Source organism: Paramisgurnus dabryanus, chromosome 14 (assembly GCF_030506205.2).
Source record: "Paramisgurnus dabryanus chromosome 14, PD_genome_1.1, whole genome shotgun sequence".
Taxonomy (NCBI): domain Eukaryota; kingdom Metazoa; phylum Chordata; class Actinopteri; order Cypriniformes; family Cobitidae; genus Paramisgurnus; species Paramisgurnus dabryanus.
The window spans coordinates 4,141,132-4,203,236 of NC_133350.1; the positions used below are offsets into that span (position 1 = coordinate 4,141,132).

General features: G+C 37.0%; 1 protein-coding gene across 1 annotated transcript; it reads left to right on the top strand.

Annotated features, from left to right (window-relative positions):
- Positions 1-11,937: 11,937 nt before the first annotated feature.
- hdac11 (histone deacetylase 11) lies at positions 11,938-37,717 on the top strand. The gene is made up of 11 exons (XM_065241196.1): positions 11,938-12,130; positions 12,537-12,599; positions 12,726-12,874; positions 13,273-13,373; positions 15,375-15,491; positions 22,373-22,415; positions 23,794-23,870; positions 24,429-24,491; positions 29,426-29,522; positions 32,278-32,456; positions 34,869-37,717. The coding sequence occupies exons 2-11, from the start codon at positions 12,562-12,564 to the stop codon at positions 35,094-35,096; spliced, it is 1,092 nt and encodes a 363-aa protein (XP_065097268.1). The 5' UTR covers positions 11,938-12,130; positions 12,537-12,561; the 3' UTR covers positions 35,097-37,717.
- The last annotated feature ends 24,388 nt before the right edge of the window (positions 37,718-62,105 follow it).

Sequence of the window (62,105 nt, forward strand, 5' to 3'; positions counted from 1 at the left end):
GCATTTAAGCAATAATCAGTAATTGCCTTTGTGATTATAAAACATTCTCATTATTTATTTTAAAGTGAGTCAGGATTGAATTATGTGACTTAATGTGAGCTCATATTAAGAGCTCATTATGTGCACCTGTGTGTTTGTGAGGATAAAAATGCCATGACCTTTAACCATTCAGAAGTAATTGTACAGATAACAGTATTAAAGGCATCTTTCACTTCTCACGTTGCCATGGATTTTGACGTATATCGTAACTAAATCAAGACAATATTTACCCAGTGATTCGAGATCTCACAATACGCTCTTACATGAAATCAGCCATCATCACAAGCCAAACCAAGCACTTAACTGACCTTAACCCAATGCACATCAGTCACATAAATGAAGGGGGCGGACTTATGAGCTTCAAATCAATACAATCAATATTGATTTCTGTAAAAAGGCCTGCGGCCTGCATACTTGCGGACAGATTTCACTCCTGTTGTTGTTTTGATCTTGGCCAATTTCTCAGACTAGCCTAGGGCGGGATTGGATGCAGTTGAGATGTAACATTTGTGTGGGATTGACAGATTACATCTTGGCTGACAATACATCTGTCGAACGATTGGTTTGTTTTAATGACAAAGGGGCAAGAGGAACTAAACGCGCGGTCAGCTTGAAATGGGTAAATCAATCACGAGGATGAGAACCAAAGGGCTTTAACATCTGTCTGAAATGAACTGCGCAATTCCTTTATTTCAGAACCTATACGCAAACATTAATAACGTTCAAAAGTGCTCTCGCTTTCCATTTCTACTCATTTGTATCTTTCACATTCTTTCTCTTTCACTTAGACTTTCTGCTTTGTGTAAGCAATCAGTCATAAAAGCAACGTGTGATCTTTTATTGATACACTCGGGTTTGATCTAAATGTAAATGTACCGCAGCTCTTTATACTAATATTAGCAAGAAGAAAGAAACAAAATGAGTTATCTTGTAGTTTGTGATACAAGCGGCTTTAAAAGAAATCTATTTAGATGATTGAAATAAAGATGACACTTGATGAATAAAAGAAAAGCAACAGACATTATATGAGAGGGATACAAATGTGAAGGTTTTTTTTAAATGTCCATTTGTAGATACTCTCAATACTCTGAAAATGAACAAATGTTGCTTTTTGCTTGTGATGATGATATACACTAATCATAATACACCAAACTAAACTCCTGATAATAAAGCAACATGCCTCCCCTCATAGTTTATGTATCATTTAGGCCCGTCTCCAATCAGGTGAGCCATTAATGCCATTTTCTTTGAGTTGGAGCCAATAAATCTGTACTACAATGACACCTACATATAAACCTCAGCCCTGAATCCATCAGTCAAATGACTCTAACAGAAAATAAACAGAATCCATCACATCCCAGAGAGCTGAAGAATGCCAAATTTGTAAATGCATCACTTTGATTTGTAACACAAATAACTCGTAAATTATGCAGTAAAACTTCAGGTAAACAATGCTCTGTGGCAGGTGCAGACTGTAAGATTTCAATTTAAGTGATTCTTTACTTTATAGTGTAGACTGAAACTGAATCGATTTTATAAAGAAAAATGAGATTAGATGAGATCCAGACAGCAAATGACTCCGGGCCCAAGGCGCACCGGCAGAGCTGGGTAGTAATGGATTACATGTAATCTGGATTACATAATCAGATTCCAAAAATCAAGTAATTAGATTAAACAACATTTTAAAATACTCGTAATCAGACTACCGTTACTTCTTTATGGATTACATGATTACATATTATTCACACTATGGCAACGATGTTCACAATAGAGGGTTTGCATTGACGTCACTTTTCCATGTGACCACACTGGAGCCGGAGTTGGACTTGATAGTGACCCGTACATTGCACTTTAAAAATTAGTTTTAAGGGTCTTGTTGGTGATAAAGAATTGGATAATTTTTTTCCTCTTTATATATTTGAAATCATTTGAAAGATTTGTCAAAAGTAATCTATATGTAATCCAAAAGTAGTCAGATTACGTTACCAATGATGTATAATCTAAGAGATTATATTACTGACTAAAAATTTTGTTCATAAGTAATCTACCTGGCTCTGTGTGCCGGATCCGGGCCGGATCTGATAACTTTGCCCTGGATCTCATGCAGATCGCAAAAAAAAGGTCATAAAGTCTATTATGCCATTAAAGCATGACCGCAGTGAAGAAAGCATTACTGATAGATAATGGCCACAGTATCAGTCATGATATTCTTCTCAAAACTGATGCGGAATAAAATTCATTCTAATATCCATGAATATTCACATGCAATAGGCTGTTAATTCAATCAGTCTTCGACACAGCTTTTCATTTTGTATTTATGCAGAGAAATCTCTCAGGGCCCCGATTTGGCAAGAAAACGCTTGCAGTAATCAGAGGATAATGAAAGATTTTAGGTCTGAATGCTAATAGTGCGCTGATTTACATCTAGTGCTTTTTTTAAATAGTTTTTGTGTATGTATGTAGTTTTGGATCTAAAGTTACCATACAAGACACCAGTGGTGGCTCGTGACTGCTCATCTGAAGGGCGCTAATTCAAAATAAGTGTTCTGAGTGTCATGTGTGTTGCTTGCGTTTTCAAAATATGTGTTTGTTGCATCATGTGAACCATGTGCGTCACGTGTTTTGTCAAAATAAGTGCCTGCTGCACACGCGTCAAAACCGTTTATGATAAAAGAGACGCCCACGTTCACAAAATACACGCAAGACACTCCCTTAACAGTAAACTCTGATTATGCATGAGATTCTGCAAGTATTTGGGAAACACGAGCGTCTCTTTTATCATAAACCCTTTAGACGCATCTGCAGCAGGCACTTATTTTGAGAAGACATGTGATGCACACACGATCTCCACGTAGATGCGTAGAATACATATTTTGAAAAAAGGAACCACACACGTTACGGGCTACATACATGTTGTGACGGACTTCGCATCGAGTCCCCTCGAAAAAAGAAGTCACCGGCCCCCACTGCGAGACATGAGTACAAAAGGTGGTTGTATGGCCACATAAATGAAATCTTGTTTCCAGTCCTATAATTCCACTAATAAAATCATGCACCTGAAACTTAAGTGCTCATGAGAGCTATTTGTATTCTCACAGCAGCCCGGCGCTCATTAACTGTAAGTGGATACACCTACTCTACGGTACGGAGCTCATTAAAGGCCGTACCTTGTTTGTCTAAAATATATTATGGAAAGACGGACATTTGAAAAGTCCAGCGTTAAATGAAAAACATCACATTCTGTTCTGCATGTACTTTCAAAGATGTTAAAAACAAGCTCAAACCACTCACAGGCAGGCCAAATGCAATTTCGTGTAGTTCCTACACAAGGTTTGATGTATTGCTAGGGGTGTAACAATGTCTATCCTCCCACCAACTAAATGAATACTCGCTTGTTTGGCAGGAGCTCTTAGCCTCAGCAGCTACTGTTCATTTAGTTAACATCTAACAGTGAAGGGGGGCTGTGAACTTTTTGTGGTACGGTGGTGATGAAATTTTAAATGTATTTTTCTCTTTCCCAATTTGCCTGACATTATACATTTTGCTAGAATCATTTCTCAGCCACCTGATATTACATTATAACACCCATTTCTGTGACAGCCATATACTCTTTAATAAACAGCAAACAAGTAATAAAATAGTCAGGGGAACGGCTTTTGCTTTTCCAGCAAATTGGTACATTAAGGTACAATAGTTGTAGGTGCAGTACTTTTTCAAAAGTACATGTTTTTTCCCTAAAAGCTACCTGGTGGTACCTCTAAGGTACCTCAAAGGTTAATATCTGTACCTAAATCAACATGATCTCACAAAGTTCCGTGGGATAGTCACGGAATTTTGTGCTCGTTTTTCCGTGGCATTCTCACGGATCTCCGCATTTTTCCGTGGCCCTGCTACGGACTGTATTTTTCCGTGGCATTCTCAAACCATTTTCGCTTCGGTTTAGGGTTAGATTTGGTGTTTGCATTAGTATGTCACTTTAACTATTGGTTTATATAATTTTTTCTGATTTATTCTTTTATATTTTCTAAACTTTAAACAATTGTCGCCTGGTGTTGGGGTTAGAGTTGGGTTTGGGTAGGGATGTCATTTCATGTAAATCTAACCCTAAACCGAAGCGAAAATGGTAAGAAAATAGGACAAAACAGTTGAGTAACCAATCCGTGAGAATGCCACGGAAAAAGACAGTCCGTAGCAGGGCCACGGAAAAATGCGGAGATCCGTGAGAATGCCACGGAAAAATGAGCACAAAATTCCGTGACTAAGCCACGGAAATTCGTGAGATCAATGGTTAGGACATTTTTAAAAGGTATACAGGTGCCCGAAACATTACTTCGGTGATTAAACAAATTTATGTTGAGTTCAGTGTGCGGATTCTATTTTGTTTTGTTGTATACTTTTTTTTGGATTCCGGCACCTGCTAGTGTTTGGATGTGCGCGCCTCCTTCTTTAGTATTTATAAAGATTTTTTACATCTTATAAGATATTCAAAATGTGATAGACCGCAAACATGAGGATAAAAAAAATCATAGATTTAACCGTTTTGCTCCTATAGTGTGTGGTGTGCCATGATGTGTCAAAGACAGCACACCACCAGACTTTGGAGGATTACTTTTTAAATGTATTCAATTACAGTTACAAATTACTTCATAAATAAGCATTCAGTAACTTAATCCAAGCACCAAAATATAAAAGTAATGTAATCTGATTACTTTCGGATACCTTCAAGGTCACATATATTATATATTAATCCTTCTGTTCAACATTTACAATGCTATGAAATCAGCTGAGAAGTAACTTTAATGACACTTAAATGACTTTATGTCATTATTTGAATTAATTGAATTAGTAACCCAACAACAATAAAAAGACGAAAACATTAAAAAAATGTCATCTTTTTTTATTCGTATGTGATAACAAATAAGATTTCAATTATATTTTTTAACTATTGAACTTGGACATGTCCCTGGTTTTTATTTGAAAAATCTGGTCAAATTACCTTACAGTCTAGCAGTGCTTGAAAATCAGTGTACACCTTTGTAATCCTGAAAGTATTCCCATTTTTTACAGAATGTAATTGTAATCTGATTACTATGTTTTTTATGTAACTGTAATGGATTACAATTACTAGTTTTTTTTGTATCCTGATTACGTAATACTGTTACATGTAATCCATTACTCCCCAACCCTGCACACCACACACAAACAGATTTTTAACCAGAGTCTGGACTGTGAACAGGAAATCTCACAAAATCTCGTGAGACTTTAAGCATGGCAGACGATATGCAGGAGGAAATTTTAATGAAAGTGTTTGGAATGATTTTCACGGAAAATACAATGAAAAAAAAATGAAAAGGGTCTGGGTGAAGTTGTGGAGACACCGGGAACATGGTCTGTACAAGTTCACTGTGTGCTGCACCATAACTGCTCCGTCTTCCATCATCTTGCTTTCTGAATGGATATTGTTTCGTTTCACGTGATAATCATAATAATAAGAGCGTGCACGTTTTTGTCCTTTGGGTTCCCCCCACACATCAGGATTTCTGATCGGTAATATTAAACATGTTTACGATTCGTGATCAGGGAGGCTCCGACGTTCTTCCCATCAGGTTCAGACACTTTTAACACACCTCACACCAAGGAAAAATCTGATAAGATAATCTTTAGAACCATCAAAATAATCAGGACATAGCTAGGAATGTCGGAAGGGGGGAAATTGGCCCAAAATCAGCCTGATTATCTTTTGGTGCATACCCAGCATAAAGTTGACATGGCAGAATTTAGCATGACGGTCAAAATTGCTCATACATACCAACTTTTTGAAAAAGCACTTATTATTTTACTTTGCTGTATCTTGTTCGTTTAGCTCTATAAATGTGTTTTGCAAGGGGCTGTGTATACTGGACACAGCGGGCTTTAAGAACAATCACTTAACACACCCCATTTTGTAATACCGAGGTATTATACTGTTGGTAGAGCATACTGTTGGTATAACTCACTTGGTAGAGCATTGCATTAGCAGTTCAAAAGGTGGGTTTGATTCCCAAGGAACGCACACAAAATGTACACCTTGTAAGTCGCTTTGGATAAGAAGGTCTGTCAAATGTATAAATGTAATCTAATATCACAAACATGCTTTTTAACTGTTTTAATTTGACTACAAAAAGAAATAATAAGCATAAAAAGGCTTTTGACTCCACAGCTGTGAATAATCACAGAAAGCCAAATCATTAGGAGACTGAAACTATGGATTGCTTTATTAAGGACAAACCTCCAGGGTCAGTTCTCATAGCAACACACTGAAAATATTAATCAACAAGACAAATCTATTTAACACAAACTGCACAAACAACACATTCATAACCGGAAGTGCTGCTAGATCCAGCAGAACATTCCCGGGGAAATATTTAGTGTCAGTTCTGCTCTGTAAATGTGGGAAGGCCTCTCTGAGGAGACTCATTGTTTGTCAGAGACTCAGTCGTGTGTTATTCTGTAGCAGTAGGCAGTTAAGATCAGGGCTTGGTACAGGCAGGGTTGGAATTGGGGGACAGAAGCTTGCTTGACAAAACCTTGGACTTATCCCAGCGCCAGCTGCCAGCTTCAAAATGCAGTCTGTGACAGCCTGTGGCATTTGATATCAACCACCCTTCCAAACTCTCAGCTTGCTTCCAGCATTGCTGTGATAACTGTTTTGTGAAAAAGACAGAAACTTCTTTTCTTTGTTCCCAATCCATTATTATAAAAGGCGATTCTGTCAGCAAGTTGCAAAGTATTTTATTTAGAAAGAAAGAAAATATAAAAAAATTCATATTATTAAAATGTATTCCCATTGTATAGATATTCCAGACAGGGCTTTTCCTAATCATAAATAAAAATGCATGTTTGAGCTGCCTTAATTAAAAAACATCAGTATTGGTTTTTGTAAGGTTTGTTAGTAAAAACCACTTAAATGTCTTAATATAACAAAGACCTATTCCTGGATTAATCTAAACTCTGTCCGGGAAATTGCCCTATATTGTATAGGGAGCCCCCTAATTTATCCACTATTCCATTTAACCGATACAATGCCCCCCCCCCAAAAAAAACGATATATATATATATATATATATATATATATATATATATATATATATATATATATATATATATATATATATATATATATATATATATATATATATATATATATATATATATATATATATTTGCTGTTTGGTTGTATCAACTGTAGCTAAAAAAATAAGCTTTTGCAACTTTCTTTTTTGTAATATATTTTATGTAAACTAATATATATATTGGAAGAGGCTTTACATTAATAAGCTCACGATTCCCCGCTTAACATGAGTGTGTTTCTTTACTCAACAAAGACAGTATATTCTAAACATGAGGTCAAGTCCAGTGAGGATAGCTTCCTTGCTCCAGAATGTGATCAAAATGCAAATCATATATTTTAATTATCTATACGGGTAACATATTTACAACCAGCTTATTTGACACAGTTTCTTCAGTTAATACATGAAACAAATCCCCAGATGAATTATTACCGAAATGTACACAATATATGAAGTATAATCACATTACATTGTATGGTAAAATCAAACCAGATTTACAAATGAAACAACAACAAAGTAATTCATCTTAAAGGCAATAATAACTATATGTAACTTCTAAGACTTTAAAAAACTTAGAAAATATAATTTTTATGGGTAGTCAAAGGAGATGTGCAGTATACAAACAAAGTAATAAAAAAAAAATTTCAGAATGAAAAAGTAATAAATTATTTATATATCAGACAAAAGACTTAATGGGTGTTTAGAGTTCATGGCTAAATGGCTATTTTGAATTTTATTGGATTTTAGTTTCAAACCTTTCAGTTGTCTTTATTTTTAAAAATAAATGACTCAGGTAAGAGTTTGGATGACGTTGGGTTTTGACGTCAGCCCAATTTTCCTTTCCAACCAAAACAGAAAGCTTGTCCAACTTTAGAGCTTTGACGTCAGCCCGATGTTAGGTATTGATGTCAACCTTACGTTACATCTGGATGTCAGGCCAACATTGGGTTTTTGACGTCAATTGGACGTTACCGCTGGATGTCAGGCTAACATTCATTTATGACATAAACCTGCCCTAAACAGCTTGACGTCGGGCCGATGTAAGATGAATCACATTGTTATTTTTCTGACTTTATTAAAGGGACACTCCCCCTTTTTTTGAAAATATGCTCATTTTGAGCATATTTTTGCATATTTTTTAAAAAGTGGAAGTGTCACTTTAATAAAAGCATTCACGGATTAAAGCACTTAATGCATAAATGCTATGTAAATGTGTTAAAAAGTTCATAATTCCTCCACAGTTAACCAAATATATATGGAAATAACCTAAAATTAAAGCTTGAGCATTCCCCAGCACTTAAATCTTGAATCACCCACTGTTTATGTAAATGTAGGTACAGTAATTATTCCCTGGTATATTAGCAAAGCCTTACACAGCCTTTAAACACAGAATAAGTTGTCTTCAGTTTGACATTGTTAAAAAGTTCAATTAAACTTGTGCTATTTACCAAAACTATAATTGGGTTTGTTGAAACGTTGTCATTTAATGTTACTTTTATCATGACAGGTCTTTCTAAACTGAAAATCTAATATAGCGAGCTGATCCTTGACTCTTTGAGCTGTCCGATTGCAGAGTACAATCTAATCGGATGGTTGGGTAATTGGATATTTCTCCTGTAATCTCACCACAGGCCAGTGCCATCCCATTCCTGCACAGGCTGTTCTTTATCTTCCTCCTGGCCCTGGAACATTCAAACCCTACATTTTAAGCAAAACCATTTATCATACACCTTTGTCACAAAGAGCTTCCGAACAGAACCTGGAGAACAAAAGATTCATATTCCATGCAATGCATCCAGACAACGTTTGATGTTGATTTGTGAGACTTACTTCTTCCCATTAAGATCCATAAATGAGGTCTACATCTGCAACCTACTGTCTTTTTTGGTTAACTTTTCTAATGTTTTATTGAAAGAGTGCTGGATGAATAGTAGCAATATCTTAGATAACAAAATGACTACAGCAGTGCATCCACAGAAGTGTTTCTCTAGAGTCAACCAAGGAACACAAAGCCTGGAACATCCACTATAAGAACCGATCTGCAGATGATAACATGGACAGTTGCTGTCATTTCTCTTTGACTGTCGTCATGGAAACTGATCAACTGAGTATTGAAGGTCAGGTGATGTGTCTGCTTGCCTCCCGCAAGCCATGTGAAAAAACTAAAGCGAATGCAGCAGGTGTTTTCCAATCATCATTCTCCAACAAACTCTAGATTGTTCTTAAAAATAATAAGTTAATGAAAAAACTAAAATAATTTGAAGCATAATTAGTTGCTGTTGGTCTGCTGAGTGGTCAAAAAGGAATAATTTTTTATACGAATTGGGCTGTGTCATTATGAAATTGTTTAAAAAGTTTCTGTTTGTTGAAATAACCGCTCTCAACTATTTAAGGCTGGAGGTTTCTTAAATCTATTAGAAGCATACAGTATTCACCTAGATGTTCCACCTTAAAGGCGGGGTGCATGATCTCTGAAAGCCAATAGGTGTGTTCGAGATTATCCGGCGCTGCGCAGACCAATCTGCGAGGTTTGCCACTTGCAGTCGAGAGAGGAGCTGAAGTCGGAGCCATCAAGCCGGACACCTGCTGCCTGCCGTAGTGACGTGTGTGCCGTGATTCCTTTTTTTTTTCGTGAATGAAGTGAATTAGATGGTGAATTTGAAAAAAACAAAACTTTTAATAAAAAGTTGCAACCAGAAACATTTTATATAGAATATTTTAATGCTGCTTATACTGTATGCCCGAAAATAACGGGAAACAAGCCTACATTATTAAAATACCAACAGAGTTTGGTATTGTTATTTTATTAGACGACACAATATAACATATGTATGCATATTAATGGGTTTTTCCCTGTTATAAAAACATGAATTTATAATGTTTATTAGTGGAACTGAAGGTTGGATTAAACCTGAAACGCACATGATCGTCGTCATCAGTGAGGCGTCATCACAACTCCGGCTGAGCTAGCCGGCTACTTTTGAAACGCTCTTGCGGTACTTTAAAACCATATGACACAGTCACGTGCCGTCAGTGCCAGCTTAAATCTGACAAAATTACTTTCTTTTGATAGACCCGACCCACAAATACGCAACCCAGGCAACAATGTCAGTTAGTAGACATGCCCCTTACTGCTGATTGGCTAAAAGTGTGTTATGGAACTCGGCCCGACTTCCTTTTCCAAAGCTTTTTTTTTTCAAAAATTGTGCACACTGCCTTTAAGAATAAGTTTCTTAGATAAACAGTTGTCTTGTTTGGGGGACATATTGCAAAAAAAACTAATTTTGTAAGCAATCGTATCATTGGAATGTGCAGAGTAAGATGCAAACCTTGCCCCCTGGCATTAACATTGTCCAACTTAATAGCATATATAAATGAATTTGTTTCATTTACTCATAGCTACATTAAAAAAATCAGTTGTGAAGTTACAATAAAAACATCTGATGAAAGAATCTGAAGTCTCATTAATCTTGCCCTCTGGGGAATGAATGAAATAAAGAAATGTGCCATTTTAAATGACTTGTCTAAATTTAGGCAAAGCACAGACAAAGATTACATTTTTGAAAGACTAAATATAATGTCTTGATTAACATAAGCACTTGAATGGGCAAATATATACTGCGTTGGAGAGAAATTAAGATGTACAAATTTGCAAGGGTCAGGGTGTATAAATGAAATTCAACTAGGAATGGATTGGGCTTCATTGCAAAAAAGGACAAGACAACTTTCAATTTATGCAAATATATTCCATTATAAAATAAAGCTACTCAGGCCATGCCATAGGCTGTCTCAGCTTCAAAGAGCAGTCATATACTTTGTGAAGAGTGCAAAGACCATAACATTACATGCTAGCATTAGGTGCCTTTAGATTACTAGAGCCTGTGAAGGAATTAGGATCCTGATAAAACTGCTGGCAATGAGGGCAGGGATGAAGGCTGCTGTCAATTCTCTTTTATCCATTGTACTCTGTTATGTAACAGCTGTATGGCAGCTTTGACTCATGGGTTACTGTGTGCTATAAGAAAAAAGCCAGCGAGTTACAGATACAGTTTAACATCATCTCTGAGGCTGGGGCAGTGACATCAGAATTGCGCAAGTGATACGCACACTATTTATAGTAACTACAGGCCAACTCTAAAGACAGTGACTCAGAGACAAATTTACCCTTCAAAATAAATAAGAATTTTATAGCATCCCTTTGCGCCCCCCCCCCCCAAAGAAAATCAATTAATAATAATTATTAATAATTAATTCATAATTAAACCCTTAGATAATAATGCTATTAACCAACAACACTACATTGTATCATTTAATATGTTTTGTTTAATTACAATTTTAAGTTTGAGATTGTTTTATGTAAAAAAAATCTTTGGGGGGTGCAAAGGGATACAAGGGGGTGCATGCTGAAACGTTTAACAACCACTGCTATAAATATAGCATTGTTTTGCCATGGGTTCTTTAATAAAATATCCCATTAATGTGTAAATAATCCATAAATATAGAGTCTGCTGTGGTTTCCAGGAGCTCAGAGTTACAGTACAATATATATACAGAGACCAAAATATAAAAAGTTTAAGTAACATACATAAGATGCAGGTGGGAGAGTTACAAAAATGCACAGTAAAGTAGCCTACTGTATATTACAACTGTATACAACTTTTTTAAAATATATTTGCCTTTACATATTTTATATATAGCCTATTTTATGTAGCCTATAAATAATTGTAAGAGTTTAGCTTTTACTACGTCATTATGACGTAGGTCCAGTTGGCTTGCGTTTACGCGCAGCTGCGCTCAGAGATGGGCGGAACTGTACAGGAAAACGATCAAATGTGTGCATAATCCTCTTGTCTGTAAACGTTAAAAGAGACTACATTATTATCTGTTAGGAAGATGGTTGAATGTTCTCTGTTCATAATAAACGCACAGACAACGAAAATAATGTCGCCGTAGAAATAAGAGACTTGTAAGATGGCTAGCAGGTGAGTTGTGCTGATTTCACATTAACAGCGATTTTTCTAGAAATCTAAATCTAAATGATTTCTCGAAGTTTGGTCCCGACGTATCTTTAAATAGGTAGTACACACTTTGCATTCGACTCATTTTGTTTTCCGGAGTCTTTGAGAATGATAATTTGAAAAATATTTCCCTAAACTGAACTGCGTCTTCCAATTTACACAGCGCCTGCGCAAACGTGCAATGCATTCTGGGGTTTGTAGTTTTTTCATATTGTGGCGCTTTTATTTACCAAAAGGAATAACAATTAGACATAGTTCGTTGTTATAAATAAAGGGGATATTTAGACATAATTTTTCTTTGCTTAGATTTATTTCTTACAATCAAAATAATATGCCCAATAAGGAAAGTAATTTATGTTTTTGTTTCCAGCTAACGTTGATATGCTTTGGCCACGATGTCAACAAAAGACGATTCAGAAGGAAAGAAGGGGAGGTATTTTTTATATTTATAATAAATTTACATTTTATTTAAAATAATTTACTTGACTTTTGATGTATTCTAAATACGTATTGTCAAAAGATAAACACTCAATTACATGGCTAATTCATTTTCCCACAGTTTTCATCAAACCGAACTATATGCAGAAGTTCCTGCGACATGCCTACCTATTGTCTATTCTCCAGTGTATAACATCACCTTCATGGGTCTGGAAAAGTTGCACCCCTTTGATGCTGGCAAATGGGGCAAGGTCATACATTTTTTAAAAGGTGCGCAGCAGTACTGCTATTGCAGTTGGCCAGAGGGTTACTTTGTAAGGTGAACAATGAAATGCAATACCTGAGAAATGGGGAATCACAGCAGCAAGTAAGCATAGGGATGGGGAGGGCAATCAGTGAAACTGAGATAATGAGGGAAGCTGAACTTCCCTCGGGAGCAGGTGCGAGAGGAGGTTGACTTTTCGGCTGCTACTGCAAGGTCAGGGGCAGTGTGCTTTAGATAAACTTGTCAGCACTGTACGCTCCACTCTGCTTACTCATTAGTTTACATAACAGCAAAGAAGACCATCTATTCTAATAATACTGAGCTCCCCTGACTTGTTTATTTTAAATAAGTGTCAAATATATCATGTTCACGCTTATGGTATGATACATTGATTTGTTTACAGAAGAGCAGTTCATTACCGATGAGACGATTGTTCCAGCCCGGGAGGCGAGTGAGGCGGATCTTCTTGTGGTTCACACGGCACGTTACCTGAACAGACTCAAGGTATAGATGCAGTGTGTGCCGTGTCCATGCCCTCGCTTACCTTTTCACTCTGTCCTTCGCCTGATACCCATATTTCCATACACTGATGGCAAAAGGTTACTGTAAGCTATACAAATATTAATATTAATAATCAAATCAGTGTATAATTTACCTCAAAGTGGATTGCAATAGACCGCATATGTAGGCCTTTTATGAGATAAGTGCCATAAGTTTTGATCTATTATAGCTCCATTATGTCTGAGTACATTTCCTACTTATGAAAAAAGACATCTAGGCTTTCTTTTATATCTCACCAGCAATGAGCAAAAGATGCACACTGCACAGAGGATGTGTACAAAAGCAAATTGCACCGGATTACTCATGAGCAGGCCTTTATTCCTATCGAATCAATCTCAGTCTTTCGCACAGATTGCAGTCTACCCATGAGTCAACTGCTCCAGTGTGCAGTCTACACAAGCAAGTTAAAGGCTTTTTAAAGAAACGGTTCACCTAAAATGAAAATTCGGTCATTATTTGCTTGCTTACCCTCATGTTGAAAACCTTGCTTGTCAATTTTAAACCTTAAACTGTGTAAACGCATTGCATTACACCAAATACACAAAATAATGTTTTTTTAGCAACTTCATATGACCTCTTTAAAGGAAAACACCACTGTTTTTCAATATTTCACTATGTTCTTACCTCAACTTAGAAAAATGAATACATACCTATCTTTTTTCAATGCATGCACTTAATCTTTGTACAGCGCTTCGTGAATGTGTTAGCATTTAGCCTAGCCCCATTCATTCCTTAGGATCCAAACAGGGATGAATTTAAAAGCCACCAAACACTTCCATGTTTTCCCTATTTAAAGACTGTTACATGAGTAGTTACACGAGTATGGTGGCACAAAATAAAACGTGGCGATTTTTTTAAGCGGATAAAAAAATGAGAACTTTATTGTATGGCGGAAGAGCACTTCGTTAGCAGCCCTTTGACCTCAGCGCGCAGTTACATCATCACTCCTGACTTAAGAAGTTTGAGGGGGGGTTCTTGTGAGTGATGATGTAACAGTCTTTAAATAGGAAAACATGTGTTTGGTGTTTGTTGGCTTCTAAATTCATCCCTGTTTGGATCCCAAGGAATGAATGGGGCTAGGCTAAATGCTAACACATTCACGACGCGCTGTACAAAGATTAAGTGCACGCATTGAAAAAAGATAGGTATGTATTAATTTGTCTAAGCTGAGGTAAGAACATAGTAAAATATTGAAATATGGTTCTGTTTTCCTTTAAGCCCATTATTCATCCTGTATTGGTGCACACTGTTATCTATCACATTTTATTTTGAAAATATTGAAAATTATTTACTTTTAAGTTTCATGGACAAATAAGCACACATTTAAATTCACATAAGGGTGAGCAAACAAAGACACGTTCATTTTTGGGTGAACTATTTTTTCAATGGTTCTGGGGACAGTGAAAGTTATTTAAAAAACATTTAATAATTTTATAGTAATCTATATTTATTGATGCAAGCCTTGCTTCAGTGGTTGGCAGACTCCTGCTGCTCTCTGTCCACTTTTGAAGGCTGATCGTGCAGCTAGTTGATCACCCTTTAAATTGGCTGTGTATGTATTCTCTCTTTTCCTTATTGCATGCAGAACGCTATCTTGGAGGGCTCCAGAGAGGTATCTTAGGACCAAATCTTGCTTCACTCTTTTTTATTTACTGTGTAGTATGCGATAGAGTTAATCCTGCTTTAACATTTTGCCAACAGTTTGCACTTCCTCTAAGTCACCACCTGTTTCAGATATATTCCTCTTCTAGATCAAGATTCAAAAACCTTTACTGTACAATCCACCACAAAACCCTGTATGAATCAGCTTCAGTATGATTTCTGGCCTAAACCATCAGTTTTATTTTTAAGAAATGTATTGAGAAATATTTTACTGAAAAGAAAGATTATTTTATTTAGAAGTCTGTAATTGTAAATTGTTTACTTATGATTTCTGCCCTTCAGTGGTCTCTGGTGGTTGCCACCATCACAGAAATCCCACCTGTGTTGTTCCTGCCCAACTTCCTGGTACAGCGCAAAGTTCTAAGACCACTGCGCACACAAACGGGAGGAACCATTATGGTAGGTTTTGAATACACATTTTGCCATCAAAAAGTATACGGTATAGAAAGAAAAACAGACATAGAGGTAATATGTTATACATTTTAAGCTCTTGTAAAGGCATTTGGTTTCAAGTTCATTAAATGGTTTTACAGCTACGATGACAAAACCTCTTGCCTCTTTTCTGAGGAGTGCAATTTAAAAAAACACATATTTGAATCTAAGATGTCACCTTACTGTTTATTGAATCTAGTGGTGAGTCGTCTGTATTGTTTCAAGTTTGACTATAAAATTGCAAAATTTTATGACACATTTTAGTTTTTTGGGCATACACTGAAAAGCCTATAGGAAAGAACAGACAGTAGGCAAGGCTCTGAACATCTGCGATAGTGATGCTCTAAGGAGTTTCTCGCATGTAACATAACAACATAAAAAAGTGTCTGTTTTAAAACTACTGTATCATAGAAACTAGCATTTTTTTCTGTTTGGGTTAAGCAGAAGATTTAAAAAAATAAAAATGGAACACTACTTTAATTCCTAATGAGTTTTTAGTGAGTTTGTTTGTCTCAGAGGAAGTTTCTGTTTTTAGATCTCAATAACCTGCTTGGATATTTGTGCACTTGAGCACATGACAGTTCTCTCTGTAGGATTGCGGATATTTAAATTGTTGTATTTGAATATTTAGTTTGATTATACTGTATTAAAGAAATAAAAGTGAGAACACTTATAATCATGTATTTAAACATTTAACAAGGAAACAGTGCTTTCAAACAGTAACAAAGCCTTGTTTATGTGCCAAAATGATGTGACTGAATGCTTCCAAGATTGATTTAGGCGTGGCTTCTCTATGTCACCACCAAACGGTACACTGGATTGATAACACATATACCATGTTTATGAAATCAAGTCTCAAAAAGAGGCAAAGAGGATCAGAGTTTGACTTTACTCATTGTTTTTAATCTTTGACATGGCCTTAATCAATATTAAAGATATCAAGGTTATATTTTTACAGAAAGTTTCTTGTATATGTAGTATGCTTTTATGTAGCACACATAACTATCTGAGATTTTTAACAATCAGTGCATATTTTTATGCAGTTATATTTTTATCTAAAGCCTTATTATTGTGGGTTTGCCATATACACTCACCTAAAGGATTATTAGGAACACCATACTAATACTGTGTTGGACAGTACTGTGTCGCCTTCAGAACTGCCTTAATTCTACATGGCATTGCTTCAACAAGGTGCTGAAAGCATTTTTTAGAAATGTCGGCCCATATTGATTGGATAGCATCTTGCAGTTGATGGAGATTTGTGGGATGCACATCCAGGGCATGAAGCTCCCATTCAACCACATCTCAAAGATGCTCTATTGGGTTGAGACCTGGTGACTGTGGGGGTCATTTTAGTACAGTGAACTCATTGTCATGTTCAAGATACCAATTTGAAATGATTCGAGCTTCGTGACATGGTGCATTATCCTGCTGGAAGTAGCCATCAGAGGATGTGTACATGGTGGTCATAAAGGGATGGACACGGTCAGAAACAATACTCAGGTAGGCCGTGGCATTTAAATGATGCCCAATTGGCACTAAGTGTGCCAAGAAAACATCCCGCACACCATTATACCACCAGCCTGCACATTGGTAACAAGGCATGATCTCATTCTGTTTACGCCAAATTCTGACTCTACCATCTGAATGTCTCAACAGAAATCGAGACTCATCAGACCAGGCAACATTTTTCCAGTCTTCAACTGTCCAATTTTGGTGAGCTTCTGCAAATTGTAGCCTCTATTTCCTATTTGTTGTGGAAATGAGTGGTACCCAGTTGGGTCTTTTGCTGTTGTAGCCCATCCTCCTCAAGGTTGTGCGTGTTGTGGCTTCACAAATGCTTTGCTGCATACCTTGGTTGTAACGAGTGGTTATTTCAGTCAAAGTTGCTCTTCTATCAGCTTGAATCAGTCGGCCCATTCTCCTCTGACCTCTAGAATCAACAAGGCATTTTTGCCCACAGACCTGCCGCATACTGGATGTTTTTCCCTTTTCACATCATTCTTTGTAAACCCTAGAAATGGTTGTGCATGAAAATCCCAGTAACTGAGCAGATTGTGAAATACTCAGACCGGCCCGTCTGGCACCAACAACCATGCCCCGCTCAAAATTGCTTAAATCGCCTTTCTTTCCCATTCTGACACTCAGTTTGGAGTTCAGGAGATTGTCTTGACCAGGACCACACCCCTAAATGCATTGAAGCAACTGCCATATGATTGGTTGATTAGATAATTGCATTAATAAGAAATTGAACAGGTGTTCCTAATAATCCTTTAGGTGAGTGTAGATCATTTTAATACTTTTTGTTTAAATCCTAACTATAAGTCAGTGGTTCTCAAACTTTGGGGCTGGCGTAAGATGGTGCCCCCAGTGTTATAACATAAAATCCATGAAGTTATTATAAATTCTTTGTAATTAAACCTACTAAAAATAAGGCTGCTAACCAACAGTAATACAGTGTAATAAGTTTAACAAGCTTTGTTTAATTCAAATTTTAAGTTTAAGTTTTATGTCATTTATTTTCTTTGGGGCGGGGGATGTGTACAGGGATTCACGGTACACGTGGGGGGGGGGGGGGCACACGCTGAAAAGTTTGAGAACCACTGCTATAAAGTTATTGAAAAGTAAAGTACAGTTCGATAAAGTAAAGTTATCGAACACTAGAAACTATTAATGATAACCCAATTTCACAAGGCACAAACTTGAAACTCGAAGCAATACCATCTTGACAGCCCCTTTCCCCAGTGCGACATTCTTCCCCTTCTTGTTTTTCCAGCAATGTAAAAGCCCGCAGTAAATTAACTTGCGGTATGCCAGGTGTTCTCCACAGTACATCTGCGCTCTGACAGACTGCACCTCGCGACAGACGAACTCGCAATGAGTGTTCTCCATTCGTTCCTCTCAGCCCGAGAACATAATTATACCTCCCATTGAGCCCTTCTCACGGCCTGCTAATTGACTGCCATTTCAGTCAGCAGTCGAGTGGATGCATGGAGCTGTTGTCGTGGTTCGGGGAACACAGGAGTATTTGCGGGCCGTCCCAATCTTAGGTAGTGCGCAAAGAAGTTCAAGGTTAGACAACAGCCGGCATGTAATTGCGGCCGTTTGGGAGGAATTATCATAATAGGGAGACTCATGTCATTAATCTGTGCTATGCTGTTGTAGATTTGTTTATCATCACGGTCCTAATGTGATGATTATAAATGAGATCAGATGCAAACACTGCTTTGTTTCAATAGCAATACTCCAGTAACAAATGGTTTGGTCGAGCTGTGGAAATGCGTTTAGAGATGCAGGACGTGGTGGTGTGATGGTTTGGCTATATAAATTGATTCGTTCCTTTTAACAGAGATGCCGTGTCGTTATTTAGTACGACTGATGAAACACTTGATATGAGTTTTTTGTTTAAATTCACTTAAGGAGGCTTAGACAACCATGGGCTTGATTCCAGGGATGACACATACTGTATAACTTGAATAAGTCTCTTTGGATAAAAGCATTTGGCTATGTATTAACTTTATCACCCTGTGCCATGTTCGTCTATCTATTTTTTGTGATGTAACATCTGAACTATCTGACTGACTTTGTAAGAAGTAGAAAATCCAGATTTTTTTAGTTTTTTTATACATTAACCAGCACATTTCCCGTGATACCATTTCTGATTAGTTGAAAGTGTTGTGCAATTTAAATAAAATATTAATCATGAGTAAATGTATGTGCACCCTTGAATTGATTGAAATTATTGCAGACTCAAACTTTTGATGCAGTTTTACAGATGGATCACCGATCAGTGAATTCCCTAAAGAAAGCGTGAAGGAGAAAGTTAAAAAGAAAAGAGAGAGCAGAGTTGAGCCTCTTTATGTCTCCCAGGAACAGCTCGGGGCTTTGGGTTCACTGATAACCTTCTCCTTATGCAAAGCCATGCACAGACTTCAGACAGGGGATTGAGCTCAAGAACATTGTGTGTTGTGTGTGTATTTGTACATGTACACTGTAAAACCTGACAAGTTCAGAGTACTAAAAAGTTTTGTTGAAACTGATTACATGAAAATTTTAAAGTAAACCAACTTTTTAAAACCAAAATTAATCCAAACTTAAAACTTTACATTTTATTTAATATTTAAGTACAATACTTAAAACTACTGTTTGCCATTAGTGCTGTTTACCACAGTGGTTCTCAAACTTTTTCGGCGTGCGGCCCCCCTTGGGTATGGTGCATTCCTTCGCGGCCCCCCAAAAGAAAATGTATGACATAAAACATTCTAAGACTTAAACATTTAAATTAAACAAAACATATTAAATTATACAATGTATTGCTGTTGGTTAGCAGCCCTATTTTTTTGAGGTTTCATTACACAGAATTTATGATAAATTAATGTTTTTTATAAAATGTCATAATACTGGGGCCCCCGGCCTGGCACCATCTCGCGGCCCCCCTGGGGGCCCCGGACCCCAGTTTGAGAACCAGTGGTTTACCATATATTTTTTGTATAATGTACTAAAAACTATTTTTAACCATTTGATTTTTGTTCACAACAAGTCACAGATTATGTGACTTATGGAAAATTAAGACTAGTGCAAGTAAGTGTAAAGAGACTGAGCTCACTCTTTACTGAAAACTACAGAAAATATCACTTAATTAAAAAATGCTCTTGTAATGCAAATCTCATGCAAAGAATGCCGGGAACTGGAAAGCATCCTCAACCAATCATGTTGATTTAACCTTAAACTGAAGCAAATTGGCAGTGCCAGACTCCTTCTTAGCTTACATGGCAAATTGAATGCCATATCACAATCACGAAAGATATGACCAATGTTTGTTTAAAGTGTTCAACATATTATAAAATCTAACTTTTCATGTTTAGGTGCTATAATTGGGTCCCCAGTGCATCTATTAGGAAAATATGAAAAAGAACAACCCAGTAACTTAGTTTTGGTAAACCATTCTCTGCAAGCATGTAAAAAAATTGATAATTGAAATTTGGTTCCCCTTGTGATGTCAGAAGAGGATAATACCGCCTCTTAATCTGCACTATACAACCACGGCACTGATATTTAGTGCAGAGATCAGCTCATTTGCATTTAGGACACACCCAAAACCGGCACATTTTTGCTCACACCTACAAAGTGGCAATTTTAACTATAATAAATTATTCATATGCGCACTCTTGGGACACCAAAGATTTATTTGACATCTTAAAAAAGTCTTGTAAAATGTCCCCTGTGGTATTGAAATGACTCTGATTAAAGTAATAAATACAAATTTTGAGTTAGCTAAGTTTATTTGAGTTTGTGGAACTCAAAATGGTGAACTCATTGAAAACACATACAACCTTTAAGTTTAATAAACTTTTTCACAGGTTTTGAGTATGATGTAACGATTCAATCACGATTCAATCGCGGTCCCCATTAAAAATGCCTGTCTGAAATCGATTCTGAATCGCAAGGCTGCGATTCTTTGTTTTATGCACAGCTTGTGCGTGTACTACGGCATTTGGTCAGTAGGAAGTCCTTATCAATCTAAAATCATTATGAGTCGGAGTCGTTTTATAACGTGCATTTAAAAAAGCAACACTCGTTAAGCAAAATCATTCAAAATATTCTATATTATCATGAAAATACCTGAAACAATTTGAAGAACAGCGTATAAATATTCCTGTGTAGACATTTCCTGGAATAGTGTTTGCAATGATACTTCTTGTGTGGCACAAAGGGAGTTTCTGCACGAGAGCGCCCCCCTGGCGTTCGGATATGCCGGGATTTCACCGTAATTCATTCAAATTCATTCATTGAGAAACGCGCATTTGCACGGTTAATCATTACACCGCTAGTTTTGAGTACATTTCACTTATTTTAAATTAGTACATTGCAATCTTTGGGGTTAACAGTGTACATGTGCGATGTCTTAGTTTGACACACGTCTTCACTGGAGACTGAATATTGTTTTTAATACACTAAAGAGAGTGTTGAGAGTGTTTCAGTTATTTGTGCCAATGACTTGCTGAAATCATTTCAAAGTTTCGTTCTCAGATCATTTCTGTTATAGAAAAGCAACATAAATCAGAAATCATATTGTGTAGTGTTATTTTAGATTCTTTTTGATTATGTGTTGTTTTTCATGCATAGTAGACACAAGGCGTTATTAATATGTAACTTTTGTTTCCAATATAGCTCTATTGAGTCTGTAAAAGTCCTTAAAACCCCCAAATGCATTTGCAGACAATTAGATTACTTTTGACAAGACCCGTGATCCGCTAGATGAGGCTATTTTTGAAAGTTGTGTGAAAAGCTAATAATTATTTCAACAAAGCAACCACTAGATTTCATTTTATTGCAACTCTCATTGGAATGCTCCGCTCTTGGATAACAGTCTTATCTGTCATAGAAATGGATAACCCTTACTGTGATGGAAATGCCATTTTAAAGCCATTTCCTGTTATTCCACTGTCATTAAGTGTGTTGGTAGATTGGATCATGGCCCATGTTCATGAAAGATAATAGGCAAAAAACAGACAAAGGGGGAAAAGTGATATATGAATAAAGGAAAAAATCACCAACTAATGAGAGTTTTGTCATCTGAAATAATGACTAAACTGAATGAGGTTAAATATTGCATAATCGTACCGTAGACTTTACTGTATATACACACAACTGAATTTTAAAGGCTTTGTAGTCAGATGAAAGAAGTTGAGATAATGTTGCGTCCATCCTCAGTTTTAGCGTCAAGATACTCTTTTGTTTTCTCCCGGCACACCCGGCAGATTTCTGTTTTTCTACTAATTTATTGATGACTTGAAATGCCAGCTCAAATGTGAAACATGAAAAGCTTTCTTTCTTGTTATACCTAGGCTGGAAAACTGGCAATGGAAAGAGGATGGGCAATTAATGTGGGTGAGTTTTTCACAATCTCTACTTGGAAAAACAATCACAAGGAGATTAAACACATCTTACCATATTTTGGATTTGCAAGCTTCCTGCATATTTAATTATTTAAAAAAAAATTGGTAAAGATATTGAGCTTTATTATTAAAGAGACACGCCACATATATTGAAAATATTCTCATTTTCCAACTCCTCTAGAGTTAAATATTTTAAATATTTGATCTTTACTGTTTTGGAATCCATTCAGCTGATCTCCGGGTCTTTTAGCATAGCTTAGCACAATCCATTGTATCTGATTAGACCATTAGCATCGCGCTGAAAAATAACCAAAGAGTTTAAATATTTTTCCTATTTAAAACTTAACTCTTCTGTAGTTACATTGTATAATAAGACCAACGAAAAAGTGAAAGTTGCGATTTTCTAAGCAGATATGGCTGGGAACTATACTCTCATTCTGGAGTAATAATCAAGGACTTTCCTACCGTAACATGGCTGTAGGAGGCGCAATGATATTATGCAGCAGCCGAAAATAGTCCCCTTAATAACTTTCAATAGCGGGGGGCTATTTTCGGGAACTGCGTTATATCGTTGTGCCTGCTGCAGCCATGTTACAGCAGCAAAGTCCTTAATTATTACGCCAGAATGAGAGTCAGGTTTTAAATAGGAAAAATATCGAAATTCTTTGATAATTTTTTTAGCGTGATGCTAATGGTCTAATCAGATTCAATGGATTATGCTAAGCTATGCTAAAAGTAGTAGAACCCCACCCAGAGATTGGCTGAATGGATTCCAAAACGGTAAAAATCAAATGTTTAACTCTAGGTGAGCTGGAAAATGAGCATATTTTCAAAAAAACTGGAGTGTCCCTTTAAAATCACAGTGGAGACCTGGTTTTAATATTTTTTCTAGTCCTCGTTTCTGAAGCAGTGGGTGAGAAGCACGAGTTTGAGTGTGGCTTCTGCAAGCTCAGCAGTGTCGCTGATGATAAACAGTGCAGCACTTTGCAACCATATTGACAAAGTTTAATGGACAATGGCGGATTGTTCATTTGAATGCATGCTTTGTGTGGGCGCTGTGCGGTAATTGAAAGGTGTAAATCAGCAAGCGGGGGTCATGTGAATGAGCAATAAATGCTAATCGAAAACCAGACCACCTCTGTAGTGGAGCTTCCGGAGTGCAGATTCATTTAATGAGGCTAAATGTGTCAGGGTCACGGGAGGACAGATCGAATCTTATTCTATGAATGTGTAAATATGATCCTTATTAAAATCTAGCCTCTCAATCACCTAGAGTTTGGGGGGCAGAAACCTTTCAGTGACAAACAGACACCATTTATGCAGACTTTACTTAATAGCTTTATAAGGGGTCTGTTTTCTTTTTTCTGCAGGTGGAGGATTTCATCATTGCTCCAGTGACAAAGGAGGAGGTTTTTGTGCCTATGCTGACATCACACTAGCTATCAAGGTGAGATGTTTTAAAATGTAAGATAATCAGTGGGACGTCGTCTGGGTAGAAAGGTCTTTTTGTGTGAAGTCTGTATGTTTTCCATGTGTCAGCGTGGGTTTACTCTGGGTACTCCGGTTTCCTTCAACCGTCCAAAGATATGCAGGTTAGGCGAATTGGAGATGCCAAAATTTTGTTTCTCTCATCTACACGATCAATTGTGTATAAATTAACCTGCCACAAATATAAATAAATAAGATATGGACTCAAACCAGTCCTAAAGGATTTGCCACTGAACTGCAGTTGTGACCCATTATAACTCTTCCTGTAGTATTTTTCCTTAGAAAATTCAGACTTGCAGTTTATATTCTTAATAAAAAATCCTGCATGGACTCGTGGGTACAAATGCAACATTTTGTATTTATGTATCAGCGTTTACTGAAAGTCATTGATTACATTTTGTTTTCTTCAGCCACACAGTCATTTTTTGCTATGTCATGAGATGCACAAACCCCTTTGTAATTTGTTCCACTGTCAGGAAAAACCTCACTTCCTCCCACACGTGTTTTTTCTCTACAGTTTCTCTTCGAGAGGGTGGAAGGAGTTGCAAGGGCCACCATCATCGATCTAGACGCCCATCAGGTGAGTAGTCCTTTACAGCTCGCTCTGTCAGTCAATGGTACCGCAGAGCAATTGATGATGTAGACAAGATAATATCCGCCATTTAGCAGAAAAGTCAATAATTCTGCACTCTGATTGCTGATATACAACAGTCTTGACTTTTTCTATTGCTGAAACATGCTTTCTACTAGTGTCACGCCACCATTAGTGTTAGCTCTCAAGTGTGCAATTTGGCCGATAGCCATGGTAACCGTTGATGTAATGGCTTTTTCTGCAGTTCCTTTGACAACTTATAGGACCATAAAGTGGTAATATTATACTAGTTTGTTTAATTCTTTTTTGCCCACTTACGTTAGTCAAGTCTTTCCTCAAATAGAAAATAAGTGCATTTTTGTGCTCTGTCTGACCCTTGGAATTAAATGGGAAAGTTTTGTTGATGTTTTTGAAGTTGAATATTCATTGCAGTGACCCTAGTGGCAGCTAATGGAATTGCAAAAATCTTGACAGCTTTCCTGACCACTCCCCCCACCTTTCAGTGGTTAAACAGATAGTCCTGTCTCAAGGTGTACAGTCCTGTACAGTACGCATAACGCAATTTTCATCATCAGAAGTTTTCAAACCCAGCGTACATTCAGGGTTTCCACGGGTCCTTGAAATCCTTGAAATTTGTGAATCTGGGGGAAAAAATTCTAGGCCCTGGGAAGATTTTGAAAATATACATACATAGATACAGGTCATTGAAAGTGCTTGAATCTATTTTATGCAAGAAGTTTTCTGGAAAAAAAATCCATATTATTCCCTGTAGGATAATATCATAAAAATTCTAGACTTTTTAAGCACACGTGCTAAACTGTTCGCTTTAAATGCTTATATCTTCTGTATGCGAATGTTGATTCACACCAAAATGCTTTTTTGCGTAGTTGTGTTTGACACATGAAAACGTCTCGGGTTATGTATGTGTCCGTTGTTCCCTGAGAAGGGAATGTAGAGCAGAATGTAGTATGTTCACGTACACATAAAAAACAGACAGTACTCTAGGCTTCAGACTTTTGCTATAGGTTGAGCCAGTCTGGAACGCTCAAACAAGCTACAATGTTTTATGCCGCAGAACAAAGTGTTTTTTTTTACTTTGCAGGGGAAGCAACCTATAAAGTCACATGGACTGCTCTTATGGTGTAAACAAGAAACCGTCCCCAGAAAATTAATAAATCTCTTTAGCGACGACATGTTCACTGTTCCAGATCTGATAGATTCTCTTCATGGACATTTTGGGGGCAATGAAGGTTTAGCCATGCCCTTTTATTTAAATACCACCTTATAGATAGAGTAGAAAAATCTGTTGCTCTTGACATTTTATCCATAACAATGATCTATACCCTCAAATAGTACCTGCCCTGCCCTAACCCCAATGTGATGTCAGTCCAGGATGGTTTATATTGGGTTGCGATGGTATGCTGCCAGTCTATCTGTGAGACCATTATAATCACATTCCAACCATTAGGATATTTGAATTCCATTATGAACTTCAAAGTACAGCATATGCCATGATATAATTTATATCACATATTTAACAAATATATCAAAGGAAAGAACAGACCCCCTTCTTTCAAACAAACAAACAAAACGGGGGAAAGGTTTCATCCTATCTTCATTTGTTCTCTTTTTATAATCTCTTAAATACGGGTACTGTAGGTTTCTTCAAAAATACCAAGTTTTGAGCAAAAAGCTGAAATAATTGTCTTTTTGTAAAGGAATTTTGTTAAAGATCAGATTCAGAACGAAGATTAAAACATACATGGAGTTCAAAATGTATTAAATTAGTTTTGGCATCATTTTTTTATAAATTGGGTTACACTGGCTAATAGCGGAATTACAAATTACCATAAAAACTCATCAGGGAAGCTGAGAAAATGCAGGGAAATGGTTTCTCTTAATTGACGAGATAACTTGTCAATGGCGGGGAAAGAGTTAAGTTTGGCTTATGTCTCATTTGTTTACATGCGTCAGGTTTATAACCTAACTGTAGCCAACAACCTGGGGGCGATAAAAAAGGTTGTGGCACTCCTGGTATATAATCATGTGTCCCTTTTGTTTATTTTTTGGTGATGATTGTGTAAAAATAAAATTGTAAAATGTTATGTGTTCAACATAAAACTAGTTATTTAAATGTATTAGCACAGTGGCGGCCGGTGACTTTGAGGGCGCTCGATGTGAAGTTCATCACAACATGTTTGTAGCCCTATGTGTGTGGTTCGTAATTTCAAACTATGTGTTCTGAGCTTCGAGAGATCTTGTGTGCATCACGTGTTTTGTCAAAATAAATGCCTGCTGCAGACGCGTCTAAAGGGTTTATGATAAAAGAGACGCTCGCGTTTGCCAGATACTCACATAATCTCATGCGTAATCAGAGTTTACTGTTAAGGGAGTGTCTTGCGTGTATTTTGTGAACGTGAGCGTCTTTTTTATCATAAACGGTTTTGACGCGTGTGCAGCAGGCATTTATTTTGACAAAACACGTGATGCACATGGTTCACATGACGCAACAAAAACATATTTTGAAAACACGAGCATCACACATGACACTCCGAACACATATTTTGAATTTGCGCCCCTCGGATGAGCAGTCACGAGCCGCCACTGTATTAGCATATATCGCATCTATTTTTGCATTACATTGGCCCATTCTTACAAGTCAACCACTATTCTTAAAGGGAAAGTTCACCCAAACTTTTTTGTCATTATTTAGTAACTCTCATGTTGTTACAAACCTGTATAAATGAATTTGTTCTTTGAACACGAAGGAAGATATTTTGAGAAATATTATGGATTTTGAGAAATCTACTATGGAAGTAAATGGGGCCTCTATCGGTTTGGTTACACACATTCCTCAAAATATCTTCCTTCGTGTTTATCAGAAAAAATAAATTTTACAGGTTTGTAACAACATGAGAGTGAGAAAATGATGACAGAATTTTTGGGTGAACTATCCCTTAAACCAGTGGTTCTCAAACGTTTTTAGCGTGCGGCCCACCTTGTGTATGTTGCATCTCATTGCAGCCCCCCCCCCAAAAAAAAGTATGACATAAAATATTCTGAAACTTTCATTTTTTATTAAACAAAACATATTAAAAGATACAATGTAGTGCTGTTGGCTAGTAGCTTTATTTTTCTAAGGTTAAATTTTACAGAAACTATGATAAATAAATGTATTTTGTAAAATTTCATAAAACTGGGGCCCCCCCAGTTTGAGAACCACTGCCTTAAACAATGTAGTTTCAATGTAAACACTGTATTGTACTGTAAATCACCTTGTTTTTATCCAATTTGCAATTTATTTTACTCCCTAATAAGACCTATCTTCTGCTGCTTAGTCCATCCTATTAAAAAACGTCACACTGGGCCAGAAGCGTTTGTTTCTTGTATTTCTCTGCTCTAACACAAAAAAACTGCCGTAAGCAAGTGTGACTTGATTTTAATTATGGTCTTTTGCTCATCGACTTAAACAACACAGATCACATTGATCAACCACCCACCAGTTAAATAATTCACTGAGGAAACAAAGGTGGGAATCTTTATGTCGACATATAAATGAAACGGAAAGCGCTGTTTCAGCTGAGTTTACAAGCTATGAAAATATCGTAAAGGGAGTAGTTGGCGTTAAGACTCCAATTAAAGGCTTAAAGTTATGACATGTAATAGCAGGCGTTGGTGTCTGGTGGCTACAACAGTTGCATGTATATATTCATAAGTTGATAACAAGGGTTGTCTGTGCAGTGAAACAACAAATGATGTTAGATAGCATTTGAGGAATCCAAGCATTTACAGTTGATGTAAGCATCCCTTGACTATAACAGACCTTATAACAACGACTTGTCCTAATCCAGTATAATGTGCATAGAGAACTGTATTTCTCTCTGCACTGAGCCAGCTACAGTATTTGCTGGCTAGTTTCCCTTAATAGTGCATACATTGCTCGGTTTGTTTCTCAGCCAACCTGACATTATGAAAATGACCAATGGCATACATATTAGTCTGTTAGCAAATAAGACTTTTCGCACTTAGATCAGAGGTCATTTTATACTACAGTAGGTCTGAATGTTCTGTCCTCCGGTCTTAAATAATGATGACACTTACAGATGATACAGTGATTCACCTGTTGTCAGTAAAACTTCAGAGGTGCATGACAGGAATAATCACCCCTTGTATTTTATTAATGTTCTTCCTATTAGATTTTATAGGCTTGAACTTTAAATTGATACATGGAGATCTTTTTGCCCGCAGCAAGGTTTTCCTGCTTAAGCGTGCAGATTGAAAGGACATTGTGAACAAGTACCCAACATGTGGTCTCATAATTCGCAAACGGCTTCTCCGAGCAGCTGATATAAGGGCTGTTTCGAAATCAGAAGTTGTAGGCATCCTACATGCGAGTTGTGGGCATTGCAGCAGTCTTAAATTAAAAGTGACAGCGTCCAGACATAAGTGACAGTGGAATAAGAGGATGGCAAATGAAGAGGGGTGGAAATATTACGTCCTCAGATGACAGAGCTGAATAGTTAGGCTCTCAAAGAGGCAGGGGAATGCTTGTGCTTGCATCTCTGTGTCAGCTATGCTTTACATCAAAAACAAATATCCACTCTATTTGGATGGACTAAATAGGCTGTGAGCATTCATTGTTGCCAAACCCTTTTGAGATGAACAGTAGATGATAACTGAATTTTCTACACTGCTGCTTATCCTTACAACATTTTCAGTTTAAATGAATGTCAATTATGTGAAGTTTGATGTGAATGGGAGATGTCTGCCACAGCATTTTAAACCCACTTATAACCAAATGCATTAGTTTGGTCGTAGTTGGATCAGTAGTAGCCATATATGAAGTCATTGATGTGAAAATCCGTAATCCCGTCTCACAATACTAACTTATGTTGTGGTCTTTTGATGGTTGTATATTGCAGGGAAACGGACACGAGCGGGATTTCCTGGAAGACAGACGCGTTTACATAATGGATGTGTATAATCGCTACATTTATCCAGGAGATGGATATGCAAAGAGTAAGTTGAAGTAATACCCTGTGCCTCTATGATATGAGGAACTAAAATGCTTTGTTATCTGACAAAAAGCTATGTATTGGCATATCTCTACAAGCTCACACATACACTCGCAAATAATGACATGCAGAGAAGTAGGATGAATAGATGCATGTCATCCTTCAGGGATGGTTACGCAATACATTTGCTCTCCTACAGGGGGCAGTGTCCTGCTACCCTAATATTATTTTGTCCCTTGCCTGCCTCATTGCCTTGCTACACTATACAGGTGTGGATGATGAAAGCACTGCATTAACATATCTCATATTTCTTTTTTGTCTTATAAATATACATTTATGACTTTGAATATTAAATTGTAAGTTCATTGTGTGCTTCATCCACATGCAGAATGTATTCCAACATTTTTTTATTGTTTGCGGTGATACAGTATTTAGCCTGTAAAATGTGAATGTCACCCTTTTCTTTATGTTCATGGGCTTACTAACTTGTAATTGATCTTTTTCGCATTTCAGACAAAATAAAATCTTGTGCAAGCACCATATAAATGTATAATATTTTACTTTATAGTATACAGTATAGCAGAGATGCGCAGGTCAATATATAAACAACCAGCATCCGACCAACTCGGGTAAATATTGTACCCGACCCGCTTTCTGGCACATATTTTTTTAAAGTACTAATTGTTTAAAATTGTTAATGGGCATCTTTATTTCAAACGACCCAAATATCATAAAAAATATTTATGGATGACTCGTAACCACGGGTGACCGCAGGTATCTGCTCATTTTGCGTCACTTGTATACAGTATGTTTGGTCAATCTTTGTTTTTTTATTTCAGGAAAAAGCATGCCACTTTCATATAATGTATTCGCCATTGCCATTTACAGTAATTCAACTTCAACTTAATTATTTATATAGCACCATTAAATGCAACTGATGTTGCACAAACCATACACACTGCAAAAAATGACTTTCTTACTTAGGATTTTTGTCTTGTTTTCAGTACAAATATCTAAAAATTCTTAAATGATGAGCAAAATGACCTAAGAAAATAATGCTAGTTTTTAGACAAAAAATATACAATTTAAGTGAATTTGTGCTTAAAACAAGCAAAAATCTGCCAATGGGGTGAGAAAATTTTACTTGAATTAAGTGTTTAAGAAAAAAGAAATCTTATTTCACATTTTTTTTCTCACCCCATTGGCAGATAATTTTGCTTGTTTTAAGGACAATTTCACTTAAATTGTATATTATTTGTCTAAAAAATACTATAATTATTTACTAAGGTCATTTTGCTCATCAAGAAAAAGCATCTTAATGTAAGAATGTTTAGATATTTCTATTGAAAACAAGACAAAAATACTGAGTAAGAAAGTCATTTTTTGCAGTGCATGTCCTAATGCACACTCCATGTATCAAACACTTTTATAAGAAAAAGAAAAACATATCAAAAACCATTTAAAAAAAATAACAATAAAAAAAGAATAAAACATTTTAAACACAATAAAACATTTATAAAGAATCACTCCGTTTAAAGACCAGACTAAAAGATAAGTCAACTTTAACTGAGACTTAAAAACCACTATAGATGGCGCCTGCCAAATACAAAGGCAGACTATTCCACATTTGGAGTAACAGTCACATGACAATAGAAATCTAAAATGGGTTAGTTTCTTTGATTATTATAGACCTCTATGACAAGCACCAATATTTCCTTCAGGAAATGTAAATTGAGTATTTTGATTAATGTGTAGAAACAACTCAAATTCCTCTAAAGTGAATGACAGCGTTCTTCATATGAACACATTATAATCTTATTCAATTAGTGTATCCGTTATCTGTAACGTTCAAACTCATTCTGTCAAACATTCACATTTGAGTGACGAGCAGTGCAGTTAGATTAAGCTTTGTTGTGCATTGTTCGACTGCTTGTCAAACCCGAGATGGTTTTATTAAAGCTTTATCTCGCTGTAAACGTAAGTTATGTTAAACCTTCCGACTAAAGAAGTTGAACAAAAACTCCATTATATATAAGTGACTCATAGTACCACCTGCTCTCCTGAAGGCACGTCCTGGCTTTCCAAGATAACTTTAGCATTTTTCTTTTAGTTTTCATTTGCCTTCAATGCTTTTATCCTCAGTGACTTTTCTGTGTATTCAAAAGAGGTAACTCTTTTTTTGAGTACCCCAGAGTCCTTCTCACGTACGTGGTCAAAGATGAAAAAACTAATTAGGTCTTAGAAGCCTTTAAAGGCAAAGTATTGTGCTCTGTTTGCCTTCAAACCCAGCTTAAAGAAGTGAAAAGCTGCTTCACATTTCAATTTTTGAAGGTAACGTTCGGTTGTTCTTTTATTTCTGCCAGAATAGACAGAGTAAGACACGCCCCTTCTAAAAAACTTAGATCACTGTCCTGTTTTCAGTTTATCTTAAAATTGATCTCTGATTTATTTTTATTACTTTATTTAATAACATGGATGTCTGCTTCAGTGGCTAACAGTATCGTTGGTCTGATAAGGTGTTGGCTTACAGAGATTTTCAGGACACCGACCTACATCTGTGATACCGTTCAGGTTAAGTTAATTGTCTATATGTCATTTCAAATGAACTTTTAGGGCTTTTAATAGGTTACTCCGGAGATTAACTGCTTTGAGATGCCGTTATCTGTTCTGTTTGCTTATACTGTACATTTCTCTCCCCTTTGTTTTTATCTGCGGTTAATGAGGTAAAAGCCCAATTTGGTTTTAATTTCTGATTTCAGGGGCGATTAAACGTAAAGTGGAGTTGGACTGGGGCACAGAAGATATGGAATACCTCCAAAAGGTGGAACTGCACTCGGAAGGCGCTTTGAATGAGGTACGGCCAGACATCATCATCTACAACGCAGGCACGGACATCCTAGATGGAGATTCTCTTGGCGGTCTGGCTATATCCCCACAGGTACGGTTGTCTATCATTTTCACATTCAACTTTTCCTATCAGGTGTGAAATGCTTGTTTCAGCTTGGTAAGGTTTTTTAAAATGATCAATAATCTCCCATATCAATTATTCAGGCTAGCTTTGCAGCATGGATGGAATGCTAAACAACATTCTAATCTTGTTGTAGATTTAAAGGGAGAATTTTAAAAATATAATATCATATATAGCATTGTATACTAGGAGGTAATCCTTGCATAATAATTAGGGATGCACCGATAGGATTTCTTTGGGCCGATACCGATTTAAACAGACAACTTCTGGTCGATACCGATACCGATATTAAACACTTGTATATAATACTATACAGTTGGTCTATTTGCTAGTTTATTTCTGCATCAAATAATTTTTACTGAACATGGATTTGATCTTATTAACATTCAACTGACCAACATAATAAGAGAGGCACAAATTAAGCTAAAACAAATATAAGACGACAGCATGACAACCTTCAAAGGTGGTTTTTGCTATTCAGCATTTATTTTATTAACCACATTAACTCGTTTTTTACATATTATGGATTTCTTTATGCAGTTAATTAATAAACAATCGGTATCGGCCTTTCTCGTGCTATTGCCGATATGCCGATGGTTTCAAATTCATCAAAAATCGGCCGATAAATATCGGCGGCCGATACATCGGTGCATCACTAATAATAATATGCCTACACATGAGGGTTACCACTGTAACCAGTTATGTCTTAGAAATGATATGTTGCCTGTATTATTTGAATTAGGTTTTGTTAGTATCTTACAGTAGTATTTGAAAACCCAATTATTTTATTGAAAAGTAATTTATTTATTTTAAAAATTATTTACTGTTTTGTACATAAAATCATCCTATACATGAATATCAGATGACGTCTGCCGCCATCTTGAGTACCTGATTGGCAAGATCGATACGTCAGTCTATGTGTTTCTGTACTTTACATCAAATATTCAATCATCAATCATAAACTTTGCATTTTTTAAAGCTAAAACACTCAAGATTCGTGTTCTGAGCTTGTTTTTACCATCAATACACTGGAGTGAAAGGATCAAATGAAATGCAGACAGACCACATATAAATATAAATGACGGTACTCACATATCTTGCCATATGGTTTTGATCATTTCTGACATATCCAAAAAACTTAAGCGCACATTGCAAAGTAAGGGTCCACTCTTCAAAATGCATCCCGCATTTTAATCCAAAACGACAAAAATTTTGGAAAAATACGGCAAGATCCTCCTTTGTTTACATGCACGCTTACGATCATGTTTCACGATCACTGAAAATGCATCTCTTTGTGATTCGTTAGACTGTTCCGATAAATATTCCGCATTATTTTTCTATTTTGTCCAATCAGATAAGGTTTGAGGACTTAAAATGTCCTGGAAGTGCACATTGGGTAAGCGAGGTGTCATTTTGCGCACCTTCGCTTTTGACTGGATGAAGCCAAAATGAAGCCAGCCATTGCCTATCCAGCAAAGTTTTGATTGATGGGGGTAGTAACCAATCATGAAACGTTTACAAGGATTCAACTTATGTCAGTAAAATGTACTTCTGCACAAATCTGCGCTTACACATGCAGAAACATGCGTGCACAGTCTGTGCACCCGAATGTTTTTTGTTTTTTTTAGCATAGCAGGCTGGCTAGCCTCTTACAGAGCCACTGAGAAACCTATCCAGAGGTTAGATATAATCTTCATTGTGGATCGTCGACTGCAGATGACTTTTTTTGTGTTGAGAGTGTTTGGAAAAGGTGATAAGAAGCACAATCGAGATGCAAAAATACCATATATAAAAATGAAATTGTGTCACAGAGTTGCGCCGGACTGTGGAGCTGCCCTCGGATAAAGTCCTTTTTAGTGTTATGTTCATCATATATTTACATTTTTTTTCTTGTTAGCTGTTTTTGATTATAAAAATAACAGTGGAGATGACACGAGAAGACACGAGACATATGGGCTAATTTTTCTATGACATGACATAAATGCATCATATTTATGGCTATATGAATCTAATACATAGAATATACAAACTATAAACAAGAAAATAAGATATGTGGCGGAAAATATGCTTTAAATCATAGCAAGCTACAGTAGCTAAACACAGTACTTGATAGGTACTCAAGATGGCGGCAGGCAACTGGAATGACGTATAAGGTCACATGACTAATAATCATGTATATAATGTAAAAAACAGGAAAAGAGGGTATGTGATGATGACATAACTGATGTAATGTGACCAATTCAGTGTGCAACTTATACAATAACAGTGAAACTTTTAATATTTACAAGTTGGGTTGAACACTTTGCCAAATGACTCATTGCTAACTGTTCTTCCATATGAAACCATATTAAATATGGTAAAATACTCTTGCTTCTCTGTCAGGGTATAATAAAGAGAGATGAGATCATCTTCAGGGCTGCTCGGCAGAGAGGTATACCCATCCTTATGGTGACATCAGGGGGCTACCAGAAGAAGACCGCGCGGATTATCGCTGACTCCATCCTGAATCTCCACAGGCAGGGTTTAATTGGTGGAGAGGCTTTAGATGGGGCGGGACCTTCACATGTACCAATAATGGTGGCATCAGGGGCCACATTTAGTGGCAATTAAACTGCTTTTGACTTTTTGTTACCTAATAATGACATATAGGAGTAATATGTGACCCTGGAGCACAAAACCAGCACGGGTATATTTGTAATAATAGGCAACAATACATTGTATGGGTTAAATTATTGATTTTATGCCCAAAAATCATTAGGATATTAAATAAAGACCATGTTTCATTAAGATATTTTGTAAATTTTTACCCTAAATATTTCCAAATTGTTTTATTATTAGTACTATTTGTTGCTAAAGACTTAATTTGGACCACTTTAGAGGAAATTTTTTGGCACTCTTAGATTCCAGATTTTCAAAAAGTTGGATCTCAGCCGAATATTGTCCTATCCTAACAAACCATACATCAATTTAAAGCTTATTTATTTAGATGTTTAAAAAAATGACCCTTATGACTGGTCTTGTTATCCAGGGTTTCATATGAAGTTGAAGAATCAATGGTTTGGTTAAACTCATGTTTACTCAGATCAACATATTGAGCATGTTTATTGTGATACTGTTGGAGTGAAGTTTGGAGGTTGTTTAAGGGTACCTTTTATCCATTTATTTTTTTATATATACAATACTTGTTTTGCACACTGGGTATCCAAAACTCTAATTAGTGCCCACTAGTTGGCTGTCGAAAAGGGAATTGTATTTCTTCTCAATTTAATGAACAAATTCAAGGTCTGTTGTACAGTCATACGTTCCGCTGCAACTCCCCAGCTTGAGGTAACCAAAGACAAAATACATCCTATGCCAGAAGTTGATTTTATTGAGTGATTTAAAGGCAGCTCTCTCCAATACTAATTTAGATTTATTCAATAAATGAAATTATGAATCAATTTCAGATTCATTACAGGTTTTTATTGCTTCGACCTGCTCCGCTATCATGCCATCAATTATTCGGTGACATTAAATTTAAGCTGCTTTAAGATGTGCTTTTGTGACCGGCCGGTTTTAGCAGCGTGCTGGATTTCTCATTTGTGTGCATCAGCAGGTGGACCGCTTTCAGACTGAGAACTCATATTATGGCTGGAAGGCTTTTGAAACGTCAGAGGATGGTGTTTTCTCTATTAGAAGTCTTCATTGGAGAGCATGAGAGACGGTGCAGTTGGTTGACAATGGCAGTTTTCAAGCTGTGAATTTGTATGCCTCAATTCAACAAAATGCTTTTTGTCATGTAGAGACTAAACAGGGGATAATGTTCCCTTCCTTTGTTTGTATTTTGGCTGGTTAGCATACAAAAAGGATTGGATATACAGTATATTAGGGGTAATGGTTTTTCCCAGGTTTCACTGGTGGAATTGGTCCCTTTTGTGGTACATGGTTTAAAAGTTGTTTTAGCTGATTTGTGAATTGACAAATGAAAAAACAGTAGACTAAGAAGAGCAAGTCTAATGGGCTTCCAGAACATTCTGCAAGACATTGCTTTGATAAATGGCAGATGCTTGAATGTGCCTTCGAAACTGAAGTATTTAAGTTTTTGTTTAAAAGTACCCCTCCTAAATGAAGAACAAATGTGCACAAAGGCCGTGTGCAGATGGATCAAGCGAAAGCCGGCACTTTTAGCTTTAAATCTTTCCCTACCTCTTTGTGTAGTGTCTTATTTAATATTTTGAACAATCATGAAATATAAATTACTGTATGAGGGCACATTCTTCATAGGTCATGGTCTTCTGTTTCACAGCAAATAGCCTTTGATTTGCACCCTTACCTTTGCACTGAATCTGTTTTAGCTTTGAGATGATGGTGTTAGTTAATCCTAACAGATGTGATGAGGTTTTCTTGTCACAGCCCTGCATCTTGATAATTCCCTAAAAATGTAAATATGTCCAGGTATACGATATAAACTTGAAATAAGTCATTTAAAAACACTGATTAAGAGAAATGTTTACTTGGCAAAATGGCACAATTTCAGTTGTTAATGGTTTTTATGTGTTGGGTTTAGGTTATTTGTTGAGTTTGTTGTCAATGATATTGCACTTTCACTGGAGGGATCTTGGTAATGGACACTAATGAGAGTAGTAGGCCTGCTTTCTTTCCTTGCGTTATTTTTTTTTATAAAAACCCTTAAAAGGATGGATATGAAGGTCCTTTGAAAGACGTAAACTCTTTAGCTCTATCCAACAGTTTAATGGATTTGTACATGAAAAGGTCCACATTATTTCTTGTTTAACAAAACTGGAGTATTTAATGTGCATAAAGCTAAAAGGGATTTTAAACTCCTTTCTGACATTTGGTTTGCCAGTTTGATACGAATTACATTAACATTATTGAATAATAATGTCTCTCTCTCTCTCTAGCTCTCGCTCTCTCTCTCTCACTAAACGTCTTATGCACTTAATGTGATATCTGCTACTTTGTGAAACAAATGTTTAATAATTTTAACTTATTTTAACTTTAAATTATTTTGATAATAATAAAAGTGAACTTAGTATTCTCTTATTTAACGATAAGTATATAATATTGTTTAACCACAATTTTTATGTATATTACTAATATTACATTTATAAAACCTACTGAGTGATGGGACTTTAACATCTTACAAGAGTGCCAAATGTGAATTCTTCTTTTTTTGGGTGTATTATGTTCTTTTGTACCTGACATTAAATCAAATAAATCAAATCTAAAAATGTGCTTGTACAAGATTTCATGTTTATTATAAACAACACGTTAACACTTCACAATATTTATTATGTGAGGTAAATAAATAAGATTTATTTATTATGCTTGTTTTGTTTATGTTGTGTGTATTATATACACTGCACTTGTTTAACAAAGTCTTAATACATACATGAGAGCTCAGATGCAAACCCCTCGAAGTAGGGCTGTAACGATTAATCGTGCAAATGTGTGTTTTCTCAATGAATGAATTACAGTGAAATCCGGGCACATACAAAAGCCAGGGGGCGCTCTCGTGCAGAAACTCCAATTGTGCCACAGAAGAATTACATTCCAGGAAATGTCTAGAAGAATATTTATATAATATTATTTTCATGATAATAACGAATATTTTGAATGATTTTGTTTAACGAGTGTCGCTTTTATAAACGACTCCGACTCATAATGATTTTAGATTGATAAGGACTTCTCACTGACCAAAACGCCAAAGTACACACACAAGCTGCGCATGAAACACAAAAGCGCAGCCTTGCGATGCAGAATCGATTTTAGGGAGGTCTTTTTAACGAGACACACGATTTATCGTTACAGCCCTACGTCTAAGTGTGTCTGACAGTTTTTTTTGTAAATGAGCATGTTTTTTATCAGACTGAAGGATTCTGCCAACAAACCTGTTTTTCTGGGATGAGGCCGTGATTAAGCAGATTTGATGCGAAAGTATTTGATGAACGTATAATACGGCTGGGTTATTTTTGACCCATAATGGGTAAATATTGGACAGAACACATGCTGGGTTAAAAATGACCCAATGTTGGGTTGTTTTTATGTACCATGGGGTATAATAACCCAGCATTGGGTCCATTTTTAACCCAGCACGTGTTCTGTCCAATATTTACCCATTATGGGTCAAAAATAACCCAGCCATTTTTAGAGTGTATGTGCTAAGAGCATGAGGTTAAAGGTGCCGTAGAATGTAAAACTGTATTTACCTAGGCATAGTTGAATAATAAGAGTTCTGTCAATGGTAATGACATATCATGACCCACAAACACGATTGTTTCTTCCTTATGTTAACCTTGTGCATGCAAAAGACCGCTCGAGAACAGGCCAATCTCAGCATAACCCCGACTGTGACGTTACAGTCGAGATTTACAGCGGCAACATTAAATTACACAATACAAAGTTGTTAAAATTTTAAAAACAAAGTATTGAGTTAGCGCAACATGCCAGTTAATGCTATATGCTAGCGTTTAGGCTGAAGTTCTACTATTGACTTTATAGTTTTGCATATTAAAAAAGCACACATAAACTTACCATACTGAAAAGTCCACTAACAATCTCCAAACAATTAGTTTGTTTCCAAAATCTGTATTTTCGTCTGATATAGACTCAAACATAAAAGGTCTGTGTCTAATGTGAGCTACTGGCATGAGCCCCAGAGCAGAGCAATCAGAGCAGAGCTCGACATTATTATTCACGACCCTTCCAAATAGGGCAGTAATAGGTTGTAAATGGACATGTAAAAACATTTCTGGATATTTTTTGCACTTAATAAAGATAGAAAACTTCTATGTAGATATCAGAGAACAAACTAACATCATATTTCAATGCATTATTTGGCACCTTTAATATAATTATCTCATTATTGATGGAGGTGGCGTTTAGCAGCTTTTGCATCTGAGCTCCTCAAATGGCTTTTCCCCAAAGCACTTTCAGACACCTGCTGGTTTATTGTTTGAAAGCCTTTCTATCAGAAGACTAATGTTGAAGAAAAGTGTTCTGCTGAGTGGTGAGAAAAATGTGCTTTATTATTCATCAGCTCAGCTTTGAGTTTCTTGTTTGTATTGAAGTGCTGAAGCAGATATCATCTATTTATGCATTTGAAAATTAATTAACGAGAGACATGATATACTGCTGCAGTCTTGCAGTATCAGCAGATCTTACTGGACGTCCTCATTTGTTTGTGTACAGTGAGAACTGTATAGAGCATTAAACAGTGAGATGCCAAAATAAGTGATGTTAAACTGAGATGCTGACAATGAAATTTTTGCTCTTTTTAGAAATGTGTTAAGGAGATTTTTTGGCGAAATGAAGCCTTTTATGATGTAGCTTGTTAGCATGTAAATCCCTGCTGCATCTAGATCATGTGAGCCCAAAAAGTCCTTTCATATAAGCCATGAAAATATAGTCTTGTATCTATGAACATATCCTCCAACCCATTTCTCCAAATATGACCAACATAATTCATTTTCGCAGGAGTATCGCTTTAACCTCCTAACACGCCACTCTGCACTGATCTAATGGTTTATTTTAATGTGTTTAAATGTCCATACTATAGCTTACTGACGTCATGTGATCTGTCCAATAGCTAAAAAACACTCTCAAAAGACCTCTTTATGCCGACACCCCATCACCAGTAGGGTTTCATTAACAGTGCTGTATCCATGTTTACACAGTCTGAGGTAATGACATTGGGTCCCTGGTTCCTTACACTTCAGCCTAATTAAGGAATTTTTTTGGAAGTTCATTGAAAGAAAGATGCAGGAGTGTTAGTCCTTCATAGCTATGGGAAAGGAGTGCCTCCTTGAGATTTCTTCAGAGCAGTGTTGAAAGAAAAAAGCAATCTTATTGTTAACATTTCATATTAAGTGATAAATGGGACTGTTCTTGCAGCTGTGTGTGAGCTTGTACTCTTTTTATTTTATTGATTATTTTAATGCAGTTTATTTATGGGAAAGGTTTAAAGGATTGCCATTCAGTCATCATAGATTGTATTTATTTGACACAGTTGCTGAAATGGATTCGGCCTTATAGGAAAGCACTAACAGCTAAAGTCTGTCTGTGTGAATGGCTGTAAACTTGTAAGTGTGCTCTCACGAGACATATTTACAGTAAGAAAGAAGCCATGCTTGAGCTCTATGGAGGCCAATATCATATTCCAAGATTTAGTAAATAAATCTTTAAAGAAATAGGTCACCCAAAAATTGTCATCACTTACTCATCCTCAAGTGCTTCCTGCCCCATATTATTTTCCTTCTTCCGAGATGTTAGACAGAATTTACGAACTATAAAGTGGATGATGATTCATACCAACTTAATATAATAAAAATAGACTTGAGTTTTCTGAAGCCATATGAGAAAGAGATTTTAGAGACTCAAATTGGTTTTTCAATATATTCTTTTTTTTTTTTTTTGCTTATATTTATTTTAAATTGTAGATGAAGATTTGATGTCATTGATCCCAAATGCCACTGGTTCTTCAATGTAAGAAAGAATTGGTTCTTTTAAAGGGAACGTGTCATGAAAATCTGACTTTTTCCATGTTTATGTTCGATAATTGGGTCCCCAGTGCTTTTATCAACCTAAAAAATGTGAAAAAGAACAACCCAGTGACTTATTTTTGGTAAATCATTCTCTGCAGGCATGTGAAAAAGGTAATTGATATTTGGCTCTCCTTGTGATGTCAGAAGGGGATCTTATTATAATAATACCGCCCCTTAATCGGAACTATCCAACCACACCACTGCCGTTCAGTGCAGAGATCAACTCATTTGCTTTAAAAAGGACACACAAAAAACTGCAATTTTTTCCTGCAAATTATAAAACATTTTTCTTCTATAGCATTACTGCGAAAAACATTTTGTAGTACCTTTAATTTGTAGATTAGTGTAGATTATGAGTGAACAACTTAAATTTCTTTTACTCACACAAAGTAAATATATTTTTTTTACTATTTTGACAAACCTTTTCATTAAATATTATAAATCCACTGTTTTATTCCTTCATTCAAATGTCAAGAGGACAAAATTCCAGTAAGATGTTAACTCGGCATAAGGTGCCCTTACCACTCTCCGAACGAACCGAGGTGGAAGATCTCCACTTTTACCCAATTTAACACCTGACCGCCATCCATTTGCTACATAGCACTGGATGGCACACTTAGGGAAGGCGACGCTTTTCCAATGTTGCTCTTGACACGCTGGATCGGCTCATCCAATAGTATAATGGCTGACATCCATTGAGCTGTGCATATCGTAAAAGCAATTCAATATAGATGTAAATGAGATTAGACTATGTTATTAGACCACATATTTTCGGCTAAGGCAGCTTCTGCCCTGTTGCTATTCGAGGCTATTCTGCAGATTTGGGTGAGGGGAGCAGGTGCATAAGTTATTACATAAGTTATTGTGTGCATTGTTTTGGGTAAACACTTTCCCGGGGCAATATTTTGAGATGGAATAAATTTTCAATAGCTTTATGAAACACTATTCACTATTCATTAAAGCGCTGTCAGCTATTTTAAGAGACATTTTTGTGCTTTTCACACATGCAAACCTGGTACCTCAAGGAGATTTACCCCAAAGCAAATGGGTGTCAGATTTATGTTTGGGCTTATAATTTTAATTATTTTAATTAAGTACAGTTTTACCTACTGTCCTACTTTTATCAGTTATTGATAAAGTAAGTATTTGCAATAGCACTTACAAATGTCCCTACTACATGACCAATATTACTAAATTCAGTGTGATATTAGACCTTTTCCTCTGACATTCTTCATTAAGCAAATTAAAAGATTTCATGTTTTTTTCTATCTGTTGCATTCACAGGTAAAAAAAATGTTTTTTATTTAACTTAAAACAGTAAGTTACCTGGTTGCCTTAAAATTTTGAGTTAATTTAACTTAAAAATATTAGTTATTGTAACTCAAAAAGGTGTGTTAAATTTGTTTAAGAACCAACTTTTTTTACAGTGGAAAGCTGATATGCATGTTACGTAAGTTTAGTTCACACTGCAGGTGTTCATGCTCAATTTGTATTATTTGCTGAAATCCGATAAAAAAAACAATTTGCCATCACTCTCATGTGTATATGGCCCTATAATGTCCCGCATGCGCAGAAGATGTGACGTCATCTTCCTCCCCCTCCACAGAATTGTCGAAAGTCAAAAAGTTGAAATGTGACATGGCCATTCAGATCAAGGTCACATTGCGATACATCAGATATGTGAAAATATATGAAAGTGGCCTGGGTCTGCATTAAAAAACAATAAAAAGCGTATTTATGCTGTTTAGACTGCCATGAGAAAATTAGATATGGGTCACATTTGGGCCACTACGCCTGCAGTGTGAACGTAGCCTAAGTGTGCAATCCAGATTTAATGCCATTTTTAGCCTTAAAGGTGGAGTGCACAATGTTTTAAAAACGCTTTGAAAAGGGAGTCGGGCAGACTACCAAAACACACTTGTAGCCAATCAGCAGTAAGGGGCTTGTCTACGAACCGACGTCCTTGCCGGGGTTGCGTATGTGTGGGGCGGGTCTATCAAAAGAAGGTCCAGATTCTATTGGGGTAGGGGCGTGTATGTTTAGGTGATTTCAAATGTCAACATTGGCTTTCAAACATTGTGCACTGCGCCTTTAAAGTCGCCATGAAAATAAAATGAAAAATTGTCATCTGTTTTGGAATATTTTTTTTACAAATTTATCTCCTTCTCTCCTCAAAACGATCTCTCTTTAATTCCTGTCTTATGATATGGCAGGTGGGCAGGGTCAAGGAGAAGATCACTGCAATTAGCAACACAACCCAACTTCAAACAGTCCAATGAGATCTCGATGGACAGATTCAAATCCAGCCTTGCCTCATTTAATTTCAGAAGCCAATCGATAAAATTAGGCAATCGATACTTCCGTGTCATGGCGACTTTAAAAGTGGTTGTTACCAAGTGACCAAGTCAAGGATAATATATATTAACAAGATAAGCACCGCTATTACTAAAAATTTGGAGGAATGAACTGTTAATATGACGGTTATAGCGAACGAAATCCAGCCAATCCTCAGCTGTTAAAGACTTATGATTGGGAGGTGCTCTGTACAGAGGGTTGTGGGGTACTTGACAGCCCTTTCGTACGCTTAGATGCTGAAACAACCTGAAAAGGTATTTTTCACACAGCTTAGGTTTAATTGCTGATTGGTATATGTTTTTAGATATCTGCTTTCCCCCATTCAATAGGACTTTAGTCTTGTCTGACTGAAGTGGCTGCCCGGAGGCATTGCAAACGTGGCTGCCGAATGCCACGATTTTCCTAAAGGGACTTTAACAGAGTTGCTTTCAATGACCTAATCATTATTTTAGTGACCTATCTGAACATGTCCTAGTCTCTGAGTGTTTGTTTCACTCCCCTTCTACTCTCCTACAATGAACTGGCATCTGTATAGCTAGGGTGTGATCAAGGTCGGCCATTGCTGATTGATGTCAAAATGATTGGAACAGCTGGGACATCTCTAACTCGGGTCTAATGCCAGCCCTTGCACGTCAGCTCTTAGTCCATCCTTTAATAAGTGATACCTGGATGAGACCCAGAGTGCAGAAATTCAGTCTGTTAGCTGTTATTAAAGTGCTGTCAGAGGGAATTTCCCTTCAGGAGGATTCAGCCAACAACAACACCTTGCGAGTATGTTTTTGCTAAAGTTCTCCTTGCTATTGGTTGGATATGTACTGTAGTAGACTGTGCTGATGATGCCTGACATCATCCTGGTCCTGTGATACAGTAATACATCACTTTGACATGTTTAAATAAAGGCGTAGCAAGACACATTAATCCAGGATATTCCACGCCATTACATGACTACTGGGTGTACTGTCACGCAGTTGTAATCCAGACATCATTGTTGTTTTCAAATTCGATTGAAATATCCTGTTCTCCCTTGTACCATGTAAGTTCTGGTTTCACAATTGAAAATCTGCAATGTAATTTGGTTGTCCAGCAAAGTCGTTCTGCATCTTGTGCAGCACATCTCAAGGACAAAACGAAGATGTGCAACGTTACATCAAAGTCTTTGAAGCACTGTGGAGTCTTGAGAGTCTCTCAACAGCTGCTCATTTTAGACCGTGTAATCAAATGCCTTTTAGTTGACAGTCTGCCCCTCTCCTCACAATGTCTTATTGAAAGGCAAGTGGAGTTTGTTGAATGCTGCAGATTTCGAGCACGCTAGATATGTGATGTTATTTCAGGGTTTCTGATGCAAGCGTCCTCAATCTGCTCTGTTTATTTTAAATACCGTACCCATTATAAAGCACAAGTGAAGTCTGATTCTGAAATAACTACAGGCCGGAATTATAGTCGATGCAAGTACGTGAATGGAAACTCTTGGTATACAAGCTCAATGCCAGGCATCTAAAATGCGTCAGAACGCAACTGATGACGTAAGTATGCGTCACATTCTTCTTGACTCTATACTGTAGTCGTGCTTAAGCGCTGTTGTGTTGGGATTCGTACATAGTCAAGTTACATTTATTTTTAAAGCACCTTTTTTAAAATGTTGCATTGCTTTAAACAGCTTTACAAGAAAGACAAAGAAAAAACTGGGAAATTATGAAATATATAGTTTATATAATGGACTATATACACTGTAAAAAGTGGGATCAACATGACAAATTATTTCAATTGATAACAGCTTAAAAATTTAGGTGACACCTAACTGAAACATTTAAGTTAAAAAATATTTGGTGTTCCAAACTCACTTTTCACTTTTTACAGTGTAGGGGCAGTTACCAGCACAGGGTTTAAAGAGACACTCAACTTTTTTTGAAAAATGCTCATTTTCCAGCTCTTCTAGAGTTAAACATTTGATTTTAACAGTTTTGGAATCCATTCAGCTGATCTCCGGGTCTGGCGGTACCACTTTTAGCATAGCTTAGCACAATCCATTGAATCCGATTAGACCATTAGCATTGTGCTAAAAATAACCAAAGACTTTCGATATTCTTCTGTAGTTAAATCGTGTACTAAGACCGGCAGAACATTTAAAGTTGCGATTTTCTACGCCGATATGGCTAGGAACTATACTCTCATTTTGGCGTAATAATCAAGGACTTTACTGCCGCAGGCATAGTGATATTACGCACTGCCCGAAAATAGTCCTCTTGGTTAACTTTAATAGCAGTGGACTATTTTCAGGCACTGCGTAATATCATTGCGTGAAATAAAAAAGTGGAGTGTCCCTTTAAGCTTAGTCCAAGACTAAAATGCTTGTTTAAAGGTAGGGTATCACATTTTGAAAAATGCTAACGGTAGCCGCCTAGCCATGAAATCACGATCCCACCCTCCAGTCAAATCGCCATCCAAACTCACGCCTCTTTCAAAACACATGAACACGCACAGATCAGACGGTCACATCTCATGTCTCATTCACCAGTGAGAAAACTTTGAAGTACAAAGTGAATAACATTTCCAAAATAACCAACATAAACAACTGGTTTACATCAGAATTAATTAAAGAACACTTTCGGTGGTGTAGACGTAGTAACTATATCGTTACGCTAATCCGTAAACAAACACAAATTTCATAAGCAACACAATGTTTCATCAAAGTAGAATATCTGAATCCATCTCAATACAAACATGTCGCGTACCTACCTTACCAAAATAAACAGTGCAACGACCCGTTCAGACCCTTTGCTTCCTGCAGCTGTTTACATCTCGTGGTAAAGCAGTAAAGTTACCGGTGTTAATTTGGGTTTTTGTTCTTTGCTGATCCAGGCAGTTTTTGCTGTTGTTGTAAAAAAAAGATGTTGTTCGTTTTGTGGCGCTCCTGTGCAGGTTTTCAATTCAGCAGAAAAGTTTGCCATTCTCTCTGTTTACAGACAGGAGGTGAGCGCACGTGAACGCGCCGATGAGGTATGGTGTCTGCATGGACTAGCTGCGCGGTGGGCATTCAAATTACGATTACGTATGAGGTACAAAAAAGGCAACGTCCGTTCGGACCGAGACCTATGATTGGTTGAACATTTTTTTATCCTACGCCTTTCACAGATGACATAAATTTCTGCAAATACATGTGAGGAGACTTTTAACCAGCATAACTAAAAATGTTTCCGGATCAAATGTGTTACCGTACCTTTAAGTGGTCTTAACTGAAAGCAGCTTTCAGACAATTTTTGTCTCAAGATGAACACCAGTATGTTTGTAAAAACTACGTAAATGTTCTATAGTTAAGGCCTAGTCCTATCTCTGTCCTGGAAGCTCTGTATCAGATAAATAACAGCCATCAAAGCAATGTAAAAATTATATAGAAAATGTAGCAACATTAGTAAAGGTGCAGTGTGTAGATTTTGGTGTCAGCTTAATGTAAAATTACAAAAAAAAATGTATTTTTGTATCAAAGAAAATTTTGGAAATTATTTTGCTGGTTATTTTACAGTATTTTTCGGGCAACCCAGCTGCTGGAATTTTACAGTTTTTTTATGCATTTATTTTACAGGAATTGCAACCAATGGCTTAAGGGCCGGGTATTCCCCTTTTTTCGCGTCCGGCATGCGTCCGCTCAGCTTTCCAAGTATACTCGCAGCGGCTATGCGCGGATGGCAAGAGGACAAACACGTCATTGTATAAGACAACATAGTGAAAAAATGCACTCTGTAGGGGAGTTTGTCCGTTTAGGGCTACTGTAGAAACATGGCAACTTCATGTAAGAGGGCCCGCAGTGTATGTATAAAATGGCTGATTCTAAGGTATAAAACTTTGCGGTTCATTATGTAGGGTCTTTATACACCACTGAAAATTTATTTCTGTCAATAGATCCTCCTAAGGATTACACACTGCACATTTAAAGCATCATTAGGCATAGAGAAGTTGTATCAACATTAGGTGCACCCCAGCACCACAGACCTACACAATTAAAACAGTGACATCTTGGATGTCTTTATGTAAAATCTTCAAAACATTACTTTAAAAAAAGATTTTGCCGAAAGCCTACTACTGTGATGCAGCAGGCAGTAGTAGGCCTATTAGAGAGATTACATCAGTGTGATTGTAGCTGTGAATGACAGTACACAGTATCAGTTTACTTGTTTTGCCTGTTTCTTTATTGTTGTTTGTTACTTCCAGATGGATATGAATTATTCATCAGGGCTGCAATATAAACAGAGGACCAGCAGGTGGCTGCAGGAGGCGGGTGTCTATGCGGACTGCGGTCCCACGCAGCACATGCTGCTGGAAGCAGAAGTTTCTCCATATGGGTAGATTTAAGATCAGTTTATCTCTGCAAGCCAAGCCACTCATGGTGAAAAGCAGAGCTGAGGGACTTTTCTGGGAACAGCAATCTCTAGTGGCACCGCGGTGCAGCCTGTTTATATGTTGTCTTAGTGATGTGCCTGTGTTGACAGAATTGGTTGTCAGTTTCAAAGTGATCCTGTTTATTTTATGCAGAAAGATGCCACCATTGTGGTTTCTTTCAAACTGTGACATATTTTGATGTTTGAATGATGAACTCGCTGGTGGAAAACAACAACTAAGGCTCTGTGTGTCCTGGACTGCAATCCAAGTTATGACAGCAGTTCTTACAATTCCTCATGTATTTTTGCAGCCAATTTTTGGTTGCATCAGAAGGGGTCGTTCAGCTGTCAAATCACAGCATAGAGCCATTCCGTTGTTATCTCAACACATTCTAAGAAATATTTGTTCAGGCAGGCAGCAAAGCCAATGCAGAAGTCTGATATATGGACATATGTGGACAAAATATTAAATGGCAGTTTAAATATGTAGACATATATTTGTAATTACACTTTTTTAAGACATTCACTAATGTTTACATTTTTAAAACAGGACTGAAATGTTTTTTTTATGTTAAAAAATAATGATCTGAAGGTGTATGGTAAATGTTTGAAATTAAGTTAGTCGACAAAAATGATTGTGCCAACATACTGTACACTCTAAAAAAGCCAATGGGTTAATGTTGGGTCATATATGTATACAGATACTGGTCATATAATTAGAATATCATCAAAAAGTAGATTTATTTCACAAATTCCATTCAAAAAGTGAAGCTTATTTATTATATTCATTCATTACACACAGACTGATATATTATAAATGTTTATTTCTTTTAATTTTGATGATTATAACTGACAGTCTCTCAGTCTAGTTCTGTAGGTTACACAATCATGGGGAAGACTGCTGACTTGACAGTTGTCCAAAAGACGACCATTGACAGGGCAGGACAGAAAAAGGTCATTGCAAAAGAGGCTGGCTGTTAACAGAGCTCTGTGTCCAAGCACATTAATAGAGAGGCGAAGGGAAGGAAAAGATGTGGTAGAAAGAAGTGTACAAGCAATAGTGAAACAAAACTAATAAAAAAATGTGGGGAAGATTCACAAAGAGTGGACTGCAGCTGGAGTCAGTGCTTCAAGAACCACTACGCACAGACGTATACAAGACCTGGGTTTCAGCTCTCACAGTGCCAAAGCTACCAGTACCTGGTTTAAGGACCATGGTATCCCTGTTCTTTATTGGCCAGCAAACTCGTTTGACCGTAATCCCATAGAAAATCCCTTTGTATGCTTTTTTGTATTGGTATTAAGTAATATTCTAATTTTCTGAGATTCTGAATTTGGGATTTTCCTTAGTTGTCAGTTATATTAATCAAAATTAAAAGAAATAAACATTTTAAATTTATCAGTGTGTAATAAATGAATATAATATACAAGTTTCACTTTTGAATGGAATTAGTGAAATAAATCAACTTTTGGATTATAGTCTAATATGTATATATGAATATATGACCAGCACCTGTATATATAACCCAACAATTCAATAAAATAACCCAGCATTTTGGGTCGAAACAAATATTATGTCAACCTTTATTTCTATGTTACTTTAACTTAAAAAATTAAGTTAAACATTTTCAATTGGTTATGTCAACTAATCACAAGTCAAAACCTTAGGTTGAATTGACTTTGCTTAAACTTTGACCCAACAGTGGGTTGAAAACCCCTTTTTTTTTAAAGTGTATGAGTTTCTTTTATTAGAAAAATACAATTTTATTAAAATATATTTAAGACATTTTGGGGGGAACGCAGCCAACAACACTAATACATAGAAATTCTTTCAATACCATTTACAAAACATCTCAAGGTGAGACCTAAGGTTCTTGATAAAATGCCACGGGTGACTACACTGAAGATGATATAACTCCACATTTTAAATAATTTTGAATGTTTTATGACTCAACAAAGTCCATAGCTTTGATAATGTAAATGTTCAAACATAAAGCAGAGAGCATTGTTTTATGACTAACAATCTATTTTTTGTATCTATGCTTTTGACAGCATGTAAATTAACATTTTTCACATTTATTATTAAGGAGCACGTATGTAAGTTAAGTGTAAATTTCGTGTTTCCCTTTCCATTTTATAACATTGACAGCTTCCTTAGTTGTTGTATAAAAAGTCAATATTATAGCAACCAATGTGTATACTTTACACAAGATATTCTTTCTAAAGAAATATATGCAATTTCATAATATGTCTGTACGTGCATTCAAAATCAGATTTGTAATCCGAATCATATTTATGTGTATTGTAAACATTGTAAACAAAGTTTCCCCTATGGTATATTGCCTATCGCAACTTACATACTTGAGTACGTCATCGTGTGACTTGGACCACTACGTTCTTCTCTGCAGCTGCAAAAAGGGTGTTGGCCTTGGGTTATTAGTGCGTGATCTCTTGGGAGAACTCCATGGAGAAATAATCGAACATTTTATGATCTGCTATTTTGATGGTTAGCTCAGTGCAATAGAGACGCCTTTAGAGGTCTGTGCCTGATCCTACAAATTCACTTCCCCGTCACATTTTAACTGTTAATGAACGATACCATTCGTAAGGAAGACGTCCAGACTGTTTGGACTGTGGGCTGACACCAGAGGTTCACATACATCATGTTTTTGTTGCAGTCTGCCCCAGTGGGTGGAGGCTGTTCCCGCTGCCTCCTTTTGTGGATGAAAAATACGATCAAGGTGTGACTTGGGTGGAAAAAGCAACAGGAGACAGCAGCATCTCAGACGCACAGAAACAGCTTCTTCATTAAAGACTCATCAGAGCCCGAGAGTAACCCTTAGCTCTGGATGAAACCCAAATAATAATCAATCACACAACTGACCGGCCAAGACACACAAACACAAAGACACTCATGCTTTGTTGGTTTTCACTGCATAAAAAGTGCCAAGGATGTTTAAGACATTGTTGTCTGGCCCAGCTATTTGACAGTAAGGTATTTTAATTATTTACTCTGTCTGGCTTTTGCGTCGCTTGCTAGTGATTTCAACCCTTTTCACAGGATTTAATGTGCACACTAACCATTTAATGGAAAGTAAATGAAAGTGCTAGAGAGTATGAGACTGTGTGTGGCCAGATAGACGATATTAAGCTGTAAGATGGGCTAGAGGGAGGATTGAAATCCGTGCCAAAGCAAAAAAGGTCATTTTGCCAACCCATTGTTAAGGTTTCACCTGCAACCACCCAGCCAAAAATGTCTAGACAATATAAAGACCACGCCTTAGGCTTTGTGTGATTAAGCGCATATCTTTAAACATTCATTTAATTAATTTTTAACTTGGTCTGCTAGAATAAGGTAAACTACATATGCCAAAATAAAGCAAAAAGCCCCAAGAAGTAGTGGGTTACCAGTGCATTTTAAAGCAGCTAAGAGGTGTTTCTGCCTCATGCTGTTATGAAATGCACTGTAACACGACTGCTTCGCGGGGCTTATTGCTTTTATAAAACGGTTACTTCATATGCAATAGCTGGATTTCATTAAATAAAACACAGCAAATAACATTAGTACAAATATTACTTTTCCGACAAACAAAGTAGTTTTCAGTGCTTGTGTAAGATTACCATGTAGTGGATAATAACGAAACTATGGATCGGCTTAGAAACTCCTTAGGGAAGTGCTTCTCTTAATTGACAAGATAACTCAACAATATTTATTGACCTTTATCTGGATATCGCCATTAATTGTGCAATTGTAAAAAAATTTAAAATATGATAAAAAATTGTGGTGTTTATTTTCATAAATCACTAGGAAGTGACAGTGGCGAAGTGATACTAAAGCTATGTAATGCGGTCTGAATCACAGCTAAGAACGTGTTTCAATTGAGGGGCAACCTTCCGATCTCTCTTATGAATCCAATACGGAATTGACTTAAACTGCAATTCATCGACTGACCGCTTGAGGCTGGCTCCAAAAGGGAGTCAATTCCCATAGACCACCATGATAAAAACCATGTTTTATAATAAATAATAGGCTGTATATAGTAAATACTGATAGTATTTAGTAAGTATAGAAAACATTGCACACTAAGGGCCCTATTTTAACGTTCTGAAACGCAAGTGCGAAGCGCAACGCGCAAGTGAGTTTGTGGGCGGATCTTGGGCACTGTTGCTATTTTCCCGGCGTGAGAAATAACTCTTGCGCCGGGCGCAAATCAATAAGGGGTTGGTCTGAAGTAGGTTCATTATTCATAGGTGTGGTTTGGACGTAACGTCAAATAAACCAATCAGAACGCTATCCAACATTCCCTTTAAACGCAAGGGCGCAAGTTCCATGGCGGGTTGCTATTATTATGACGGATTTACCAGGCGCACGCCAGGAGCGGTTCACAGCCGAGGAGACCCACGTTCTTGTAAGAGCAGTCAAAGACAGAGAAGTTATTTTGTATGGGGATAGGAGAAACCCGCCCAAATCAGCGTAGGTTAAACAGGCGTGAGAGGAAATAGCCACAGTCTCATCAGCTGGCATATCGTTGCGCCAAGCGCTACAATGATGTCAGGAGACGGGGGAATCCCAAGCTTGCAGCATAAATCGGGCACGCCGTGTAACGGGAGGTGGATCTGCCTGTACACAGGACCTGACGCCTGCAGAGGACATCGCTGCGTCCACCCTCACCGCTGAAAGGGTTTGGGGGCTTTGAAATCGGACCCAAGAAACGCAAGGTCCAACCCCAAAGTACTCTTACAAATCAAGTTCACATACATTAAGGTTTCTTGCACAAAGCAAAGAGCTGCTTCACCTGCAGCCTGGTAAGTAAATAAATGCTTTGCTTTAAACAAATGCGTCTATTTTTAAATGTTTTTTTTTAATGCTACCTCACGGATTTATTGTATATGATGACTCTGTAACTGTGGATATGGTGAGATGAGAAACATTTTTAAGTAATGCTTAAAAAACTCTTTGCTAAAAAAAACCGCTGTCCAAAGTGCTGAAACGTGAGGAGAGCCATTTGTAAATTTTTTATCTCCTGTTTGTTACAAATAAAGTATTTTTAGAGTACAAACCTTATCTTACATACTTGTAAATTATTTTTTGATGATATTGGATAGCCATACATTTAAAGCAATTACAAGCCTGCTTTTTACTTCCATGACTAAAAGAAAACGGGTTTTAAAGGTTTTAATAAAAAAAATAACCATTTCAATACAAGTGAAAAACAACACAATTATTTAACATTAATCTTAAACTGGGGATCTTCTTCCTCCGCTTAGTTTTTCAGTTTACAAAGTCCGTTATCTAAATAGGGATTAGACATAGCGCCAGCACAACTTGCTTTTAAAGGGGATGAGAGCTGAGTCTCTCATTGGTTTACTGCACGTTACGCCCAAAATACTCCCATTACAATAGGACCAACCCTTTTCGACCATGCGCTCGGCGCAAAAACCATTTTTCCCGTCGTTAAATTAGCAAAAGTGGATTCGGACACGCCCATTTAGACGTTGCGCTGTGCGCTTTAGACGATGCGCTTAGATCGTTAAAATAGGGCCCATTATGTTCAAGCATGCACCCTTAAAATAGCATAATGAACAACGCGCAACACGCCACTGACTTTAAACCTTTTTTTTCTGGTTAGTGGCGCAATTGTTTTTTGAAACTGCAAAATAGCAACAGGGATGGTTTGCGCCGGAACACGCCTCTTTTTACCGCCCAGGGAGCGCAAGTTCATTCCCTAGTTTGCCGACGTGCGTTTGTGGAGGGAAAAACCAGCTGTGCGCCGGTGCAAAATACGAATGATACATGCGTCACTGACAAAGTCAATTGCGCTGGGTGCAAGATAGGGCCCTAAGGCTTCTTTACTAAATCCACCATGCATGAAAAATTCATTCAGGTGAATCAGCAATATAAAAAATTTTTTTACAAATCATTTTGTCGAGAATATGCATTTCTGAGATACTGTAAAAATCCTTTAGAAGCTTCTAGGTTTCTGGCTCTTTTTATTCAATTCTACTTCAGATGTCTGGTTTGTTTCAAAGAGTCTTTAGGAAATATTACAAAAAATCCAGCCTGATCTCAGGAATTCATACAGTATTTAATTTACGAGTTGACAAATTTGTATGAATTTGTACATCCAATAACGTACGACTAATAAAAAAAACAATAATGAAACCACACCCCTATCAAGGGTAAAAGCAAATCATACAAAAACGTACAAATGTGGTCATATGAATTTATATGAATTATCCACCTCGTAAATAAGTACGAACTGCCATGAGATTGTGTTGATACAATCAAATTCCACATTTCATGGGTCACAAATTGTTCCTATTACGTGTGTTTGGCCTTGTAGCATTATTGGCATTATTGTGAATGCATTACAGGTGTTTCTGCACTCCAGAAATTATGAATCTCAATAAATATGTTACATGCACACCACATACACTAACATCCTGCTTAATTTTGCAGCACTTATGGAAGGAGTAACAAACATCAAAGAGATGTAAGTTTAACATTGAACAATATCCTCAATTTCTTTTGGCTATGGCAGGATATGAAAGCAGACCGACTACATCCAGATGTTGATCACTGCATCATCTGGATCGGGAGGAATCAGGGTTTCACCGTGGAACCGCTCAAGTAGTCCTTTGTTTCTGTAATTTCTCCAGTCTCTACAAATTCTTGGCAAGACAAGACAGAAATCGAAACCTGCAGCTGAATGAATTGAAGGTATGTCAGGAATTATAGATGGATTGACCGGGGCTTGTGTGCATAGGTCTGTAACATTGTCTAATATTCTCTTTGCCTATAAATATAAATATTAGTGCCAGGCGTCTGAAGTCAATCTTCAGTATGGTCATTCAAGGACTTTAGATGAATCCAAGTTTTATATTGTAATTGATTTATGTGACATCCAGTCACTTCATAGTCTATGTGTCCTTCATTCATAACACAAGAGTTGTCATCCAGGCAGTGATTGTTGTGTGTAAATAACCCAAGCAGTTTTCAAGCTTAATAAACCTTTCTGAGAAAATGTATGTGTTTTTGAAACTTAAGATGTTAATTCCATAAAGCATAATGGCATACATACTGTAGTTTTAAAATTGTACAGATTTTTGTCATAAACCTGATGATGACATCGTATTGTCATAGTGAACCAAATACTACAACTTGTGAGAGCATATAAAGCATTTTAATATTAGCTAATGGTATATATATATACACACACTCACCTAAAGGATTATTAGGAACACCTGTTTAATTTCTCATTAATGCAATTATCTAATTAACAAATCACATGGCAGTTGCTTCAATGCATTTAGGGGTGTGGTCCTGGTCAAGACAATCTCCTGAACTCCAAACTGAATGTCAGAATGGGAAAGAAAGGTGATTTAAGCAATTTTGAGCGTGGCATGGTTGTTGGTGCCAGACGGGCCGGTCTGAGTATTTCACAATCTGCTCAGTTACTGGGATTTTCACGCACAACCAAGGTTTACAAAGAATGGTGTGAAAAGGGAAAAACATCCAGGATGCGGCAGTTCTGTTGGCGAAAATGCCTTGTTGATGCTAGAGGTCAGAGGAGAATGGGCCGACTGATTCAAGCTGATAGAAGAGCAACTTTGACTGAAAAAACCACTTGTTACAACCGAGGTATGCAGAAAAGCATTTGTGAAGCCACAACACCCACAACCTTCAGCCCAATGGGCTACAACAGCAGAAGACCCCCCCAGGTACCACTCATCTCCACTACGAATAGGAAAAAGAGGCTACAATTTGCACAAGCTCACAAAAATTGGACAGTTGAAGACTGGAAAAATTTTGCCTGGTCTGATGAGTCTCGATTTCTGTTGAGACATTCAGATGGTAGAGTCAGAATTTGGCGTAAACAGAATGAGAACATGGATCCATCGTGCCTTGTTACCACTGTGCAGGCTGGTGGTGGTGGTGTAATGGTGTGGGGGATGTTTTCTTGGCACACTTTAGGCCCCTTAGTGTTAATTGGGCATCGTTTAAATGCCCAGCAGGATAATGCACCATGTCACAAAGCTCAAATCCTTTCAAATTGGTTTCTTGAACATGACAATGAGTTCACTGTACTAAAATGGCACCCTCAGTCACCAGATCTTAACCCAATAGAGCATCTTTGGGATGTGGTGGAACGGTAGCTTCATGCCCTGGATGTGCATTCAACAAACCTCCATCAACTTCAAGATGCTATCCTATCAATATGGGCCAACATTTCTAAAAAATGCTTTCAGTACCTTGATGAATCAATGCCACATAGAATAAAGGCAGTTCTGAAGGCGAAAGGGGGTCAAACACAGTATTAGTATGGTGTTCCTTAAAATCCTTTAGGTGAGTGTATTAGCTAACAATCAAAACACATATTCTGAAATAGCAGACATATTGAACAGACAGCCTCCTATCTGATGAAAGCTAGAGAAAAACAAGCATGTTAATGTCTAGATGGGAGACCAACATCATTTTCATCAAGATTTTTATTCACCTAATAGTTAAACACAGAAACTGTCCTAACAGCTTGATTACCTCACGCAGATGCTGATTGTTTCTGGGAGTTTAATGAGATGAAATGTAATTGCTCTTTACTTTTAAAAAGTGCCTTCGAGTGAAAGATTATTTCAGGTCATGGGTTGTTTAAAGTAATTTTTTGTGAACTCGAACACTTGTGAAGTGCTTGAGTAAAACGTAAAATCCATTTCGTGGATGCGGTGAAATGAGATCAAGTAGAGGTTTTCCAGAGATTTGATTGAATAATGACCGAGTAGACTTTTGTCCTGCACTCTGAATTAATATTGAAGCAACGCTAATGATTGATAGAGTAATTTTAGCTTGCCCTCCACCAGACAGACTGTTTCACTGTGTTAGAATGCCATCAATTACAGATAATCTTAAGAAAAGTCTTTCATCAACATATTTAAGACACTTAGAAAATTTGTTATATCAAAAGATGAGTGCGATGGCCCATTAATCATTAAAAACGCCTTGTGTCTAAAACAGCAAGCTGATAAGAAAAATGTACGTCATTGTTGAAACTTATGTTAGAGGTAGAGCATAACATCAACCTGATTTTCATTTACAATCAAAATGCAATATGTGCCCCACGTAAGAGCTTGACGTCAGGCCGATGTTGGGTTTTGACCTCAACCTGACGTTACATCTGGACACCAGGCCAATGTTAGGTTTTGACCGAGGGGCAACCTTCCAATCTCTCTGGTGAAGCCAATACGCAAATGTTAAAATGCCCAACTTTACAGTAGAAAATAATATTTTTACAGCCTGGTACAAAAAGTGTTTTTGGTCTATATAGCTAATTTTGCCCTTCATGACATCTGGGGGGTGATTTTTTTTGCAACTTGTCTGTTTAAATTATATTAAGCTTTAAAGTTCTGCATAATAAAGGGCGTGGCCACTTGAGTGACGGGTGAACTGCCACTGCTGTCACTAGAATATATCTAGGTGGGCGTGGTTTCAGAAATTAGCCACCACAGCTTTACCCATGTCCCGCCTCTTTACCCATTTTCAGTTATCCGCGAGTGATAGATGGCCAAGATGGCGACGGCAGGCACCACCTACTTTAAGCTTCAAACATTTTCTTCACAAACCAATGGGTGACGTCACGGACACAACGTCCATATGTTTTTACAGTCTATTGTTTTGACGTCAAGCTGTAACATCGGGTTGACGTCAAAACCATAGACTGTAGAAAAAATATGTATGGATGTAGTATCCGATGAAAGAGTCTATTTGGTGGATGATGTCAGTCGTCAGACAGACGGTGGTTTCTGACATCAACTTGAAGTTGGTTTTTGATGTTAAGTCATCTTTGGGTTTTGACCTCAATCTGACGTTACAGCTTGACATAAGACATTGGTTTTTGACGTCTATCTGAAGTAACAGCTTGATGTCAGGCTGATGTTGTTTTTTACGTCAACCCGCCGTTACAGCTTGATGTCAGGCCAACATTGGCTTTTAACGTCAACCCAACGTTAGACTTTGACATCAGTCCGACGTTAATTTATAATGTCAACCCGACATAACAGCTTGACATCAGTCCAACATTAATTTATGACGGCAACCCGTAACAGATTGATATCAGTCCGACTTTAATTTGTAATGTCAACCTAACATAACAGCTTGACATAAGTTCGACATTAATTTGTAACGTCAACCCGTAAAAGCTTGATGTCAGTCCGACATTGGTTTTATGCCCTCAACCTGACGTTATATCTTGACGTTAGTCCGAAGTATCTGTATCTAAATGGTACATATTAGGACATTTTTAAAGGGTACTGCTGTCCCAGTGGGACCATTTTGTGACCATTTTTTTGACAGTATCAAGAAAGTATGGACCTATTGCTATTGTCCTGGACTCCAAATATAGATCAGACAGATTTGAGAACTTGTCTTGGCACACGATGAAATAATTTACATCTAAAACTCATAGTGGAGCTTTTCTGAAGCTCATCCAACTCCTTGATTTCATTTCCACTCTTTTCTCTAAAGAAAAATAAATCGAAATAAACACAGAGTCTTAAATTGTTGTTTTCCACATCAACAACCATCAGAAAACTGCCCTAGCACAAATTCCCAGTAGAGCGCCGCCACTGGGGTAATGACAGGGGTTGAAAGTGAGAGGCAGAGCAACAGCCTCAAGCTGTGTTTGCTGCTTCTGCTGCCCATATGGCCGGAGTTCTGCCAGTATCTTCCCATCTTTGTTTAAGACAAATACTGATAACAGACCATCGTAATGAGGTGGCTTTTAAATGAAGAATGTTTACCTCAAAATATCATTCGGTAGTTTAAGGGCAGCCTTTTGACTATAAAATGTGTGTATGACTTTTTTGGTTGGGTCTGTTGTGATGTCTCTAATTATTACATAACTCATGAGGGAGGAGACAGTGACTGCTGGATTTGACATTTTTAAACTATTTGGGATGTTCTGTGCTGTTTATGTTCCTGGTCATTTCGCAGAGACCTCTTTACATCTACAGTAAATGATTGTTCAGTTGGCACAATGCGAACCAAACAACCAAGTATTGTGTGAACTTTATGGCTAAAATTAATCATGACATTTAAAGGTCCTTCTGAACCCTATACCTTTCACCCTTTAATTTTTAGAAATGGGGGAACTTTGTTTTTATGGGGATCTTTTCACTCACAGTTTAGACTGGAAGAGTTGGTGTGTGTAATAATGATATCATATAGCGAGCAGCTGGATTGTATGTTTCCTCAGTGATGACCGGTTTAAGAGATGGGACCAGATGTATGTCAAAGGAATTCATGAGAGATGTTTGGAAAAAATATGCTTAATCGGGTTTTAATGATTCCGCTGTAAAAATCATGGCTTCACACAGATTCTCAGACTCAGTTTTTGAGAGCTTTAGATGCATCTATGGGATCAATAAAGACCATGATGAAACTCTTAAATCCACTGATAGCAACAATGGATGATTCTTTTCTGTACAACATAAAGTCAGCAAGGCACCGTCTGTTCTTTGTCAGCACTGTCTAAATGTGGTAGGGATTTGACTGTCACTGGTTAGTGATGGCTGGTTGTCCTGAAAATAAATTTCTAGGTCGCAATCTCGTGTAACAGTCGGGGTGGATGATTTTGTGGCAAGCCACAATGTCAGTGTTTTCCCATGAAATCATAGCATCCAAAAAAATAGCCTAGGATTAGAGCTTTGTATTACATTGTCAGTACCAATTGACAACAAATCCTTTTCTTTGTGGTATCTCACACAAGAAATCCACTGTTTGGAAACTTGCACATTCACTTTTAAAGTAAAGGCACTACACCATTGCAGGGGTTTTCAAACTTTTGTCAGCCGAACCCTCTTGACCAAAATTATTTACTTAAAAAGCAACTATGGTCCGATTCACGATTTTACATTTCCTTTGGTGTGTAAGTGTGTAGTAGTACATGAAATGCAAAAGGTACATACCTCAAATTAAACGATGACGCAAGTAATCATTACCAACGCACATCTCTTTTCTTGGACTACAACAAACACACAGATTGTAGGCAACAGTTTACTTCCTGGGATTGGTGATGTAAGAGCGACATTATCATAATTCCTCCTGCTTTGAATCATAGTCTGTAAGTTAACTCCTGTTAGCATTACATTGTGAGCGAATCTTTAAACATGGTAAGGAGCATCATATTTCCGGCTGACGTCAGAGGTATTCCGGCCAATCACAACGTACAGATTAGCTTGCCAATCAGGGACATAGCGCTTTTCAGAATGATGAGTTTTGTACAAAATCAATGCGTTTGAGTAAGGCAGGATATCTGGGGTCACAAAGATATAGGGTATGTGGAAAATAACGTGTTTTTTAACCATCAACCACGCAAACACATTGTATTATACCAAATACACACAATAACATTGTTTTTTAGCAATGAAATAGGTGCACTTTAAAGTTCCCTCTGGGATATTAAGCAAATATTTTAATAATTTAATGCACATTTTAAAGTTTTTTAAGTCCACATGACATGATTAAACAAATAAAATATAGATTTTTGCTAGTAAGTGATTTATTTCGTTTTTTATTTTAAAATGATTTATGTTTTATTTGATTTTAATTGATTAATTGTTTTTTATTAACTCACAAACCTCCTGCAATTTCCCCACGGACCACAAGGGGTTTGCAAACCCCAGTTTGGGAAACCCTTAGGTCTGGAACACACTGGACAATTTTTACATCTTAAACCATTTTAAATCCATTGGGGACCCCAGATAGGGACAGTGTCAAATGATTTTAACAACACAATCCTTAAAACGCACACACTGGATGATTTGACCAGACCGCGAGACCACACACATGATGACTGTCGTAACGATTTCAAAGTGACATGAGATCTCTCAGAAATGTGAGATCAAACATGACTTGAGAAAAACAAATGTTGTGGTAGTTCTTACATGACACATTATAAAAGCACTTGTACTGTTGCAATAGTTGTAAAAATCAAAATTCTTTCTCAGTACTTCTCTTTCCTTGCATTATTGTGGGTGTCTTGTTTCAGCCATAAAAGCATGCAACATCCGATTAAGCTTACACGCTGCCATGTCGGAGGCAGCCCGATCAAAAGACGCAATTATCCAACTTAATATTTACAATTTGGGATGGGCGAGGCTCCAACACGTTTAAGATAAGCAAAATATTGACAATGACACCACACACCAGACTTTTTTTTATAAAAAAATCAGCTGCAGTAAAAACACTTATCATGTCACACCCACTTTTGATCGCAGAGGGTGTATTCAAACTTAAAATCTTCACGTGTGTGGCCAGCCAAAGAGGAAACATTTTTTATTTTATGGTTCCATAAAGGACCTTTAAGATCAGTTTTTCTGTTTCTTTTTTAGACTATAAAATGGTAAGAAATGGTTCTTACCAACTTTGACCAAATAATTATTTGGTAAACCAAAAATGGTTCTCGTATGACATTGCTGTGAAGAACCTTTTGTAGCACCTTTTTTTTAAAAATGTGTTACTGACATTTATCATTTTAAAGTATTGGGAGAATTTATTTTTATTGGCAAATGATTACAGTCGCAATGCATTAAGCACAATTTTCATTTTTTAAGCCAATGCCATTTCTCAATTCTGCTCACGCACCGGAAGCCGAGACCGATTTGTACACGTTGTGATTTGTACATGTCGTCTGCATCTCACACACACCAACACGCGCATGTCCAAACAAAACAAAAAGCATGCTGAGAGCCCACAGGTACAACATGAATATTTCATGAAATCAGGAGTTGATTAAGTAGGGACCACAACTTTCCTACTCAAGGAATCATTCCTTACACGCACAGATGGAATCTATCCACAGGCATAACACAGAGGGAGGACGTGACATTTACTTCAGGCCAAAGACTGATGGTACTTTCACAACTTTCTAGTCTTTATAACTTCACCTATTGCAATTATGAGGAAGCAAGAGAAAATAATCAAGCAGCAGTCTCCGGTTCTCCTAATTTTAATCTGATCACCATTGCGACTTGATTCACAGCCTGATTCGTAGCTACACATTATTGGAAACAGCCAAGTGCAATTGGTCGCCATCATTTTGAAGAAAATTATTTCTAACCCAACTTTTTATACAAAGGCTAAAGGGATGTCGATGCAGGGGCGTATTTATTGATATCGGAACAATAAGGAATTTTAACATTGAGAGAATTAGGATGAGCTGTCATCTTAAATGCAATATATCAGATGGGTTAAACCCTTTCAGAAACAGACCCAGCCCATTCTCACCAAAATGCGTACAAATAACACGCAGTGTGATTATCATGCAAAAGATACGCCAAATTCCAATTTTGCATGC

Coding starts and splice junctions, on each gene's coding strand:
- hdac11 (XM_065241196.1), top strand. CDS start 12,562: ATGTCAACAAAAGACGATTCAGAAGGAAAGAAGGGGAG. Junction 22,416..23,793: donor AGGATGGGCAATTAATGTGG/GTGAGTTTTTCA, acceptor TTTTTTCTGCAG/GTGGAGGATTTCATCATTGC. Junction 29,523..32,277: donor AGGAGATGGATATGCAAAGA/GTAAGTTGAAGT, acceptor TTCTGATTTCAG/GGGCGATTAAACGTAAAGTG.